The sequence below is a fragment of the Natator depressus genome, chromosome 13 (genome assembly GCF_965152275.1).
Source record: "Natator depressus isolate rNatDep1 chromosome 13, rNatDep2.hap1, whole genome shotgun sequence".
In the NCBI taxonomy this organism is placed as follows: domain Eukaryota; kingdom Metazoa; phylum Chordata; order Testudines; family Cheloniidae; genus Natator; species Natator depressus.
In genome coordinates, this window is record NC_134246.1 from 33,720,870 (window position 1) to 33,789,748 (window position 68,879).

At 46.8% G+C, this 68,879-nt stretch overlaps 1 protein-coding gene and 4 pseudogenes across 1 annotated transcript; 3 read left to right on the forward strand and 2 right to left on the reverse strand.

The window, feature by feature from the left end:
• Positions 1–3,026: 3,026 nt before the first annotated feature.
• On the reverse strand, positions 3,027–3,963 carry LOC141997477 (olfactory receptor 5V1-like; annotated as a pseudogene).
• A 24,062-nt stretch (positions 3,964–28,025) lies between these two features.
• On the forward strand, positions 28,026–28,997 carry LOC141997728 (olfactory receptor 6M1-like; annotated as a pseudogene).
• A 7,967-nt stretch (positions 28,998–36,964) lies between these two features.
• LOC141997478 (olfactory receptor 5AR1-like) lies at positions 36,965–37,940 on the forward strand. The gene has a single exon (XM_074969860.1). The coding sequence runs from the start codon at positions 36,996–36,998 to the stop codon at positions 37,938–37,940; it is 945 nt and encodes a 314-aa protein (XP_074825961.1). The 5' UTR covers positions 36,965–36,995.
• Positions 37,941–54,077: 16,137 nt separating this feature from the next.
• LOC141997479 (olfactory receptor 14A16-like) lies at positions 54,078–54,946 on the forward strand (annotated as a pseudogene).
• A 2,166-nt stretch (positions 54,947–57,112) lies between these two features.
• Positions 57,113–58,817, reverse strand: LOC141997480 (olfactory receptor 14I1-like; annotated as a pseudogene).
• Between the last annotated feature and the right edge of the window lie 10,062 nt (positions 58,818–68,879).

A 68,879-nucleotide genomic window follows, 5' to 3' on the forward strand; every position in this document is an offset into this window, starting at 1 on the left:
GTACACAGTTGTGACACCAGTGTTGAACCCCATAATATACACTCTGAGGAACAAAGAGGTGAAAGAAGCCTTTTGAAAAATGGTATAGAAAAGCATCTTTTCATACAGCTGGAGAAATTTGAGAAAGAAAAGTAGAGTTAGTCAGAATGGGAGAAATCCACTAACATTTTATGGACATCCCTCCCTCCCCCTGCAGCTCTCATTTATTCATTGACATTTTGCTATGGGGGGATGACGTGTTCTGTAGGAAAATGGATAGGGAAAATTGTGTTTTAAAAATATCTACTTTTCTAATCTAAATTTTAATGATTTTTTTTTACCAAACTTCTAAAATTCAAAATCTTTTGACCAGATTGGAAGTTGGTTGAAAAAGAAATGAGAATATTTAGTCAAAGTGCTGTCTCCAAATTATATCTTCACAATTTGAAATGTTAGAGGAAAAAATATGCATATGTGGTTGAAAATGAGAAGTGTTTCAGAACATCTCCACTTTGTGTGGGGGTGTAAACCTAGCAATTTTCATCAATATTTCAACAGTGTAAACATTCCTACCAGGTCTACGGTACAATCCATTAGGCTTCCTCTGTTCCTGCTCTATGACTCTGTGCAACATTTTTTGGCTGTCTCTTGAATGTATTTCCCCAGACCTCCCTCTGACCTAAGTCTAAGGACTTGTGAATGACTTTCTATCTAATACTCTGATAGAACTTTACAAGCCTAAATTACTTGTGCCACATCATGGTTCTGTGAGGTAGATCTTAATTTCCATCATGTTCTCTGCAAGTGCATATGTCTATGCTAGCAGATCTGATTTTAGCATCAGGATGACATCATAGATTCCTTGATTTTAAAGCCATGGGAGACCATTATGGTCATCTAGTCTAACCTCCTGCCTAGCACAGGCCAGAGAATTCTGTTCAGTCCTGCATCAAGTATGCACCAAATATACTGTTTATTAGACATGTAAAATAATGAATACTCTTAAATACAAACTTCTATAAATACTCTTCTATAAACTACTTGAGGGTCTGAGTATAACAATATTGCACTAAATAACTATGTATACTGCACATATTTGTATAATAATTATCTGTGTCTATTCTGATGTAGAGACACTCTTTTGAGTGCTTGTCTACCTATGTCCCCACCTACACACAACAAACACCACATTTAAAACCTCTGTACCTCGCTGAGCATTCATGTGTATCCCTAAAATGAATCCATAAGCAGCTTAAAACATACACCCAGATAAACAAACTGAGATGAATTGATTGTCTCAATTTTTGCCCCATCCCTAAATGGCCCCCTCAAGGATTGAACTCACAACCCTGGGTTTAACCAGGCCAATGCTCAAACCACCGAGCTCTGACTCTTTCTATTACTAGACATTCCAACCAGCTAAGTGGAGGCAGAATTATTAGTCTAGCTGAAATTCTAACTGGAAAAAGAGATTTACAGTAAAACCTCAAAGCTACAAACACAAGAGTTCCGGACTTACCAGCCAACCGCCCCGGACACCATGTGGAACAAGAAGTAATTACTCACTCACTCACTCTCACACACACACGCAAATACTTTACTGCCTCGGGGCTTCAGCGGGCGGGGCTACCGCCGCAGGGCGCGGGCTCCGGGGTGGGGGGACCCAGCCTGCAGGGCTTGAGATCCGGGAGCGCGGGGGCTCAGGTCTTCAGCCCTGCAGCTCCCCTCCCGGCTCCAGCCCCGCAGGAGGCGCCGGTGCTGGGCACTTGAGCTGGGAGGGGAGCGCCGGTTTCAGCCCCGGGCGGTCCCCAGGCTCAAGCCCCGAGCCCTGGAGCGGCCCCAGCTCTGCTTCAGGCCCGCGGCTCCGCTCCCAGCTTTGCTCAGCGGACACGATACTTTGTCTTGAGAAGTGTGGTCGCCGCAGGCGTTGCTGGTGGCCAGGGCTCCGGAAGGGAAGGCGTGCGGTCCGCGCCGCCGGGCGAGCGCCGCCAGCGCCCCGCGTTCTGCAGCCCGGCCGCGGCGGGGAGAGGCGCAGCGCTCCGCCCCTGGAGCGGGCGGCGCAGGGCCCGAGCCTGGCAGGGGCGCGCGCAGTGAGACCGGGGAACGAGTGGGCGCTTCAGCCAGCCCTGAACCCGGGAGCAAGCCAAGACCCTGGCGGCCTCTAGCCTGGGCTGGGCACCTGCCTCGCTACCCTCCCGGCAGTGGGGGTTAAACAAACGTTGCTCTTTTGCTCAAGCTTTGAGATCCCCCCCGCGCCCCGGGGTCACGGCCAGATGAAAACGCTGGCAGTCATGTGCTGCTGCCTCCAAAGTCCAAATTCGGAACCGACAGTCTGAGGCCCCGATTCTGAACTGAGCGAGGGCCGGTGTATGCTCGTCAGAAGCCCCCGCGTGCGGGAGCCGCGCAGGGCCGTTGTGTACGGACAGTGCAAGCTGCCAGATTTCTTTTCTGATTTTTATCTATTTAATTTTTCCCAGTTGCAGGAAATTACGGGAGGGTTCGACTACAGGGCAGGTCAGAAGATAATTATTTATTGACACTAGACATTGATTTCAAAAACTTTAAGCTTTAGAAGAGTTAAAACAGACATTGTCAACATCACTTGTCAAAACATACAAAGTAAACATCCTTAAATCAAACTCACGTTCTCCATCAGCATTTTTCTTACATTGCCTATCTATAAATTACAATGGTTATCAATGAAAATATTTTTGTCAGTTTGTGTGTGTACGGTGAAATCCACGTTTCCTGACATTTACCAATAAAAATCGAATCCTCCCAAATTTAGCTATAACGTCTTTGTGTTTCCATGCGATGCACTCGACATTCCTTAGAACTTGCCATGCCTGTGTACAGAAAAGAGAGAGTAAGAAATGAAAAAAAAAATTAAAAACCCAGATATAGTATCATGTTCCCAAATGAATAAGAATTGAATCAATGCTGTTTGTGGGTTCATACTATAAATTCTTTGCAAATATTTGGATGATGATGGTGAAGAAGAAGAAGCAGCAGTAACAACAGGAGAAAAAGAGGCAAATAATATTCATTCACATCCTATGTATCATGTATTTCAAAGCTACTTTCACATCCTTGTTTCGCAATGTATAAATAATCGGGTTTAACATTGGTGTTAAGACGCTATATGATACGGAGATCAGTCTGGCGCTATCTGGTGTGTATCTTGAACTGGGTCTCAGGTAGGAGAAGATAGAGCTGCCATAGTACAGAAGGACCACAGTCAGGTGGGACGAACAGGTGGAGGGAGTATGCCTTCCTCTTCCCTTTGGAAGAAGGCATCTTCAGTATAGTTGAGATGATGTAAGTGTATGATAGAAGGATGCAGGCAAAGGGGGTCCAGGCTATGAAGAGGCCAATGCAGAGCAACAGGAGTTTGTTGAGAGAGGTGTCCCCACATGACAGCTCCAGCAGTGGCGGGATATCACAGTAGAAGTAGAAGTAATCAATACGGTTGTCTCCACAGAAGGGTAACCAGAAGGTGAAGACTGTGTGTATTGCAGAGTTAAGGAAGCCAGTTACCCAGGAGGCAGCTGCCAGCTGGAGGCAAATGCTTTTGTTGACAATCAGTGTGTAACACAGCGGGTTACAGATGGCAACATAGCGGTCAAAGGCCATGGCTGCCAGCAGGAGGCACTCGGTGCCCATAAAGGAGAAGAAGAAGTAAAGTTGCAGCACACAGCCCTTGTAGGAGATGTTGCTCCTCTCAGAGAGGAGATGAACCAGCATCTGGGGGATGGTGGTGGTGGTAGAACAGATGTCCAGAAAGGCCAGGTTCCCAAGAAAGAAATACATGGGAGTGTGGAGTCTCTGGTCCACCAAAACAAGGATGATGATGCAGGTGTTCCCAAATAGGGTAAAGAGGTAAGTAAACAAAAACCCACTGAAGAGTGAGGGTTGCATCTCCCGGAGGCTGGAAAATCCCAGGATGATGAACTCCTCCAACACAGTTTGATTTCTTCTCCCCATGCTTCAGCATTCAATGGTGTTACTGCCAAGAAATGGTTATAACATTTTAAGAGTAATCTTGTTATATGATATGCAATTGTTCCACTTGAAAACATTAATGTACCTGAGAGATTTTGGGGGGGATAAAGTCATTACAGAATATGATGCCAAGTATCAGAGGGTAGCAGTGTTAGTCTGTATCCACAAAAACAACGAGGAATCCAACAACAAGGAGTCCAACCTTCCACACAAACTCCACACACATGGCTGGACTTTACAAAAACGAGACAAAGCCATTTACAATACACAATTTACTTCTCTACAGAGGAAAAAGGACAGTAAACTATCTAAACTCCTACATGTCACAGGGGGCTACAACAGTGGTACCCTTAACTCACCCAACAATATTGTTAATCTATCAAACTACACACTTAGCCCGACAGAAGAGTCTGTCCTATCTCAGGGACTCTCTTTCTGCCCCACCATTCCCACACACGATACAGTTCTGCAGTGATCTGGAAGCCTACTTTCATCATCTCCGACTCAAGGAATATTTTCAACACACCACTGAACAGAGCACTGACCCACGGGAACCCTTCTACCAACACTACAAGAAGAAAAATTCTGCATGGAATTCTCCTGATAGTCGAAAAGACAGACTGGACTTCTACACAGAGTGCTTCCACAGATATGCACAGGCTGAAAATGTGAACAAACAGCATCACTTGCCTCATAACCATCATGAACAGATCGGATTATGAGCACAAAGCTGCCAGGCAACTCTTTACATCAGCTTTCGTGATGAAGCTCGGATGAAGGCCACTATCCTCCGATCCCACTGAGGGTTACCAGAAGAAACTACACCATCTGCTCAAGAAACTCCCTGCTATAAGCACAGGAACAAATCCGCATAGACACACCCCTAGAGCCCCGACCAGGGGTCTTCTATCTGCTACCCAAGATCCATAAACCTGGGAATCCTGGATGCCCCATCATCTCAGGAATTGACACTCTTAGAGCAGGATTATCTGGCTATTTGTACTCTCTCCTCAGACCCTACGCTACCAGCACTCCTAGCTCTCTTCGAGACACCACTGACTTCCTGAGGAAACTACAATGCATTGTTTCAGCGTAGCAGCCGTGTTAGTCTGTATTCGCAAAAAGAAAAGGAGGACTTGTGGCACCTTAGAGACTAACCAATTTATTTGAGCATGAGCTTTCGTGAGCTACAGCCCACTTCATCCGAGCTTCATCACGAAAGCTTATGCTCAGATAAATTGGTTAGTCTCTAAGGTGCCACAAGTCCTCCTTTTCTTTTTACAATGCATTGGTGATCTTCCTGAAAACACCATCCTGGCCACCATGGATGTAGAAGCTCTTTACACCACTATTCCACAAGAGGATGGACTACAAGCTGTCAGGAACAGTATCCCTGACAAGGCCACGGCACACCTGGTGGCTGAGCTTTGTGACTTTGTCCTCACCCACAACCATTTCAGATTTGGGGACAATTTATACCTTCAAATCAGCAGCACTGCTGTGGGTACCCACATGGCCCCACAGTATGCCAACATTTTTATGGCTCACTTAGAACAACGCTTCCTCAGCTCTCATCCCTAGCATCCCTCCTCTACTTGTGCTATATTGTTGACATCTTCATCATATGGACCCACGGGAAGGAGGCCTTTGAAGAATTCCACCTGGATTTCAAAAATTTCCACCCCACCATCAACCTAGCCTGGACCAGTCCGCACAAGAGAGCTACTTCCTGGACACTATAGTGCAAATAAGCGATGGTCACATAAACACCACTCTATACTGGAAACCTACTGACCACTATACTTACCTACATGTCTCTAGCTTCCATCCAGGACACATCACACGATCCATTGTCTACAGCCAAGCCCTCAGATACAACCGCGTTTGCTCCAATTCCTCAGACAGAGACAAACAGCTGCAAGATCTTTATCAAGCATTCTTAAAACTACAATACCCACCTGGGGAAGTGAGGAAACAGATTGACAGAGCAAGACAGGTACCTAGAAGTCACTTACTACAGAAGAGGCCCAACAAGGAAAATAACAGAACACCACTGGCCATCATAGAATCATAGAATCATAGAATATCAGGGTTGGAAGGGACCCCAGAAGGTCATCTACTCCAACCCCCTGCTCGAAGCAGGACCAATTCCCAGTTAAATCATCCCAGCCAGGGCTTTGTCAAGCCTGACCTTAAAAACCTCTAAGGAAGGAGATTCTACCACCTCCCTAGGTAACGCATTCCAGTGTTTCACCACCCTCTTAGTGAAAAAGTTTTTCCTAATATCCAATCTAAACCTCCCCCATTGCAACTTGAGACCATTACTCCTCGTTCTGTCATCTGCTACCATTGAGAACAGTCTAGAGCCATCCTCTCTGGAACCCCCTTTCAGGTAGTTGAAAGCAGCTATCAAATCCCCCCTCATTCTTCTCTTCTGCAGACTAAACAATCCCAGCTCCCTCAGCCTCTCTTCATAAGTCATGTGCTCTAGACCCCTAATCATTTTTGTTGCCCTTCGCTGGACTCTCTCCAATTTATCCACATCCTTCTTGTAGTGTGGGGCCCAAAACTGGACACAGTACTCCAGATGAGGCCTCACCAGTGTCGAATAGAGGGGAACGATCACATCCCTCGATCTGCTCGCTATGCCCCTACTTATACATCCCAAAATGCCATTGGCCTTCTTGGCAACAAGGGCACACTGTTGACTCATATCCAGCTTCTCGTCCACTGTCACCCCTAGGTCCTTTTCCGCAGAACTGCTGCCTAGCCATTCGGTCCCTAGTCTGTAGCGGTGCATTGGATTCTTCCATCCTAAGTGCAGGACCCTGCACTTATCCTTATTGAACCTCATCAGATTTCTTTTGGCCCAATCCTCCAATTTGTCTAGGTCCTTCTGTATCCTATCCCTCCCCTCCAGCGTATCTACCACTCCTCCCAGTTTAGTATCATCTGCAAATTTGCTGAGAGTGCAATCCACACCATCCTCCAGATCATTTATGAAGATATTGAACAAAACCGGCCCCAGGACCGACCCCTGGGGCACTCCACTTGACACCGGCTGCCAACTAGACATGGAGCCATTGATCACTACCCGTTGAGCCCGACAATCTAGCCAGCTTTCTACCCACCTTATAGTGCATTCATCTAGCCCATACTTCCTTAACTTGCTGACAAGAATACTGTGGGAGACCGTGTCAAAAGCTTTGCTAAAGTCAAGAAACAATACATCCACTGCTTTCCCTTCATCCACAGAACCAGTAATCTCATCATAAAAGGCGATTAGATTAGTCAGGCATGACCTTCCCTTGGTGAATCCATGCTGACTGTTCCTGATCACTTTCCTCTCATGTAAGTGCTTCAGGATTGATTCTTTGAGGACCTGCTCCATGATTTTTCCAGGGACTGAGGTGAGGCTGACTGGCCTGTAGTTCCCAGGATCCTCCTTCTTCCCTTTTTTAAAGATTGGCACTACATTAGCCTTTTTCCAGTCATCCGGGACTTCCCCCGTTCGCCACGAGTTTTCAAAGATAATGGCCAAGGGCTCTGCAATCACAGCCGCCAATTCCTTCAGCACTCTCGGATGTAACTCGTCCGGCCCCATGGACTTGTGCACGTCCAGCTTTTCTAAATAGTCCCTAACCACCTCTATCTCCACAGAGGGCTGGCCATCTCTTCCCCATTCTGTGATGCCCAGCGCAGCAGTCTGGGAGCTGACCTTGTTAGTGAAAACAGAGGCAAAAAAAGCATTGAGTACATTAGCTTTTTCCACATCCTCTGTCACTAGGTTGCCTCCCTCATTCAGTAAGGGGCCCACACTTTCCTTGGCTTTCTTCTTGTTGCCAACATACCTGAAGAAACCCTTCTTGTTACTCTTGACATCTCTTGCTAGCTGCAGCTCCAGGTGCGATTTGGCCCTCCTTATATCTTTCCTACATGCCCGAGCAATATTTTTATACTCTTCCCTGGTCATATGTCCAACCTTCCACTTCTTGTAAGCTTCTTTTTTATGTTTAAGATCCGCTAGGATTTCACCATTAAGCCAAGCTGGTCGCTTGCCATGTTTACTATTCTTTCGACTCATCGGGATGGTTTGTCCCTGTAACCTCAACAGGGATTCCTTGAAATACAGCCAGCTCTCCTGGACTCCCTTCCCCTTCATGTTAGTCCCCCAGGGGATCCTGGCCATCTGTTCCCTGAAGGAGTCGAAGTCTGCTTTCCTGAAGTCCAGGGTCCGTATCCTGCTGCTTACCTTTCTTCCCTGCGTCAGGATCCTGAACTCAACCAACTCATGGTCACTGCCTCCCAGATTCCCATCCACTTTTGCTTCCCCCACTAATTCTACCCGGTTTGTGAGCAGCAGGTCAAGAAAAGCGCCCCCCCTAGTTGGCTCCCCTAGCACTTGCGCCAGGAAATTGTCCCCTACGCTTTCCAAAAACTTCCTGGATTGTCTATGCACCGCTGTATTGCTCTCCCAGCAGATATCAGGAAAATTAAAGTCACCCATGAGAATCAGATACAGCCCCCAGAATCACAGAATCACATACAGCCCCCAGCTAAAACCTCTACAGCACATCTTCAACGATCTACAACCTATCACAGAAAACGGTCCCTCACTCTCACAGATCTGGAGAGGCAGGCCAGTCCTCACTTACAGATAGCCCCCCAACCTGAAACAAATACTCACCAGCAACTACCCACCACACCACAGAAACACTAACCCAGGAACCAATCCCTGTAACAAACCCCGTTGCCTTCTATGTCCCCATATCTACTCTAGCAACACCATCAGAGGACCCAACCACATCAGCCACCCCATCAGGGGCTCATTCACCTGCACATCTACTAAATGTGATATATGCCATCATGTGCCAGCAATGCCCCTCTGCCATGTACATTGGCCAAACAGGAGAGTCTCTATGTAAAAGAATAAATGGACACAAATCAGACATCAGGAATGGTAACATACAAAAGCCAGTAGGAGAACACTTCAATTTCCCTGGACTTTCAATAACAAATTTAAAAGTAGCCATCCTTCAACAAAAAAACTTCAAAAACAGACTTCAAATAGAAACTGCAGAGCTACAATTCATTTGCAAACTTAACACCATTAATTTGGGCTTCAATAGGGACTGGGAGTGGCTGGCTCACCACAAAAGCAATTTTCCCTCTCTTGGTATTGACATTTTCTCATCAGTTATTGGGTGTGGACCACATTCACCCTGACTGAATTGGCCTTGTAAACGCTGGTTCTCCACTTGTAAGGAGAACCCTTCTGTTCATGTGCCAGTATATTTATGCCTGTATCTGTAATTTCCACTCCATGCATCTGAAGAAGTGGGGTTTTTTTACCCATGAAAGCTTATGCCCAAATAAATCTGTTAGTCTTTAAGGTGCCACCAGACTCCTCATTGTTTTTATAGAATATGAGTCACTCAGATACATTGGTGATGAAACTTGTATATTAATACCTGGAACTTATAGAGTGCCTTTCATCTAATCTCACAAAGTACATTCCAAAAGAGGTAGGAGACATCATCCCCATTTTACCAATGGGAAAACTAAGGCACAAAGAAGTGACCTGACATAACCAAGCTCACAGAGCAGGCCTGGCATCCCTTCCACGAGGACACACTGCTCTCCACTGCCTTTATCAAACTCAGTGGCAATCCTTGAATAGGATTCAGTGGGCTTTGTATCAGGCCACTGACTGATAACCATATAGAGAGACAGGAAGAAAGAACAAGTAATATAATAGTGTGACGTTCCCCTCTGGTGTTATCTGGACCGGTGATCTGCTAGGTCACTCCAATCCTTGACTCTGGAAGCCAGCCTTACCCTGCTCTGCTGTGAGAACCTCCCCCCCCCCCCCCCCCCCACACACACACTCCTGGGCTGTTCACGCACAGCCCCTGGCATGTAAGCCACTCCCAGCTACTTGCAACTGAATGACACCAGCCAATATCTCCAGCCCCAGACACAACCCTAGGAACCTCTGTCTTGCAGTGTCCAGTTCTGCCCGCTGGGCGCTGCAAGCTTATATGCATTCATCAATTTAACAAAAAGTAAAGGAGCACTAGTGGCACCTTAGAGACTAACCAATTTATTTGAGCATAAGCTTTCGTGAGCTACAGCTCACTTCATCGGATGCATTCAGTGGATGCATCCGATGAAGTGAGCTGTAGCTCACGAAAGCTTATGCTCAAATAAATTGGTTAGTCTCTAAGGTGCCACTAGTGCTCCTTTACTTTTTGTGAATACAGACAAACATGGCTGCTACTCTGAAACCTGTCAATTTAACAAAGAAATTGATATGTACTAGGCTTGTTATCCCAAGGGGAGTCTCTGACATGCTTCAAAGCAAATGCACTGCTTCAGGTAGAATAAACAAACACATTTATTAACTATGAAAGATAGATTTTAAGAGATTATAAATCAAAGCATAACAAGTCAGATTTGGTCAAATGAAATAAAAAACAAAACACATTCTAAGCTGATCTTAACACTTTCAATGCCCTTAAAAACTTGGATGCTTCTCACCACACGCTGGTTGGTTGCTCTTCAGTCAGTCTCTCCCCTTTGATCAGCTCTTCAGTCGCTTGGTGGTGATGTCTGTAGATGGAGGTGGAAGAGAGAGGAAGAGCATGGCAAACGTCTCCCCCTTTTATCATGTTCTTTCTTCCCTCTTGGATTTGCCCCCACCCACGCCCCCGCCCACCCTTCAGAGTCAGGCGAGCATTACCTCATCGCAGTCCAAAACTGACCAAAGGAAGGGGGGTGTTTCACTCGAGAGTCCAACAGATCCTTTGTTGTTGCCTAGACCAGTGTCCTTTGTTCCTGTGAAGCTGGGCTGGGTTTGTCCCATACATGCGCTGATGAGGTGTGAACTACCCCTCTGATTCTGGAGAGTTTTTACCTCGTTTGATTTAAGCCATGAGGACACATTCTCAGCCTCATAACTATATACGTGAAATTACAACCTATAGCATTCCTATGACATTACTATAACAATATTATAACAACCATGCTCAGTGCATCATGAGCCTTCTGAAGACACCCAACATGACAAACTTTGCATTGGATACCCACACAATCATATTATAAGGATGAACGTGGGGGTGCTGGGTATTCCCCCAAGGTACGTCACAACTAGATAGATAAGATTAGATTAGATTAAAAGTGCAGTGTACCATGTATGCTTGAGTAGGGTTTGTGTGTTTGTAAATTTTTGTGTGATTGTATTATCACTGTGGGTGCAGTGTTTGTTGTGTAGGGTGCATGGAAAATTATGTTTTATTTGACAAAATGTGTACTGTGGTGTGTATCTGTTTACAAAATGTGCACTTCCTTGTTAATTTTTTGTTGTTGTTTTGCAACTGGTCAGGCCACAAATTTCTATTTACGTTGCATAATTTTCATTTACACTGAATCAAATTATCAAGGTACCTAGTGCAGTTGAGAACAGAATTTATTCCATTGTATCCACACAGATGCAAGCACAAAATACATAAAAATACACATATACACACACAACAAACCTAGAGAGTGACATCTACACAAAACCCACATTCTCAGGGAAGCCCTTTTAGGCACAAAAAAAAAAAATCCCACTCAAACACATTCTCCATACAGAGACTCAAATAGAAACACACAAGTACAGAGATGTTCAAGTAGATACATTTACAACAGAAAACCCAGCAGACTCACAAATGGAGCCAGGACCAGTGTAGCTGCACTTACACCAACTATGGATCTGGTCCATCAAATTCAACAGAGCTACACTGATTTACGTGAGCTGGGGTTCTGCCCCATTATATTCCTTTACCCATTAGCAAATACCACTAGACTTATTAGAACATTATGGGTAGGACTGGTTGAAAAATGTTCACTGACCTTTTAAAAAAAAATAATGAAAAACTGGATTTTCAAAAACAGTGAAAATATTCATGGGAAGTATCTGCTTTCCTGTAATTGTTTTGATTTTTCACGGGGATGGGGGCTACTAATTTCCAGAGGCTTTACGCAAAAAAATGCTCATTTTTTCTCAGTTTTTGGCTGAAAATATTGAAACTGGTTTGGGTGCTCCCTGCAAGAATGGGCAGGAGCCATTAAAACCACAGGCTCTGGACTTCTCTTTTCATGGTCCTGAAGCGGAAGCTGCTACGCAGCTCTCGTCAATGGTCCCCTCTCTCTGAGTAACTCAACACACATAAAAAGCCTGCAGCACCGAGCGTCAGAGCCTGGGTCTACTGATTCGGGATGACGGAGCTCACGTTGCAGGATTAAAAACATCAGTGTAGAAGTTCCCGCTCCGGCAGGGGCCCGGGCTCGGAAACCCAGAGTGGGTGGGAGGGTACAGCCCAATAATGTCTATATTGTCCTATTCCCCCTCTTAGTGCGAGCCCTGCATTCCCCAGTCAGATGTCCCGGGCTCTGAGACTTGGTGCCAGGGGGGATTATTTGCTGGGTAGCTGTACCCTCTGTGGCTACGTGGGCAGACAGGGTGAAACATCCAATCCATTCCCGGGAACAGACAAACCTCACCTGTGGCACAGCCTATTAATAATTAGGGCTGCAGATTTATTATGGCATTTTTTATCCAGAATCACAGGGTGGCAGTCACGGTAAATTTGCTAAAAGCCAGGGATTTAGTGGCAGCTCCGGGAGGTGGCACTGAGCACCCGGAGCAGTGCCTGGCACCCAGCCCTGACCCCAGCCCTGTGCAGAGGGGAGGTCTGCATCAGCTGGCCCTACCTCTTGCTCCTGCTCTGTGCCTGTTTCTATGCTAGCCAGCCCCTTTCCCAGCCTGCTTTGGCTCCTGCCTCAGCCGGCTGACTGACAATTCTGACACCCTGGCCCACGCTCGCCTCAGGAACATCAGCAGCTGCTGTGTCTGCTCCAGAGGGGCAGCCGGGCCACACCTGAGAGGTGCTGCGACCCCGCGCACTTGGTCACAATGCCTGGAGGGGGGAGCTGAGCCCCGCCCAGGGGGACTGGAGTTGCAGGACCCCCCACTGCTGGGTGAGTCACGGACACACACAAAAAAGTCACAAAGAAATGGAAAAAGAACCTTGGCTCTGACTTCTTTCCTGCTGTGACAGCCTTCAACCCTGTGAATAATGTTTAAAGAGCACCCCCACATTTGTCCCCACTTCCCTGCCTCATACAGTGCCATTCCATTAGTGAGAATGAGATCCCAGAGTGCTGATAGGCAAAGCACTAGCCAAACCAACAACCAACAACCCAGAGTTACCTTGAGAGAGTGACATGATGCATAGTATCTTTGATAAGACCAAGAGAAAATGAAGGACAATTCTGTAGGTTAGATACATAAGAGTAAGTCAGAGTGAGTGATTAGATGTGTGTGAGAGAGAGAGAGAATTCTGGAGACAATTTAGGTGTTGATGGCTCCAGAAAATGAACTTGGGGCCATAACAGTAACAAAGGAAAACGCTCCAGACTGTCTTGTACTTGCCTTCCCACTTGTGATCCACTGCATTGTTTCTGAAACCCATTTACCAACAGAAGAGAAGCTTTTCTGCTAGAGGATCTCAGATCTTGATCCTTTCTGTATTGTTCAGTGACCGCTGGGATAAATTCCCCAGGGTTGTCTCTGAATAAGGATGCCCAGGAGAATTAGTAATTGCATTCTGTCTGTAAACACTTTGATCAATGAAATCAACTCAGCAACGCAGAAACAACCATTCAATTCAGAGATGGCCTAGTCCAGATTGCAAGGCCAATTGTACGTGTTGATCAAAGTGAAGAATATTCTTCATCACTGTTAAGCTGTATTTGTTGCAATAAAGGCCTGAGCCCTTACAGCCTGGACAATTTACCTAAGTTCCTCAGGTACAAGTACGTGTGCTAAGGATGTAACATTTGTATTTATAGATTTCAAGAACAAATATAATTGATTGCTAAGCCAAAAGCTTTTAGCAATTGCTGTTAGTGAAATCAACAGCATAGCTCTTGTTGGAACTGGTGTGAGGTCTGACTAGGCTGTAATGGGATACTGTGTCCACTTCATCATGACCAAACCATCACGCTGGGAACTAATTGCCCTACCTTGTTGGCACTCTCAGGATAGAGCTGAGAACTCACTGGACCATGGGTAGTTCTTAACTCCCCTCTCAGCCCTAGAGTGACTTCTTAAGGACAGAGTTGAGGCAGATTGGCAGGGAGTGGGTGTAGGGAAATTCACAGAGCCCTTGCCATGCTGATTGTGGTCTCCAGAAAGCCAAGGGAAGAATCCTACAGAGAAATCAGCTCTTTCCACTTTGAATTTCTAAATCTCCAGTTCAATTCTATCCCCTGGCAGGAGTGACTCCAGTTTGTTACCACCTGGTGGCTGTCTGGTGTCTCTTGTGAAATGCATACAGTGGGTCTCAGACCAGCTGCCAGTGGACAAGTCTCCATGTGTAAAATGTATTCACCAACAGCCTTGGAATTCATTTGCAAACCTCTTGCTCCATTCATAACAGTGGCCAAAGGCTAGTGGCAAAGTTCACTCCAGTGCCATTCCCACTGAGTGTGACTTTCAGTGTGAACTGGACAATCCTTCGAATATCCCAGCCTAAACCTGCAAAGGCCTCGCGTGTACTTGATGCTGAAGGGTCATGGACCTTGAGCTACCCTGGGACACCTGGATGTAGGCTCCCCAAAGCAGGGATGAGGCAGAATGGCGGGACACTGTGTTGGAACTGTCACTACTTCAGCCTTAGCCTGAGATCTTTGATGGGTCACAGGACAAATTCTGTTCTCATGTGTAGAGCTGTGCTTGTTGGATTAGGGTTTTCTTCCATTGGATCTTGGCAATTGACAAAGTTATGATGCTGACTGGAATGGTCTCAGCCTTTAGAGCCAGTCTTTTCTTGCCTGTGATTTTTGCCAATCGTGATTATTAAGTAGAGCTGGTAAAAGAATAACAAAACCTCTGATTTATAAACTTGTTTTTGAATAACATAGTAAGGACACTTCTCTAATGATTGGAGAGAAGGCTGTTCCAAGACGATTGACTGTTTAGAGCAGGTAGCTGAGCATCAGTTTTTCTGGGTTCAATTCCTCTCTCGGGGAGAGGAGTGGGTGTAGCAGTTAAAGTGTGTGGGGCAGTTGGGAGTCAAGATTCTGGGGTAAAAGGGTACATCGGGGAGCTGGTTCAGTGCACCTGTGAATGTTGTAATCTATCTCCACCTTCCTGTGGAGATCAACTGTCTTCTTTAATTGACAGCTCTTCAGGGAAGGGATCATATTCTCAAATATACCCTTGTTGTGGCCATATCATAGAATCATAGGGTTGGAAGGGACCTCAGGAGGTCATCTAGTCCAACCCCCTGCTCAAAGCAGGAACGATCCCCAATTAAATCATCCCAGCCAGGGCTTTGTCAAGCCTGACCTTAAAAACCTAAAAGGAAGGAGATTCCACCACCTCCCTAGGTAACGCATTCCAGTGTTTCACCTCCCTCGTAGTTAAAAAGTTTTTCCTGATATCCAACCTAAATCTCCCCCACTGCAACTTGAGACCATTACTCCTTGTTCTGTCATCTGCTACCATTGAGAACAGTCTAGAGCCATCCTCTTTGGAACCCCCTTTCAGGTAGTTGAAAGCAGCTATCAAATCCCCCCTCATTCTTCTCTTCCGTAGGTTTAGATCCTACGGAAAGAAGGGGGGTTCTAGCCTACTTGTGCAGCTTTTAATTGTACTGGGGCAGATGCAGGTGGATGGTCCATTGGGAAAAGCTGCAAGGCAAGAGGCTGGGATTCTGTCTCCACATGTGTCCAGTTGCTTTCCTGGATGACCTTAGGCAAATCACGTCAGGTGAGATTTTCAGACATATGGATTCATAGATGCCAAGGCCAGAAGGGACCAATGTGATCATCTAGTCTGATCTTCTGTACAACCCAAGCCAGAGCACTGCCCCCAGATGATTCCAGTCTTCATTTAAAAATTATCCATGATGGAGAATCCACCAGAACACTTGGTAAACTGTCCCAATGTTTAATTACTATCCCCATTAAAAATGTAGGAATTTATCTACCTTCAACTTCCAGACATTTTGGTGCCCAAAGATACATACAGGTGTCTAGTGGGATTTTCCAGCTGCCTTCACTGATTAGCCACCTAACTCCCATTGAAATCACATGTATGCCCACCATACATGGCAGTGCCAAGCACAGGAACAAACCTCACCCACCCAGATACCTAAACAGCTCTGCCATATACCCAAGCAGATACACCCTACAAATCCAGCACCCGTCTCCATCTATGTCCAACACACACCCCACTCCCCAAAGGCCTGGTCTAAACTTAGAAGTTAGGATGTCATAGCTACATCAGTTGGGGGCGTGAAAAAAACACACCCGTGACTGACACGCTATGCAGACCTAACTCAGGCAGCTACGCTGATGCAAGACTGTTTCTGTCAACGCAGCTAGTGGTGTTCCTTCACTGGTGGAAAAACCCCTTACACTGGTGTCAACTGCATCTATGCTGTGGGTTTACACTAGCATAGCTACACAAATGTAGCTGTGCCAGAATAATCTCTGTCTTGTAGACACAGCCTCAGTCTGAATTCTTCCAAGCCTGTTTGTGTTTGCTACTCATGGCACTAACTGAACTATTTATTAATTAATATTTCTCATTTTAAATATATTTCTGGGTCTTTTATGTAACACAGACACGTTCATTTGCCAATGCACCCTATTCCTCCCCCCCCCACACACACACACTCACTCTTCCAACCCACATGCCCAAATCTAGCCTACCTATACAAACATGGACACACAAATATCTCACCCATACAAAGTCATACACACACAAATGTGTAACACACAAGTCCATCTATCTTCTAAGGACACAGACAAAAGTATTATGCACAAAACTCACTCTCTCTCTCTCTCTCTCACATACACACACATACACACACACATATTTATTAGACAAAACCACATCTGTAAAAATTAAACAAAGCTTTCAAATACACAAAATAACCTGCAAACTTGCTTCTTCTTCAGTCTCTGTTCTTTGTTACATAAACTTCTTTGTGCTTTTACTGTAAATATATCCAGGTGCGGTGTGTTGAGCAGAGCATGAATCTGAGGTAAGTGGGCACTGTCCCTTTGGGACTCACGGAGCTGTGAATTTGGGGAGTGTGCACTGGAAAAGGGGTTGGAGGCTAGGAGGGCTCGTGGGTTGGCAAATGCCTATCACTAGCCCGTGAAGGGAGAGCAATGTCTGCGGAGGCCCTGCATTGCTAGAGGCTGCTGGGGTCACACAGTTGACCCCAGCAAGTACAGGCAAGCCTTCTTCACACTCAAGGCAGGTGGTAGCCAGGTGCCTCGCAATCCTGGAAACCCCTGGGAAGTGTGACACACACAGTAACCAGTCACACCAAATTCCTACACACTAAAGTCATTCATATCCATGCACACACTCCAGTGTGACTGCTAATATGACCAAGAGGTGCCAGACAGGACACGCAGTAGAGAAGAGAAATGGAATTTTCTTTGTATAGAAGTAACAGACTCTGAGGTTGCTCTTGTTGAAGTCAACAGGAGTTTTGCTTTTCATTTTTGTGGGAACAGGGCTGCGCCCATGGACTGTTCTGGAAGATGGCCTTTTGTGTAACACTACAATGAGAACACTCCAAATAGAATCCCAATCTTAAACTTCCTTTAAAAAAAAAAAAATCTGTGTGGCAAATTGCCGGCACTACTATGATGGGTCTCACGCTTTCTCTTCTTCTGGGCGGGGGGGGGGGCGTTTCAGGGCGCCATTTTTTGCCCCTGAACTGGGGTATTAACTGCCCCACTAGTGTCCTAGAGGAGGGGAGTGGAGAGGGAGGGACCCGGGCCTGCCCTCTACTTCGGGTCCCAGGCCAGGGCCCTAGGGGTAGCGGTAAAACACTTGAACTAACAGTTCCTTCCCCTGGGCTACTCCCCTCTCCTTCCCTTCAGCTTGTGGGGCTTCCTGCCCTCCCGCTGCACAAACCACATGTCCCTTTACCTAGGGTCTTTGTCTTCTTAGCCCACCACAGCACTTCTCCAAACTCTCCTCTGCTTCCCTCCAAACTGCTCTCTGCTCCAACACCAATCCACTCTGCTTCAACTCCTCCTCTTGATTGACTTCAGGTGCTCTAATTGGCTTCACGTGCTTTAATTGGCTTCAGGTGCTTTAATTAATCGATAGCAAACTTTCTTCCCTCTACAGGGAATAAGGCTCCCTTCTACTCTCCTGCTGCCCTCTGGCCATGCTGTATCACATATCCCCACCCCCCCGCTCAACACCATGGGGTTGGGCTACTTGGGACGAGAGGCAGTGCTGTCGTGATAGGTCATCAGCGTTGCCGTGTTGGCTTCTGGCCCTGTGCTGTACCCGGAAATGGAAGGGCTGCAGGGATAGGAACCACCTAGTCATTCTTGTGTTCTTCTCCTTGTTTCTGTGCATCCACTGGAGTGGGGCATGGCCTGTCACGAGGGTAAACTGCCGCCCCAGTAGGTAGTAGCGGAGAGTCTCCATAGCCCATTTTACTGCCAGACATTCCTTTTCAACGATGGCGTACTTTTGTTCCCTGGGGAGGAGTTTCCAGCTGAGGTACAAGATCGGGTGTTCCTCCTCCCCTACCATCTGCAAAAGGATGGCTCTTAGCCCTACCTCCGAGACATCTGTTTGTAGGATGAATACCTTCTCGAAGTCTGGGGCTATGAGTATTGGATGGCAGCAAAGGGCGGTCCTTAAATCTGCAAATGCTCATTCTGCCACATCAGTCCACTTTACTATCTCGGGGCCCCGAGCCTTGTGGCGAAATGAGGGATGAAGCTCATATAGTATCCTACTATCCCTAGAAACGCTCTGACCTGCTTTTTGCGGACTGGTCGAGGCCAACCTTGTATTGCCTCCACTTTGTTCCATTGGGGTTTCACCAAACGTCTCCCTGCTATGTACCTGAGGTATCTGGCCTCAGCTAGTCCTATCACTCACTTGAGAGGATTGGCAGTGAGGCTGGCCTTCCGCAGGGCGTCTAGCACCGCTTCTACTTTTCTTAGGTGCGTTTCCCAATCAGGGCTATGGATAACTATGTCGTCTAGATAGGCGGTGGTATACTTGGCATGGAGTCGCATCAATTTGTCCATAAGTCGTTGGAATGTTGCAGGGGCCCCATGGAGTCCAAAAGGGAGGACAGCGTATTGGAACAGGCCATCGGGTGTAGAGAAGGCAGTCTTTTCCTTGGCATTCTTGGCCAGGGAAATTTGCCAATATCCTTTGGTCAGGTCCAGAGTGGTTAGGTATCAGGCCTTGCCTAACTGATCAACTAGCTCGTCAATTGTAGCCAGACAGCCAGCCCCCCCCCCCCCCCCCCGCCTCAGACCAGCATTGCTGGGAACACACGGAACAGGGCACTTAACATGAATTCCAGCACAGCCTTTGAAGCTGTGAGAAGCACAGGTGTGCTGCTACAATGTGCCTCTGGGAACATATACAATGATTAGGCTCACAGCAGGCAGAGGCGCTGTGACAGACATGGCTCTTAGCCCCTACTAAATAGCATGATGCACACACACCAACATCCTAGGTGGGAAAATATTTACCCTAATAAAAGGAATGTCCAGTAGTCGACACTTATTGTTTCTCTCCCTTGCAAGTGTAAACTACTCTTGCGAAAGCTGGCGTCACCCAGACAGACCAGCCTCAATTTGGCATAAGAAAGGAGAAAGAGAATAAAGGAGTACAGAGGTATAAGTAGGGGACCTACAGCACCATGATTTTTGAGTGCTTTTCACTATCTATCTGCTGGTCAGATAAGTGACAACCTCCCAAGGCTTCTGCAGCTAAGAGGGTCCCTAAGCCTTGTCCCTTATTCGTCTTTCCGTGGAATTGAGTGACCGATCCTGGCTTGGCATCGCTGGAATCGAGAGATGCAAGGAGGGTAAGAAGCACCCACACCTGATCTCCTATCTTTAGTGTACACATATTTTGAAATAGAGCTCTATACTTTGTTTTCTTTCTTTGGGATTGTAGCTTCAGTTTTGTAACTTGTTTGTGTGTGTAACATCTCTACATTTAAATAAGTAGGCACTAGCAATTTTGTAACCACATGATTAGAATCTAGTTTAATAAATTTTGGTAACCATTTATGCATAAGCCTGACTTGTTTCTCTGGTTTACTGTAAAGCAGCCAACACAATTAAAGAACCTCAGCCGTTTTGGCTATAAAGCCTGGCCATTAGGTGAGAGTACTAAGAGCCTAGCGTTGAGTTGTGCCGCCTCCACGGGGCAAACTCTTGGGGCACCTGTCAGTCAGTCCTGACTGCCCGCTGCAAAGGAGCTCTGAGCTCTAGCAGTTAAAGTCACGGGTGTGGAGAGGCTCTTAGTGCTGCCATTGGGGCACCTGTCAGTCAGTGTTGACTGCCCGCTGTGAAGGAGCTCTGAGCTCTAGCAGTTAAAGTCACGGGTGGTTAGGACCTTGGGGCAGCCGTCAGCCTAGCCCGGGCTGCCCGCCGCAAAGGGACAGTGCGTCCTAGCGGTTAAAGTCACAGATGGTATAAACGGGCATAGCTGGCACCTCACCAAACATCCTTGGCCATCGGCTAACTGTCAATGCGTGGTATTGGATAGGCATCGAATTGGGATACTTCATTCAACTTCTGGAAGTCGTTGCAAAATCTCAGGATGCTGTTAGGATATAGATATTCAGGCCTGTCTGTAAAGGCCTATACTCTAAGAATTTAGGTGTATTCTTATCACTTAGCTACTTCTAGAGGTATAAAAGAAAGAATCAAAATCACTGTCTGCTGGTGTAAGGTCCTTCTCTTACTGTGACAGTCTGAGGCCCTGTTCTTAGGCTAAGGCCTCTGGCTAAGCAGCAGACGCAGCCATAAGCTGCGAAGCGAACGGTCACATCCTCACATTCCAAACTAGTCACATTGAAATCAGGTGCTACTGGCCTGTTAGGAATACAATCCTGTCCTGATAATGCCCATCGCCTCCAGAGAAAGGAAAGTGCCTAGAAGATGTAAAAGGAAACTTAGTTTGATAACATCCTGTCTGGCAAGAACAGTGAAATCACCTCCCCAAACGGTGTTGAGTCTTGGTCAACCTACCGAGGTGGATGCAGTGCAAGTGTAGACACTGTGTGACCTAATAAGTTCTCCAGCAGCTGTCCCACAATGCCCCATTCCATGGTCTTAATTGTGAACTCCACTGTCCAGGGGTCACAGAGACTGGAAGCCACACACCAGTGGAAAACACCCAGCATATTTTTGAAATGCCTTTTCCTGATCACCCACTTTGGCAAGCACACCTAGGAGCTTTCCCGTGGCGTGTATATACCTCTGTGAAATCAGCAATGAGCAATAGGCACCAGTTCTAATAGACTGAGCATTGGGCTGGGACTCACACATCTGGCTCCTCCTGGGCTCTCAGGACATGCTGTTAGCTAAATCACAAATTCAGCCTTCTGTCTATCTACTCTTACGGTTCTCAGTACCATATGACCCCTCCTAATTGTGAATGGATGGTACCCTCACAACACCTTTGTGAAATAGGGAACTATTACTCTAGTCTTACAATGGAGAACTGAGGGATAGAGAGATTAAGTGACTTCCTCAGGCTACCCAGGCTGTCTAAGGAGGCACAAAGAATTGAATCCAGGTCTCATGAATACAGGGCCAGTGCCCTATCCAGTAGATGATGGCAAGCCCTGGATTCTGTGAGCCTTAAGGGCTTGTCTACACTTACATTTTATAGTGCTCTAACTTTCTGGTGCTGGGGGGTGAAAAATCACCCCCTGAATGCAGCAAGTCTGAGCACTTTAAAGTGCTAGTGTAGACAGACTCCGAGCTAATCCCCTTGTTCAGGTGGATTACCAGGGGTGCTGGGAGAACCCTCTATCCCAGCGCTCGCACGCGACCACACTCGCACTTCAGAGCGCTGCCGCAGGAGTGTTCCCGTGACAGCGCTGTGAAGTTTCCAGTGTAGCCATGCCCTAAGTTGTTTGTTTGTTTTGTTTTGGTGAGTGAAAAGTCAAAAAAGCTTTGAGCTTGAAACTAACAGATGCTTTGGTCATGTCAAAGCAAAGTGTTTCGTTCTGTATCAACCTGAAAAAAAAGTTGGTTAGACTTTCAGGCATGTTGCAGAAAGCAAAGTAAAAGGTTCAAAGAAGGGCTACTAGGATGATCCGAGGAATGGAAAACCTGTCTTATGAAAGGAGACTCAAGGAGCTTGGCTTGTTTAGCCTAACTAAAAGAAGGTTGAGGGGAGATATGATTGCTCTCTATAAATATATCAGAAGGATAAATACCGGAGAGGGAGAGGAATTATTTAAGCTCAGTACCAATGTGGACACAAGAACAAATGGATATAAACTGGCCATCGGGAAGTTTAGACTTGAAATTAGATGAAGGTTTCTAACCATCAGAGGAGTGAAGTTTTGGAATAGCCTTCCAAGGGAAGCAGTGGCGGCAAAAGACCTATCTGCCTTTAAGATTAAACTCGATAAGTTTATGGAGGAGAAGGTATGATGGGATAACATGATTTTGGCAATTAATTGATTTTTAAATATTCATGGTAAATAGGCCTAATGGCCTGTGATGGGATGTTAGATGGGGTGGGATCTGAGTTACTATGGAAAATTCTTTCCTGGGTATCTGTCTGGTGAATCTTGCCCATGCTCAGGGTTTAGCTGATCGCCATATTTGGGGTTGGGAAGGAATTTTCCTCCAGGGCAGATTGGAAGAGGCCCTGGAGGTTTTTCGCCTTCCTCTGTAGCATGGGGCACGGGTCACTTGCTGGGGGATTCTCTGCTCCTTGAAGTCTTTAAACCATGATTTGAGGACTTCAGTAGCACAGACATAGGTGAGAGGTTTTTCGTAGGCGTGGGTGGGTGAGATTCTGTGGCCTGCGTTGTGCAGAAGGTCGGACTAGATGATCATAATGGTCCCTTTTGACCTTAATATCTATGAATCTATGAATCTATAAAACATTCCCCAAACCCGAGAAGGCGAACACCATCGTGGTAGGGGTAAGCTTCACCCAGTGGTCATGGCATTCACCAAAGAAACCTCGATTCATCCCTCTCCCCAGTCCCCACCTGATGATGATAAAGTAACTGAATGTTGGACTAAGAACATAAGAACGGTCATACTGGCTCAGACCAAAGGTCCATCTAGCCCAGTATCCTGTCTTCCAACAGCGGCTAATGCCAGGTGCCCCAGAGGGAATGAACAGAACAGGTAATCACCAAGTGATCCATTCTCTGTCTCCCATTCCCAGCTTCTGGCAAACAGAGGCTAGTGACACCATCCCTGCTAATACCCATTGATGGACCTACGCGCCATCATGAACTTATCTAGTTCTTTCCTGAACCCTGTTACAGTCTTGGCCATCATAACATCCTCAGGCAATGAGTACCACAGTACCACCTTTTGTTTGTTTTAAACCTGCTGCCTATTAATTTCATTGGGTGACCCCCTAGATCTTGTGTTATGAGAAGGAGTAAATAACACTTTCTTATTTATTTATGTCCTTATTCTGTATGTTTTCCCCCATTACGGAAAAACACCCCTGACGCTGGGCTTTGGGATCGTCCGGGTTGAGCTCTTCTCAGTCTTTCCTCTAGAAGCTGTTCAACTTTTTATATAAATAATTAAACAGCTAATAGAGCAGCACCTTGAGTTTGGGTCTCCCACATCTCAGGTGACCACCTGACTGATCACGCAATAGAGCAATACTCACTGTCGCCCAGGCCAGAGGGTCTATATTGTAATGCATAGTGGTAATTCACAGTCATTCACGATGATTCTGGAGGGTCATTAGTTCAGGGAAAGAGAGTGAGGCATCCTTACAGCACTCTGTCCATCTTAAACACTGGCATCCTTTTACCCTTAAACCTCTCCCCTCAGACTCCCCTCTACAACCACGTCCCTTTCACATTCGGCCTTCAGTGATCCTCTGTACCCTTCGCATACGCCCTTGCTGATCACTGTGCAGCCCCCATCCCGCCCCTTCACTCTGTGTCACCTCTGTTGAATACCATTCCTTTATTATTTTTATATTTCAGTTGACTTCATTCATTATAGACAGGTGTAACTGGTCTGAAATGCATTGACAGTGAGTTTTTTTAAAGTTATTACTGTCAGACCTAGCTTACAGCTATTTTCTCAGGGCTGTGTTAGTTCAGGAGATCTTACAGGTCTATAGATAGTTATCACTCATTTTGTGAACTGAAAATCTAATTCTGATACACAGGGAGTGTAGAACTGTTCAGGAAGAAGTGCCCAGTTTTCCCTAATATTTTTCAGTGGAGAACAGCCTCATTAATACTTAAATTTTGAAAATACAGAACTCGTTGGGAAAGAAAAAGAATCACAATATTCTTTGGAAATTTACAAAAATATTTTTATTTTGAAATTTTTTAAAGAACTGTGTATTTCTCATCGAGTAAAATTTCCATAAATGTTTCCTTTTTATCTAAATGTCTTTTTTTCTTAGGGAGAAAAAAGGGGTAAATGTGAAAAAAAAATAATCTAAATATATTTAGAAAAGTTATTTACTCTTTTATTTTTCTTTAAATTAAAGATCTGGAAAATGTGCGGAGGGATTTTTTTAAAAGTTATTTATCTATTATGAATAAAAAAGCCAGTTTAAAAAATAACAACGAAAACAGAAACATCTTTGCATCCTCTCTTTATAATTGTATTTTTAATCAGGATTAGCAGAAAAGGTAACCAAAAACAAGTCTAGTTTAACCTGTGACATTAGAGGTAGAAATGTCCTGTAAGAAAATTAAAACCAATTCCTTGTAATGGAAGCCATGTAGTAAGACATGTCCATTTCCACCAGTTCTGGCCCATTTACCCTCGTGGAGCCATGTCTGATTTACACTGATGGTTGGTTTGGGTTTTTTTTTTACTTAGATGGAGGTGTCACACTCTCTAAGGTGGCTCATGACTTAAGTGTGCACATCAGGGCAGACTGTCCAAAACAGGGCAGATTCCTCAAACCGGTGGGATGCTCTGTAATTAGGTTTCACAAAGCTGGTAACAACTGTGAATTCCTGGGTATGAAGTTTAAGAAATGTATCCAAATGAACTGAGTGAGACGAGGTGGGTGCTGTAATATCTGTTATTGGACCAGCTTCCATTGGTAAAAGAGACTAGCTTTTTAGCTCAGCAAAGTTTCTCTCTTTCACCAACAAAAGTTGTTCCAATTAAAGATATAACCTCACCCACCTTGTCTCGCCCATAACCTGGGACTGACGGGGCTACAACACCACCACACACATCCAAATGAAAGCAAAAGTTTCATTTTAGTTTGAAAGTTTTCTCATGCAACATCACAAATTTTCATCAAAAATGACATTTTCCCATCAAATCTTTTGATTCCAACAAAACCTCTTTTTTTTACCTTGACATTTCTTTCAACAGAAGAAAATTTTGATTCAAAATGAAAGAAAAAAATTAATTTGGCTTGAAATTTTCTGATGACAAATGAAATAAATAAACAAGTAAAAAATAGATTTTTCCCACTCATGTTTACTGCCAAACGCTGCAGGGAGATGGATTTCATTTCTGCCCTGCTGTGGACATCCTCCGTGACCATGGGTAACTCACCCCATCCCTCAGTCTGGGATTTTCAAGAGAGAGGAAGCTAGGTGCCCAATTCCCATAGAATTTTGCTGGGAGTTTGATGTCTGAGCCCCCAGGATGCTTTGAATATTCCAGCCTCCGTACTTCTGTGTGAAGTAAGCTGATTTTAAACAGTTATGGATCTTAGGGCTAGATTCCCAATAGTACTCTGGCTTTTAGACCTGTAAAAATCTCTCCGATTCACCAAAACTGAATTTGGTGTGCAGGCTCCCTATCCGATGGGGAGAGGTAGAATCACAGAATATCAGCGTTGGAAGAGACCTCAGGAGGTCATCTAGTCCAAGCCCCTGCTCAAAGCAGGACCAACCCCAACTAAATCATCCCAGCCAGGGCTTTGTCAACCCTGATCTTAAAAACCTCTAAGGAAGGAGATTCCACCACCTCCCTAGGTAACCCCCATTCCAGTGCTTCATCACCCTCCTAGTGAAATAGTTTTTCCTAATATCCAGCCTAGACCTCCCGCACTGCAACTTGAGACCATTACTCCTTGTTCTGTCATCTGTTAAAATAAGACACAAGGCCCCAGTTTGATTTGAACTCATGACTATTGGTTTATAAGACCAGTACTCTAATCCCTGAGCTATGGAGCCAATCTTGTTAGTGCCTACAAATGGGATTCACAGAAGTCAACAGGATGAACAGCTCCCTGCCTATGTTTATGATGGGATGTGCCTCAGGGAGGGATGTGTGCTAAAGATGTTACTGCAAGAAGTAGCTTGTAGCTCTTCTTTTAGGGCTGGGTTAGTTAGGAGGTCATACAGGAGTATAAATAGATATAACTCATTTTTGGATCTGAAAATCCAATTTTGATACACATAGAGGGTAGGTCTTTTCAGGAAGCAGTGCCCATTTTTAGCTAAATATTTTTCACTGAGGAGCAGTCTCTTTAGTACATTGAAAATATAGAACTTGTTGGGAAAGAAAAAAATCACAATATTTTTGAAAAGTTACAAAAATATTTTTATTTTAATTTTTTTTGAAAAAGAACTGTGTTTTCCTCTCATTGTAAAATTCCATAATTTTCTTTTATCTACATTTCCATTTCTTTCTTTCTTTCTTTGAAAAAAAGGAGGAAATGTAGAAAAATTAAAAAACTAAATATAGTTAGGAAAGAAACTTTCCTTTTTTCTTGAAAATAAAAATCTGGAAAATATATGAAACTATTTTGAAATGTTATTTACATATTGTCAGTGAAAAGGACACGCTAAAAATATTCCAAGAAAAAATGTCTCCCTTCCCTATTGATAACTATACTTTTAGATTGGAATTAGCAGAAAAAGCTAATGAAGACGAGTTTAGTTTAATTTGTAAAAGTTAAGAGGCAGAAATGGAAATATTATGTAACAAAAATTTAAACCAATTCCTTGTGAAGATAAGATCTCAGTATTATTCAACCACTTTGCAATGAAGTCATATGGTAAATGCAGATAAGTGATATATACGTATAAGGGAAAAAAGAATGAGCCATAAAGCACAAGAAAGTCTGTATTCCCCTATTGGAAATATCTATAGTGATTTCTTCACCACAATCAGTACATTAGTTATGATACATAGTTTATTGAAAAGACATTTTCTCAGAGAAGATATTGATTTTCATGGATTCCCAGGTCTATCCATAGCTAAAGGGGTTGGGTGTTGGTAAACCTGACCATTACTGGTAGAGCATTTAAGGAAGCCAAGGACTGTGTAAACATGGTGACTGGATTGCAGTTACCTTCTCACCCCTAGAGGTCATCCCACATTGGCAGATAAGTTTGTGTGGTGGTGGAGGAGAACTGCTCTGTCTTCTGAGCCCTTTTGCCCACCACTAAGAACCTGATATTCAGAAGTACTAAACACTCACAACTCCAACTTAATTCAATAGCAGATGCACATACTAAGCACTAGATTTTGTCAAAGAAAAAAAAGGCGTGCAGAAAAGTTTTCCTGCTGAAAAATACATGTTCATCAAAACCAATATTTTCCATGGAATAATGTCCTATTTTGGTTTTGCTGCAGGAGTTCATTTTCATTTTGAATCAATTTTGGGGGGAAAACTGACTAAAAAGTTTTTTTTAAAAAAATGAAAATGAAAAAAAGGTATGCGGCATTTTCAATCAAAATGAAATTAAAATATTCACTTGGCTTTTAAATGCCAATTCAAAACAGGAATGTTCAGTTTAAATCAATTTGACATTTCCTGTGGGACAAATGAATTTGTTTCATTCAGAATTCCCAGCCATCTGTACTGATTAATACTCAATATCTGGCTCTTTTAATTTGGGACTTGAGGGCACCAACAACAACAAAATTAGGAGGCATCTCTCTCTGTCTCTTTCTCTGTTTCTCTCTCTCTCTCTCTCTGTCTCCCTCTCTCCCCCCACCCCCCACCCAGGTGAGCATTTCCTGCAGAGGTAACAATGGAGAACCAGAACATATCTGTGACTGAATTCAACCTCCTGGGATTCCCTGGCACCCACAGCTTCCAAGGCCCCCTCTTCATAGCCTTTCTTAGCTCCTACATGGTCACCTTGATGGGCACCTTGATGGGCATCATGGCATTGGTCTGGGCTGACTATCATTTCCTCACCTATATGTACCCCTTCATGGCCAACCTCTCCCTCCTAGATGTCCACCTCACCAGTACAGTCATGCCCCAGATGTTGGCCAACATGGTGAGCGAGAGGAACACCATTTCCTTCACCAGGCCTACTTCAACTTCATGGTGGGCTCTATGGAGTTTTTCCTCCTTGCTGTCATGTCCTTCGACCGCTACTTGGCCATCTGCTACCCACTGCAATATGCCACCCTCATCAGCACTCACGCCTGCTTACGGCTAGTGGCTGCCTCATGGATGTGCGGGTTCCTGGCCTTGCTTCTTCCCACCTTCCATATTGTGGCCCCAATGTCATCAACCATTTCTTTTGCAACGTGATGCCACTGCTCAAGCTCTCCTGCTCTGGCACATGGACCATCAAGGTGGTGGAATTCTCTGTGTCAGCCTTGCTTCTCCTGGGCTCTCTCCTAGTGACAGTGGTGTCCTACACCTTCATCATCACTACAGTGCTCAGGATCCCCTCTCTTAAAGGCTGACAGAAGACCTTCTCCACCGGCAGCTCACACATTATTGTGGGGATGCTCTTTTATGGGAGCTCCATCTTCATCTTGTCCAACGCAGGAAAAGCCACTCCTTGGACCTCAGCAAAGTGGCCAGCATACAGAACACCATGGTGACACCTTTACTGAACCCGTTCATCTGCAGCCTGAGGAACAAGAAGATCAAAGACGCCTTGAGAGACTCCTTCAAGAGGAATCTGTATTCCATAAAGGAGCCCCACTGGGTTTCTAAAATGGGAAATTGTTTAAAAGGTGAGGTAAAATTTTCAAAATAAGAACATAAGAACTGCCAGACTGGGTCATACCAAAGGTCCATCTAGCCCAGTTTCTTGTCTTCCGACAGTGGCAAATGCCAGATGCCTCAGAGGGAATGGACAAAACAGGTAATCATCAAGTGATCCATTCCCAGCTTCTGGGAAACAGACATTAGGGACACCATCCCTGCCCATCCTGGCTAATAGTCATTGATGGACCTATCCTCCATGAATTAATCTAGTTCTTTTTTGAAACCTGTTATACTCTCGGCCTTCACAACATTCTCTGGCAAAGAGTTCCACATCTTGACTGCGCATTGTGTGAAGAAATATTTCCTTTTGTTTGTTTTAAACCTGCTGCCTATTAAAATCAACTAAATTACTTAGAAGCCAAAGTCCCATTTTTAAAAATATGTTTTAGTCACTCAGTGGGACACTCCCCAGAGTACAATTTGGACTGCTGGATGGCTGTGTCCCCTCAATACTCCAACATGGGGCGCCTTTTACACTGCTTTGCTGTGTTGTCTTCCACTCCTGGCTAGTTCACTCTCAGCCTCTAGCATGCAAAATCACTCCCAGCTATACTGCATGAGTGCTATAGCCAGTCACTTATGAATGACATACAGGGAGACAGCAGAAAATTCCCAGATCTTCCCCCAGAAATGTGCGTCTTCTACTGACCAGCACCCACTGGACTATACAAGCTCATATAAAGTCCACCAGTTCATCAATGGAAAATGATATGCACAAACCTTGTTATCTCAAGTGGAGATTCCTAACACATCAATCCAAACACATGCTAGTTTAGATAAAACAATAAAAGCAAGTTTATTAACTCTAGAAAGATAGGTTTTAAGTGATCACAAGTAATGACGCATAAAAGTCAGAATTGCTTACAAAGCAAATAAAAACATAAAATGCAAGCTAAAGCCCTATCATAACAAGCTAAGTGAACTTAAAAGCAAAAGGTTTAATCTCCCCATAAGCTTATAGAAATCTGTATTGGCTGAAAAGCCTCCCAGCTAGAACTCCTTCCCCAGTTCAAAGATGTTTCCTTTGTCTTTCAAGCACTGAAGCTGCTGTGCATAGAGATCATAGAATCATAGAATCATAGAATATCAGGGTTGGAGGGGACCTCAGGAGGTCATCTAGTCCAACCCCCTGCTCAAAGCAGGACCAATCCCCAATTAAATCATCCCAGCCAGGGCTTTGTCAAGCCTGACCTTAAAAACGTCTAAGGAAGGAGATTCTACCACCTCCCTAGGTAACGCATTCCAGTGTTTCACCACTCTCCTAGTGAAAAAGTTTTTCCTAATATCCAACCGAAATCTCCCCAACTGCAACTTGAGACCATTACTCCTTGTCCTGTCATCTTCTACCACTGAGAACAGTCTAGAACCATCCTCTTTGGAACCACCTCTCAGGTAGTTGAAAGCAGCTATCAAATCCCCCCTCATTCTTCTCTTCCGCAGACTAAACAATCCCAGTTCCCTCAGCCTCTCCTCATAAGTCATGTGTTCCAGACCCCTAATCATTTTTGTTGCCCTTCGCTGGACTCTCTCCAATTTATCCACATCCTTCTTGTAGTGTGGGGCCCAAAACTGGACACAGTACTCCAGATGAGGCCTCACCAATGTCGAATAGAGGGGAACGATCACGTCCCTCGATCTGCTCGCTATGCCCCTACTTATACATCCCAAAATGCCATTGGCCTTCTTGGCAACAAGGGCACACTGCTTACTCATATCCAGCTTCTCGTCCACTGTAACCCCTAGGTCCTTTTCCGCAGAACTGCTGCCTAGCCATTCGGTCCCTAGTCTGTAGCTGTGCATTGGGTTCTTCCGTCCTAAGTGCAGGACCCTGCATTTATCCTTATTGAACCTCATCAGGTTTCTTTTGGCCCAATCCTCCAATTTGTCCAGGTCCCTCTGTATCCTATCTCTGCCCTCCAACGTATCTACCACTCCTCCCAGTTTAGTATCATCTGCAAATTTGCTAAGAGTGCAATCCACACCATCCTCCAGATCATTTATGAAGATATTGAACAAAACCGGCCCCAGGACCGACCCCTGGGGCACTCCACTTGACACCGGCTGCCAACTAGACATGGAGCCATTGATCACTACCCGTTGAGCCCGACAATCTAGCCAACTTTCTACCCACCTTATAGTACATTCATCCAGCCCATACTTCTTTAACTTGCTGACAAGAATACTGTGGGAGACAGTGTCAAAAGCTTTGCTAAAGTCAAGAAACAATACATCCACTGCTTTCCCTTCATCCACAGAATCAGTAATCTCATCATAGAAGGCGATTAGATTAGTCAGGCATGACCTTCCCTTGGTGAATCCATGCTGACTGTTCCTGATCACTTTACTCTCGTCTAAGTGCTTCAGGATTGATTCCTTGAGGACCTGCTCCATGATTTTTCCGGGGACTGAGGTGAGGCTGACCGGCCTGTAGTTCCCAGGATCCTCCTTCTTCCCTTTTTTAAAGATTGGCACTACATTAGCCTTTTTCCAGTCATCTGGGACTTCCCCCATTCGCCACGAGTTTTCAAAGATAATGGCCAATGGGGGGAGAGAGGTGATTTGTGGTGTGTGTGTCCTCCATTCTTATATCCTTCTCCCTTCTTTGAGGATTATCTCCAGCTGGCGTTCAGGTGACAGCCAGTCTGTTTCCATGGGACCTCTAGCTGTTTTCACTGCCAATATGTAAAGTTATCACTCACACCCTTCTTTCTACCAAAGAATGGTCACGTAACTAAGTGATGGACCACTTGACTTTGTTGATACCTGTCTGGGGTGCCAGTATGTCTTTGTCCCTGAAAAACTGGTTTGGGCCAACCTTTCTAACTGTGGAACATATTATAGCAGTGTTATAGAGTAGAGTCTTATAACTTTACGTACAATGTTGCCACACGTAGTTTACCAGGACAATAATGTTCAGCAGATTATGATTTTTCACTGATCTACAGCTGTGGGACAAGAAAAGCCCCCTATTATTCAGCACTTAGGCTGTAATTGGACAGCACGTTTGCATTTGTGAGAACGGGATCCCAGCCAGCCTTGGTTGGAGACGCTGCCCAAGGCTTGGGGTGGGATTCATCTAGGTCTGGTCTCCAGGATACATGTATTGACTTTGTTTGACATGGAACCCTTCTGTTTCCATTGGCCTCAGTCACTAGCTCCTGAATCTTGACCTCTGACAATAAACGTCTGATTGTTTCCCCCACAACTAGCTCTCAGAGCTGCAGGATTGTCCAAAGAGCTGAGCTGAATCAGACAACCTGGGGTGTGCATGGTTCCCTGGGGACAGCAGCTATGGTGTTTCTGTGAGTGCCCCCTGGAAAAGGGGCTGGATGCTGCAGGGGAACACTCCAGCGGGGCTTGTAGAGTGGGGTGCACCTAATGCTAACCTGCCAGGAGGAGTGAGGGTTGGCAGAGCCCAGAGGTGGTTGTTTGGGTGGCCTTGGGGAGCTGGCACCCAGGTAGGTCTCCCTCTCATGGAAGGCAAGGGGATTTCAAGAGGATTCACAGCCCTGGGCACCCCGAGAACTGTCCCAGCCAGTGTAGTTATCTCCCTTTGCGAAGAGGAATGAGCTCCACCTGCATAAGGCACCTCCATATTGGGACAGCTGCCCCCAGGCTGAGTTTATGGGATGGATACGGAGCAGATGTAGGGCTGGGTGCTCTATTGGGCCCTGCTTGCCAGGTGTTTACCCTATAACTCTGCTGGGATGGATGGACAAACAAGCAGGAAGAGCGAGGGACAGTCCTGGGCAAACACTGGAAGGTGGGGAAGGGACCATGCCTGGACTGTTGGCTGGGAAGATCTGACCTCATCAGCCAACAGCCCAGGAAGGCAGCAGAACTGAAGGACTGGAGGGATTTCCAAAGGGACCCCCTACCAAGAAACGGGTTTGGGGGAACCAGACTGACACACGGGGATCCACTGGGGGTATCTGAATAAGCCAGGCCTGCCTAGGTGCCCAACAAACCAGGGGAGGGCTTTGTCTGAGAGGGATAGCTCAGTGGTTTGAGCACTGGCCTGCTAAACCCAGAGTTGTGAGTTCAATCCTTGAGGGGGCCATTTAGGGATCTGGGACAAAAATTGGGGATTGGTCCTGCTTTGAGCAGGGGGTTGGACTAGATGACCTCCTGAGGTCCCTTCCAACCCTGATATTCTATGAAACTGTGTGGTTTTAAACAGCTTTCTTGAAATGCTTTGTTCTTACTGTTAAAATCAATCAGACTGGGGTAAGGAGGTTGCATGTGAGTCACTGAATTCACTGATCCCCGACTCCATCAGGGAAAAGCAGCAGGCCCCAAACCCAAGCCTGCTGGCTAAGCACAGTGAAATCACACCCCTAACAGACATTGTTACACCAGTGCAGAATCTGTATGGGGCCGAGAGACAGCAAGAGAAGTTGCTCAGTCTAGCTAGAGCAGGGCTTCTCAGAAACCATTTTTCCATGCAACATTTTGCAAGGAAATGAACAAATTTGGAAAATTTTCACTCCCTGCCCCTCACAGCTCCCCCCCCCCCAAAAAAAATTAAAAATGCCATTTTCTTTATTTTTAAAAAAACAGATATTGTCTTGGCTTCTTCAGACAGACATTATTAGATTTGAAAAAATTCTTTTCAACTTTTTTTGTCAAGTAAAAAAAAAGAAAAAAAGTGTAGAAAGTTCTGACAGTAGCATTCACTCTCAATTTATTTGACATTTTTGCACTTTAAAAAAGTGAGAAAAAGTGAAGGAAACAAAAAACAATTTTATTTCACTTTCTACTGTTTTCCCAATGTTTTTCAATGGGAAACAAATAAGTGAAAAGGATTTTGTTTTCTTACTTTCTCCAAATTTTTACCTTTTACTCTCTTATTTTCAAATAGTTTCTAATTGTCTGAATTTTCCTAATACTTTTGTGGTTTGAAACATTTTCAGAAAACTTAAAAAAATCTCAAATGACTTTTTTCATGATTTTTTTCATTTTTGATGAACTCCCATATTTCAAAAAAAAATACTTTTAGTTAAAAATAAACCAGTTTATAGGAGAGAAAGTTTCTTTTTGCTGAACTGGCCTTAAACAGGCCAGCTGAAGTTTTTCAGAGCTGCCGAGCGGCTTTAGACACCCAATTCCCACTGGTTTCGGTGAAATGACCCTGATTCCCATCAGTGGGCAGTCTGACCTTAGGAGTTGTGTACTGCCCTAGAGCAGGGCTAAGGCAGAGCTCAGCCCAGCGCTGCCTTGTGACCCTCCACAATGTGGAAAGTGGCTAACCATCAACCTCTGACATCTCAGGCTCCCCAGCTGAGGGTCTGCCCGTGTGAATTAGTTACAGGATGACACAAGCTCACTGCTTAACACCTGATTTTCCTCAGCACTCTAAAATCCACACGCTGAATCACATTGTCTAGAAAATTGCCCTGTCTCCTTCGCATCTGAGCTAGGGTAAGTGGGGCAAACTTGGAGTGTCTTGGCCCAGAAGTTCCTGAGACACAACACCTGTAAACAGGGGACCTGAGAGTGAAACACTGCGATTTTCTCTGACTTGGCTCTGGTTTGGTTTCAGATGGGCATTGATCCTGTGTCTTTTTCCTCATGGCCAAGGATGCTGGTTGTACGAGGCAAATTGGCCTCCCCAGGGATGGCCTGCGGTGACGTCTGTAAGGCACAAAGGATGATTCCCCAGGAGACGGCTCTGCAATATCTGCCAATCCCAGCACCCCTCAGCTGGGCTGTGTCTCTCACTGGGCACAGAGCAGGGGCTGGGCTGTTGGTGGGAGAGGGGCAGGGAGGCGCTTGCTGCCCAAAGCTCTTGTCAGGACAGGATGGCAGACGAGCTCTGGAGGGAGACAGTGAGGCAGGCACCAGGCGACAAGGCCACTCCTGCAGCGGATGGGCTGAGGATTGCAAGCTCATATCTCAGATCAATTTCCTGCCATAGGAAGGTATGTACCAGGCTGGCTCATCGGCCCCTCTAATCTGGCATTCCCTGCCCCCCATCACACCCCAGGATCAATCAGGCCTGCTGTCCCCCTTTTCCCCCCACATCAGACCCCTGAGTCATCCAGGCTAGTCCAGGAACCCCCAGCTCTCTGCTGCACCAGAACAGACCCAGGGTCTGGACACTGCAGCCACGTCCCCCCCAGAGCTGCTCTGCGTACCTCAGACCAAGAGGGAGACTGCAAACCAAAACGCTTTTGTTGATTTTTTTCCAGCAGCTCAATATTGGAGCCATAGCCAGGGCAACGAGAGATGAAAGACCCAGGTACTGACGAGATATTTTTGGGGAACGAGCAAATGACAAAGCAAAGGAAAACAACATCGAGAACATGAAGAACTGGCTTCTCTGTTGTGCCCTGTTATAATGTAGCTAGCGTTCAGAGGGGAGTGGGGTCCAATGAGGTGTGGTTCTAGCCCTGGCTCGGGGTGGGGCGGAGTGGGGAGTTTAGTGGTAGAGCCGGAGGGATGGAGAGCCAGGACTCCTGGGTTCTATCCCTGGCTCCAGGAGGGGAGTAGGATCTCATAGGTTAGAGTTGGAGGGCTGGGAATCAAGGCTCCCAGGTTCCATCCCTAGACAGAGCAGGGACTTGTAGCTGGGTTTCCTCCACCCCAGGAAAGTGCCCCAACTCCCTGGCTGTTATGGCATCTCCTTGTCACCCAAAACTCCCCCCTGGAGGTGGAGAAACCTTCCCAGTGATAGTTTTTGTTGGAACCATTCCAATGCCAATAAACTGTTTGGTCTGGACAAAATGACATGTATGTTCACGGAAAAAAGTTTTGCCAATTTTTTTTTTTTTACCAGTTCCATCTGGGCATGAGAGGCTGCATTTGTAACAATGTTTTGGTGCCAGGTCAGAGTTTCTAACACATCTAGGTGCCTAACTCACTTTGTTTTCTATGGTACAGGTGTCTCAGTGGTTTGAAAATCCCATTAGATGCCCAAATGCATTTGCAATCTGGCCTTTAAACATCTCTGCAGGTCTGGCCCTGAGTCACTGTGTGGCAGCAATGGGAATGCAGGCTCGGTCTCCTAAGGGTCCCGCCAGCTCTCTGCTGGTGGCCCCTGTTGTGTGAATGTAGGTGGAGTAAATGGGCCAAGGTGCTAACAGAGCCCATCACTGTCCAGCACTAGCCAGTGTGAAACAAGGGGCAGGGATTGGGACTCAGAGACCTCCCCCAGCTTGTGCCATGGCAAACATGCCGAAAACAGCCCTTAACCTTTGATTAACGGTACAGGAAAGGAAGGGAAAAGCCCAAACCTTTGAACTGTGAAGCATTAAATCCGGCTGTAGTTTGCACAACCCCCCTAGTTCCCTTTCCATTGTGCTGGGACAGTCTGGGCAGGAAATCCGGCTTGTCTGCCAGTCTCTGAGATGGTATCTGTGCTGGTGATAATGAACCTCACGGGGGGAGAGAAGTGAGCTGAGACGGGCTGGAGCTGCTGTTGTCGGAGCTGCTGTTGTTAAAGTCGATCCCATTTCATCCCAGGTGGTGTCTGTGGTTCTCCGGAGCAGACAGGGGGTGACGATGTTATCTGGGTCCTCTCTCTGGCCTGGGCTGGCCAGGACATCTCTCAGGATCAGGGATGGGGTGGGGAGCAGCCCCGATGGTGAATTTCACTCCAGTAGCCCCCATCTCTTCTTCCTCATTCCTGCCCCCCCCCCCACCCCAAGTCTCTGTCATGAAGGGCCCCGAAGGGAGTGGTGGGCAGAATAGTCCCTCCCCCACTGATTTGTCCCCCAGTTTCCAACACACAATTTAGGTTAACTGATTTCTGGCCCAACAGTCCTCTCGTTTCCCAGACATAAGCTTGTCACAGGCCTTGAGGGACACCCGGAGGCCTTTTGTTTGGGCCAATTCAGTCTCCATCTCCCTTTCATATCCACTGCTGTTAGTGTAGGTTGCTGTGACCGTGTAGGGACTTTCCCTCACTCTTTACAGTTCAGCTCACAAGGAGGGTAAAAGTCTCAGGCCAACTCTCACACCACTGACCTTCCTCTGCCTGCAGGGGATGGACCCCCTGGAGCCGATGGGGAGGGAGAACGACACCTCAGTGACCAAATTCATCCTCCTCGGTCTCTCCAGCAACCCAGCAGAGCAGCTCATCCTCTTTGGGGTCTTCACAGCCATCTACCTGGTGGCCCTGATGGGCAACATGCTCATCTTATTGCTGGTCAGCCTGGACTCCAGGCTCCACACACCTATGTACTTCTTTCTGGTTAACCTCTCGATGGTGGACATCGGCTACACCAGCTCCACCCTGCCCAAGATGCTGGCCAATTACCTGTCGCAGGACAAGTCCATCTCGTGGGCCGGTTGCCTCTCCCAGATGTTCTTCTTCATCTCCTTTGGGGGGATTGAGTGCCTGCTACTGGGGGTCATGGCCTATGACCGCTACGTGGCCATCTGTCACCCGCTACAATACGGTGCTTTCATGAGCCGGCGGGTGTGCGCCCTGCTGGCTGCAGCCGCCTGGGTCATGGGCTTGACCAACTCGGCCGTGCACTCATCCCTGATGTCCATCCTGTCCTTCTGCCAGAGCAACATCCTCCGCCACTTCTTCTGCGACATCCCCCCACTCTTCCAGCTCTCCTGCTCTGACACCCGGACCAATCAGGCCGTCACTTTTGCCTTGGGGGGTGCCGTGATCCTGGGCTCCTTCCTGGGGACTCTGGTGTCCTATGTGTACATTGTGATGGCCGTTCTCAGGATCCGCACGAGGGAAGGGCGCCTCAAGGCCTTCTCCACCTGCGCCTCCCACCTGACTGTGGTCAGCCTCTACTTTGGCACCATTATCTTCACCTACATCCGCCCCAACTCCACCTACTCACAGGACCAGGATCGGGCACTGCCCGTACTCTATGGCATTGTCACCCCCATGCTCAACCCCATCATCTATAGCCTGAGGAACAAGGATGTGAAAGGGGCTCTCCGAAAAGCCCTGGCTAGGAGCTAGGGAAGGCAGGTGCACTGGCTTGGGAGCCAGGACTCCTGGGTTCTCTCTCTGGTTCTGGGAGGGGAATGGAGTCTAGCTGGGAGAGCAGGGTGGCGGGAGTCAGGACTCCTGGGTTCCACACCCAGTTGAAAGGAAAACTTGGGGTGGGGGGTGTACATACAAGAGATTGTTTTTCCAATTGCCAAATCCAAAAGTTTTTTTCTGGTTTTCTCTGAACATTTTTCATTTTTCAGCAGTATTGTGTGTAACATTTTGGGGTTTCTGGCATAAAAGGTTTTTGTTTTTCTTTGCTGAAAAACTTTAAAAAAATGAAAAGAAGTCCAATTTCGGTTTTTAGACAAAACGTCAACAATTTCTGAGTCATTTTCCCATTAGGAGAAAGAGTGGGTAACAGAGTCATGAGAAACCCTCCTGCTCGTTCCTGCTTTGCTTGCTTGAAATTCGTACCTGGGAAACTGCAATCCAAAAGGCTTCCAAAGACCCCATAATGGTGTATCCATAGTCTTTATGTATCATCTGTTATGAAGCTGTTTTGTTAATTGCAGAAATCACAGAACTGGTTGAAAAATGCCAATTATTTTCACATGAAATAAATAAATAAATAAAAGCTTTGTTTTGTAGAAAAAAATCCTACAAAAATATTTTCGGGTTTTTTTGTTTGGTTTGGTTTTTGCAACAAAAATAAACCCCCAAAAATATTTTTTTCAAAAATGGTTGTTTGTAATATTAAGTTATTAATTAAAACATCTAGTGTTTGATAAAAATCTTCAGTTTCAGAAAGCATTTTGGGTGAAATGTTTCAGTTTTTGGTAAAAGCATCTACTGTTTGGTAAAAATGCTCAGTTTCAAAAAACTGTTTTGGGTAAAATGTCTCAGGATTTGGTCAAAATGATTGCTTTTAAAAACATTTATGATCAAAAATATTGTTTTTGAAAACAGTTGGTTAAACAGGCATTCTTTCAAAAAATTGAAAAACTTTCAGTCTCTGCGTTTTCAATGGAAAACTGGAAATTGTCCACAAAAATGACATTTTCCTGCAAACGTTCCTGATTTGGTCAAACACCCCTTTTGCTCCTTGGAAAAATGGTTGGGTGAAATAATTTTTGCCAAGAGAGGATTTAATGACCAATAATTATGGGTAGCTGACAATTGAGAATTGATTATTATTTCATCGTTAATTCGTAGCCCCAGTGACCAGAGTAATGGACCAGAAACCGCATTGTGCCGGGTGCTGCACAGAATTGAAAGAAAGTTCCTGCCCCAAACAGCTGATTGTCTGTCCCGTCCAATGTCCGTGACGATTTTCTGGGTGGACCTATTGCAAGGTTCCTGTGACTGTAACTTTGGGAGGGTGGGGTGCCACTGGGCGCTTGCACATCAGTGACCCGTTAGGTGTGTGAGGCGATCCCTGTGGTGATAGCAATATTCCGGGGGGAGAATCCTGGCTGTGACTGCAGCAATGACTGATTTAGCTGGGGTGTTTTAGACCTTATGGTTGGATCCAATACTTCTTCTCCTAGATTCGTCTCTGTCTCTGGTCCTTCCTTAATGTCAAACCCCAGAAACGAATGTTATCATTTTAACACGTGGAGCTGGGCTCAGTACAGGAGCCAAGGGGAAGGTTCTCTGGCCTAGGATATGCTGGAGGTCAGGCAGCATGTGCCGAATGTTCCCTCCTGGCCTTACAGTCTATGGGTCAGACCCCAGGTGGTGGGAATCAGCCATAGCCCCACTGGAATCAATGGGCCAGACCCCCAGCTGGTGTGACTCAGCCATAGCCCCATTGGAATCAATGGGACAGATCACCAGCTGATGGGAATCAGCCATTGCCCCATTGGAATCAATGGGCCAGACCCCCAGCTGGTGTGAATCAGCCATAGCCCCACTTGGATCAATTGGCCAGACCCTCAGCTGGTGTGAATCAGCCATAGCCCCACTGGGGTCAATTGGCCAGATCCCCAGTTGGTGGGAATTTGCTGTAGCTCCACTGGGGTCAATGGACCCAATCAGTAGCTTGTGTGAGTCAGCAGTAGCTACACTGGAGTCAATGGGCCAGCTCCCCAGCTGCTGTAAATCGGTATCTCTTCATTTGAGACAATGGGCCAGAATTAGGTCCCCAGGTTAGTGTTGTTCCTAGCTCCCTCATGCTCTATTGACACACCAAGATGTGACAAACCACAATCATTCTCCATTTTATTCCAGCTTTGTGTCACCAGATACGCCTGGCCAGTTGAGTATGTCCTGTCCCACATTCCAATTGTCCTCTCGATTGGAAACCTGGTGGTCAGAGACGACACTTAGCCTTGTCTCACTGATGCCAGATTCGGTTTTCTTCCCATGGTTCCTGTTTTATCTTCATATTTTTGTTGAATTAATAAAACTCTGGTGAGTCTTCTGGTCTGTTCTTTAGGCAGCCAAGCCAGGACAATCAGCACATGCAGACTGACTCTTGTGCAACTTTCTTGTCATCCCATTTCAACTTTCTCCTGCCCTTTCTTGTCATCCCATTTACACTTTGTAGTTTCAGACTCTTGTCAGATAATCCGCACCACACAAATCCAAAGACCTGACGTCCTGACAGCTCTTTCAGATGGGATGGAAAAGACAAAAACAAACAGGAGTCAAACATTAAATCCAGATTTGGAGTCACACAGCTACGTTCTAGGACCTTTGTAAACAGACTTGGAGCTTCGTAGGTTTTATGGCTACAGAGGACCCGTAGAGCCTCCTGTCTGACCTGTATAGCACTGGCTATTAAATGGCCCCTGTTCCCCCTGTATGGAGCCACATAACTTGTGTTTGATTGAAACACATTCCCAAAGGGCCTGCAGCCTGGACAGGCAGACATCCAGCGACAAAGAATTCTCTTGGGAATTGATTCCCATGGTTACTCACCCTCAGTGTTATAAAGTGACACCTAATTTCTCACTTGACTGTCTGGCTTGAACTTTCACCCATTGGTTCTTGTTCTTCCATTCTCTGCTCCATTCCAGAGCCCTTTACTGCCTGATGTTTTCTCCCCAGGAAGGTGCTTTTACCCTGCAATCAAGTCACCTCTCAATCTTCTGTTTGATCCATTGAACATCTGGAGCTCGTTAAGTCTCTTCTTGGAGGTATTTTCTCCAGTCCTCAGATCTGGAGAGGGTGCAGAGAAGAGCCATGACAATGATTACAGGATTAGAAAATATGCCTTATAGACTCCAGGAGCTCAATAAATTTAGCTTAAGAAAGAGAAGGGTAAGGGCTGACTTGATCCCAGTCTATAAATACTTACCTAGGGAACCAATATTTAATAATAGGCTCCAATCTAGCAGAGCAAGGTCTAACATGATCCAATGGCTGGAAGGTGAAGAGAGACAAATTCGGACCGGAAATAAGGCATATATTGTTAATGGTGAGAATAATTAGTCATTGAGACAATTTACCAAGGATCACGGTTGATTCTCCATCACTGATCATTTTTAAATCAAGATGGGATGTTTTTTTCCTAAAAGCTCTGCTCTAGGAATTATTTGGGGGCAGTTCTCTGGCCAGTGTTATACAGGGGGTCAGACTAGATGGTCACAGTTATCTCTTCTGGCCTTGGAATCTATGAATCTATTAATATCTTTTATAGCTCTCCTCTGCAAATTTGTGTTTATTTCTGAGCACATGGAATTTTCTTGGACACTTTGGGTTCCTGGCATGTGTTGACAGAAGCAGAGATTGGCTAGGAATTCCTTTCACTGGTATATATTCATTTTTATGTCACAACATAAACATCCAAAAACTGATATGTTTATGAGATATCATGGTCTCTAAGCATCATAGAATCATAGAATTGTTGGACTGGAAGGGACCTCGAGAGGTCATCTAGTCTAGTCGCCTGCACTCAGGGCAGGACTAAGTATTATCAAGACCATCGCTGATAGGTGTTTGTCTAATCTGCACTTAAAAATCTCCAATGATGGAGATTCCACAACCTCCCATGGCAATTTATTACAGTGCTTAACCATGGGCATGAATAGAACGGCAAGTGTCAACTAACATTCATAGAAGGTGAATACAAGTTTGTAATAACTTAGAATTATAATAATATATAATAGTAATTAGAGCAGGGTAAAATTTTTCACTTGAATAGTTTATTCACTGAAAAAATGCAGTTTGGGGCAACTGAAACTATTTGTGTATTTAGGTTGAATTTAATTAATAGTTTTGGCCACATAGAAAAAAAATAATTGAAATGGTTCTTTTGGACATTTCTTAAATGAAACCTTTCTACTTTTTGTGTCAAACTGACATTTCATTTATAAATTTAGCTAGATTTGTTTTTAAAAAATATAAATGGTAACAACCCCCCCCATGTAACTAAATGAAAAAAAAAAGTTCCATTTCCGGTTGAACAAAACCCTTCATTCAGCCCCAAATGGATTGTTTTTCTGTTCTTTATTTCAAATAACTCACTTTCAACCTAAGTTGGGTACCAATTTTCTTTGGCTTCTTTGAAACCCCACCCATGTCTGAGAGGTTCAAAGGGATTCAAATTAAAGTGAACAGGTATTCATATCTGACCTGGCCCCCAGGAAGCTTCCTCGATCAGAGGGATGGGGAACAGGTTAGTGGGGCAGGCTATGATTTGGACCCAATGTTGGGAGACTGGCTAACTCACAGGGGCAAGGAATAGAATCTGGAGTCTTTCCCCTCAAGGGACTCTAGTCCAGTATTGTGTCTCTGACTTTGACCAGTACCTGCTGGATGCCTGTAGCACACACAAGATGGGGAGAGGGGAGCACATCACAGAAGCCCCCTTTAACAAGTGCCTCAATGTATAACAACACTGCGAGCCAAGCAGAGACGTGGGGGGCCAGGCCTGGAGGAGCTTCATTGCGGGGAAGGGAGGAGACTGGAGCCCCCACTAGGGTAATTTATGCACCAAGGGATGGACTCTGCTGCTGGGTCCTGGCTTCTCCACCTCTGGATCTGCTGCACACACACTGCCCTCACCTGAGCTCTGCCCACTCCCATCAGCTGGGGATCTGGCCCCATTGACTCCAAAAGGGCTTAGTCTCCATTATATAGATGGGGACACTGAGGCATGGAGAGCAGCAGTAACTGGTTAAAAGATAGGAAACAAAGGGTAGGAATAAATGGTCAGTTTTCAGAATGGAGACAGGTAAATAGCGGTGTCCCCCACGGGTCTGTACTGGGACAAGTCCTATTCAACATATTCATAAATGATCTGGGGAAAGGGGTAAACAGTGAGGTGGCAAAATTTGCAGATGATAAAAAATTACTCAAGATAGTTAAATCCCAGGCAGACTGTGAAGAGCTACAAAGGGATCTCACAAAACTGGGTGACTGGGCACAAAATGGCAGATGAAATTCAATGTTGATAAATGGAAAGTAATTCACATTGGAAAACACAATCCTAACTAGACATATAAAATGATGGGGTCTAAATTAGCTGTTACCACTCAAGAAAGAGATCTTGGAGTCATTGTTCTCTGAACACATCCGCTCAATGTGCAGTGGCAGTCAAAAAAGCTAACAAGACATTGAGAATCGTTAGGAAAGGGATGGATAATAAGACAGAAAATACCATTTTGCTGCTATATAAATCCATGGTATGGCCACATCTTAAATACTGTGTGCAGATGTGGTCGCCCCATAGCAAAAAAGATATATTGGAATTGGAAAAGATTCAGAAAAGGGCAACAAAAATGATCAGGGGTATGAAACAGCTTCTGTATGAGGAGAGATTAATAAGACTGGGACTTTTCAGCGTGGAAAAGAGACTGCTAAGGGGGGGTATGATAGAGGTCTTTAAAATCATGACTGGGGTGGAGAAAGTAAATAGGGAAGTGTTATTTACTCCTTTTCATAACACAAGGACTAGGGGTCACCAAATGAAATTAGTAGGCAGCAGGTTTAAAACAAACAAAAGGCAGTATTTCTTCACACAATGCACACTCAACCTGTGGAACTCTTCGCTAGGGGATGTTGTGGAAGCCAAGACTATAACAGGGTTCAAAAAAGAACTAGATAAGTTTATGGAGGATAAGTCAATCAATGGCTATTAGACAGGATGAGCAGGGATGGTGTACCCAGCCTCTGTTTGCCAGAAGCTGGGAATGGGCGACAGGGGATGGATCACTTGATGATTACACGTTCTGTTAATTTCCTCTGGGGAACCTGACATTGGCCACTGTCAGAAGACAGGATACTGGGCTAGATGCACCATTGGTCTGACCCTGTCTGGCCGTTCTTACGTTCACGTACTGCGGTGGTTTGCAGATGGCGACGTATCGTGAAACGCCATGACAGGGAATAAAGCAAGCTCAGATGTAGCAAAGAAAACAAAGATAAAGTCTTGGGCAATGCATCCAGAGTAATAAATTGATCTGCTGCTGGTTAGGAAATTGGCTGTGGATTTGGGACTATGAGAGATATGTGGCAAAGGTCTACGAAGGACAAGCTGACCAGGAAGAAGTTCATCAGAGAGTGAAGATGGTGTTCGTGAGCTACAACTGTGATGATAAGATGATTCCCCACCAGGGCTGCTAGGTAAACAAAGTGCAAAATCTGAAGCTCCCGAACATCAGAGAATACCAGGAGAAGGAACTTGGTCATGGAGGTTCAACTGGACCTTTTCTCCCGAGGAACTTGTGTGATGCCTGTGGAGGGAAGGAGAGGGCGAAGGTTGGGATTCGAGTGGCAGAGGGAACAACCCTAGTGCAATGCTGCAGGCCCATGTTTACATGGTTAATTCACATTGATTGCCAATACAACAGAGAGATTGAATCAAAATGAAAGGCTGGATTCCCAGCTGGTTCAAATCAGCACCATTCCAGCGGGGTCAATGGGTCAGATTCCCAGCTGGTGTGAATTGGCAGGGTAATATGGAGCTGCCAGCTGACATGAGCTGAATGTCAGTGATGCCTGGTTATATGTTTGTTCCTATGTTGGAGCATCTCGTTGCATAACCCCACCCTCTGATTTTCTTGCCCATGGAAGATTCTAGAGCTACGGTCTGTCTCTATCATCATTCCCAAATCCATGGCCAGTTCCCGCAGGCTTAGTTCTTATTTTGGATGGGTTTCCCAAATCTTTCTCCTCTTCTTCAGCAGAATTTGCCTCACTGACTGTCATAGTCAGAAATACAAATCTGTCTTTATGACAAAATTAGATTATTGCTAGGTTAAGGACTGGGCCTATCCCTTCTCAGCTTGGATGTGACTTCACCAGTGGTCCCCAAACTGTGGGGCATGCCCCTCTAGGGGGCATGGAGGAACAGTCAGGGGGGCATGGCAGGGCCTGGGCCAGCCCCCATGGTGGGGAGTGGAATGAGAGCCACCCAGCCCTGCTCTGCCCCCAGCCCCACCCCCAGCCTTGGCCCTGACCACAGCTCCAATCCCAGCCCCACCCCCAGCCTCAGCACCTGGCCATGACTCCACTCCTGGCCCTGTTCCTGGCCCTAGAACCACCTCCAGCCCCTTCCCCTTTACCACTGTCTGCCCCCCTGCCAAGCTGCGGCCCCGCTCCTGGCCTCAGTTCTGGGGGGGGCGGGGGGGGCATGTAATGGACCTTTACCACTTACACCAAGGTTACTAGGCTTGGCAGATGTTGATTTTTGTTCTTTTATAACTGTGACGGATGATATCAAGGTTTATTTTTCAGCATTTTTTCCACTTTGTATCTACTTAAATTTTCACAGTTGTAGGAAATTATGGGGACGGGGTCAGAAAATAGCTACTTAATGACCGGAGAAGTTGAGATTCAACAAGCTGAAGTTTTATCACCACTGAAACGCAAATGATCAACCTCACAAGTCAAAAGAAAGTGGCTCTAAGAAATGCTCAGGCAGTACTTTTCTTACTTTGCCCATCTCTACATTTTGATTCCTATCGATGGAAATATTTGTTCTCGGCTGGCATGTGTGCGGCACAACCCAAGTTTATTGACATTTAACCAATTAAAAGCTGATCCTTCCAAGCCCACCTATAATACAATGACAGCAGATAAGTGACTTCCACCCGTGTTTACATCACTATTGAGTTTAGCCCCGAGTCTCTGGGCCAGTTACACTACTGATTGATGTGAATGGAGCTACTCTACGCTGGCACTGGTCCAGCTGAGCTGAGAAATCTGACCCTCACAGCTCTGCCCCCATTCCAGGGTGCTCTTAGCCAAATCTGGAACTTTGGCGGTATTAGGTCGATGTAGTGGGTCACTTACCTCAGTGGGAGCACCATTCTAGTGTAGACACTGGCTGGCACTTACTAGGTTGATGTACACTGCCTTGCTTATGTCCGGGTGCACACACTCAGCTCGTGGAACCTGGCATAGTTCTATAGCACTCTGCCAATTTATGCCAGCCAGGGATCAGGCCCCATTGATTCCAGTAAAATGATAGCCGATTTACACACCAGCTGGAGATCTGTCCCATTGATTGCAGCAATGCAATGGCTGATTTAGACTCCATGGGGATCTGGGCCTTGGTAGCTGTTCAATCTCTCTGACATACCCACAACCAAAGGGAATTCCACATTTTAAAAAATAGCATGCAGAATTGGATCTGCAGCCAAAGGAGCCGTTTATCTTAGTGTTTTCTGCAGAAAGAAAGAACGTAAGTTGGACCGTTCATCCCCATAGAGAGTGAAGATCAGCTACAGAAAACCTCCAATACACTGAGGTTTGCCATTAGAAGTTACACTGTAATTAATCCCCAAGGACAAGGAGCTAGGAAAGGGCAGATGGGTTGGATACTTTTGACTCTTCTTCAAGTTCAGTTTCACAGACTAAAAAGATACGGATTGGACCCTGTGTAATGGACTAGATCCCCAGGTGGTGTAAATTGAGGTAGCTCCATGGATGTCAATGGGCCAAATCCCAGCTGGTGTAAATAGCCCTGGCTACTCAGAAGTCAATGGAACTGTATCAATTTACACGACTTCAGGATTTGGCTCTTAGTTTTCAGTCTTTGGCTCTGGGTACCTCTGTGTGACCAACCTCAGGCAGCCTGAGCTGTGGGCTCCTCTGGTGGCTGCATCCCAAGAGCTGCTGACGCAATGCAGGAGAAAAAACATCTCTGGGCCCTTCTCCCCAGAGGTCATTAAGTGGCATTAATGAAGCAACAGGCTGTTCCAGGAGACCTGAGGTTATGGAGGTTTATTTCTGCAACCTCCTGGGACCCCCTTTGAGCATCAGCCCTGCCTTGTTTTTAGCCAAGGGTCCTTCCAGGAATTCAGCCATTGTGTGAGATCCAGGGCGGGTGCTGCTCCCCATCTGCGGGGTTAAGGTAGACTAGGGCAGGTTGTCAGGGTGCTTTGCTCAGAGGTAAGATCAAAGCTGGGCTCATGGTCCTGGAGACCAGATTCAGCTATGTAACCCCAGAGCAGGGACATCCTGGGCTCTGTCAGTGTCTGAAGCCTGCACAAGCCAGGGTCAGTTCTAAATCTGGGAGGGGCATCAGTCCCAGTTAGTCCTTCACTTCTCAGCCAAGCCTGCCCAAGCAGGGGAGCAGGGAGCCCCCATCTGTGGAGTGGATCCTGGTCTTCTAGGAACCTCAGAGAGACTCGGCAATTCAGGACATCGAGCGACCGGACAGGGCAATGGCAGCTGGATAATACAGTGATGCGTGCTAGATAGACAGACAGTTACTGTCCAAACAATTCTGATGCTTGAGAATTGAATGCATCGCAAGCTGAGACAAATTCCACAAAGCCCAGTGCAGTAAGTTTGCTATTTCAGGTATAGATTTGGGGGGATTCATATACAGGGATATTGAAGAACATAAATGTGAAATTACAATACGAACTCCTTTAGACTTTTAGTGTCAATTTAATGAAGACATCTGCTGCTGGCCAGAATTGTTTTCCCCCTCTGGAAAATTATGAATTTTCACCATAAACACTGAACATGAGGTTTTTTTCCCCATAGTTTTTGGAGAATTCAGCTGAAGACTTGAAATTTTAAGTTGAAAACTAAGGATTTCTTTCTTTTCAAGAATAATAAAAATTTTCCATGAAAGCAAACTGAGCACTGGTCTACACTACAGGTTTAGGTCAAATTTAGCAGCATTAGATCAACTTAACCCTGCACCCAGCACTAACAAAGCCATTTTTTTCTACTTAAAGGGCTCTTAAAATTGATTTCTGTACTCCTCCCCCGATAAGGGGATTAGCACAGAAATCGACCTTCCCAGGTTGAATTTGGGGTAGTGTGGGGTAGTGTGGTCGCAATTTGACGGTATTGGCCTCTGGGAGCTATCCCAGAGTGTTTCATTGTGACCACTCTGGACAGCGCTTTCAACTCAGATGCCCTGGCCAGGTAAACAGGAAAAGGCCCGTGAACTTTTGAATCTCATTTCCTGTTTGGCCAGCGTGGCGAGCTGCGGTGAGTGCAGATCTCATCAGCAGAGGTGACCATGATCGAGTCCCAGAATCAAAAAAGAGCTGCAGCATGGACCGAACGGGAGGTATGGGATCTGATCGCTGTATGGGGAAATGAATCCGTGCTATCAGAACTCTGTTCTGTGACAGGGTGGAGCCAGATGGCTATAGGATAGTAACAGAAGGCAGATATATTAGCCCCAGGCTAAGTAGGTCCCTTTTCCCTGGGTAAGGTAACAGGGAAGGTTCCAGAACAATCATTGATGTAGTCCAGGGTGCTCTTTTAACTGACCTCAATGAGGTCAGGGGCGCCTGGGCAAACATGGGAGTGACTCAGCCAGGTCATTTCCCTTTTAAGTTTTGTCTCATGGAGATTCAGTCCTACCGGCAGTGCACTGTCTTTTAATCTTCAGCCAGCAGAAGACTATGGCCAGCAGTCATACTGCACCGTCTTCTGCCGAGCACCCAGGAGATGATGATGGCTAGCGGTCGTACTGCACAGTCTGCTGCCAGCAAGATGTATAAAGATAGATGAAGTGGATCAAAACAAGAAATAGACCAGATTTGTTTTGTATTCATTTTCTCCTCCCTCCCTCCATGAAATCAACAGCCTGCTAAACCCAGTTTTGAGTTCTGTCCTTGAGGGGGCCATTCTGTTTCTCGCAAAGCCACCCCCTTTGTTGATTTTTAATTCCCTGTAAGCCAACCCTGTAAGCCATGTTGTCAGTCACCCCTCCCTCCGCCAGAGCAATGGCAAACAATCGTTTCGCGCCCTTTTCCCTGGATCGCCCGAGCAGGAGCAGACGCCATAGCACAGCAAGCATGGAGCCCGTTCAGCTCACCACAGCAGTTATGACCACTGTAAATACCTCACGCATTATCATGCAATGTATGCAGAACCAGCACCTGAAAAACCAGGCGAGGAGGCAACGGCAGCACGGTGATGAGGACATGAACACACTTTTCTCTAAAACCTTGTTCCCCCGCAATTTGGAGATCATGGTGTTACTGGGGCAGGCTCATGTCGTGGAATGCCGATTCTGGGCCTGGGAAACAAGCACAGACTGGTGGGACCCCATAGTGTTGCAGGTCTGGGATGATTCCCAGCAGCTCCGAAACTTTCGCATGAGTAAAGGCACTTTCATGGAATTTTGTGACTTGCTTTCCCCTGCCCTGAAGCACAAGAATACCAAGATGAGAGCAGCCCTCACAGTTCACAAGTGAGTGGCAATAGCCCTGTGGAAGCATACAACGCCAGACAGCTACCGGTCAGTCGGGAATCAATTTGGAGTGGGCAATTCTCCTGTGGGGGTTGCTGTGATGCAAGTAGCCAACGCAATCATTGAGCTGCTGCTATCAAAGGTAGTGACTCTGGGAAATGTGCAGGTCATAGTAGATGGCTTTGCTGCAATGGGATTACCTAACTGTGGTGGGGCTATAGACGGAACGCATATCCCTATCTTGGGACCGGACCACCAGGGCAGCCAGTACATAAACCACAAGGGGTACTTTTCAATGGTGCTGCCAGCACTGGTGGATCACAAGGGACGTTTCACCAACATCAACGTGGGATGGCCGGGAAAGGTTCATGACGCTCGCATATTCAGGAACTCTGGTCTGTTTAAATGGCTGCAGAAAGGGATTTACTTCCCAGACCAGAAAATAACTGTTGGGGATGTTGAAATGCCAATAATTATCCTTGGGGACCCAGCCTACCCCTTAATGTCATGGCTCATGAAGCCATACACAGGCACCCTGGACAGTAGTCAGAAGCTGTTCAACTATAGGCTGAGCAAGTGCAGAATGGTGGTAGAGTGCGCATTTGGACATTTAAAGGGTCGCTGGCGCAGTTTACTGACTCGCTCAGACCTCAGCGAAACCAATATTCCCATTGTTATTGCTCCTTGTTGTGTGCTCCACAATCTCTGTGAGAGTAAGGGGGAGAGGTTTATGGTGGGGTGGGAGGTTGATGCAAATCGCCTGGCCGCTGAATACGCGCAGCCAGACACCAGGGTGGTTAGAAGAGCACAGCAGGAAGCGGTGCGAATCAGAGAAGCTTTGAAAACCAGTTTCATGACTGGCCAGGGTACTGTGTGACACTTCTGTTTGTTTCTCCTTGATGAAAACCCGCCCCCTTGGTTGCCTCTAATTCCTTGTAAGCCACCCGCCCTCCTGCCTTCAATCACAGCTTGCTTGCAAAGGAAATAAAGTCACTATCGTTTAAAAAACATGTATTTTTTATTAATTGATTATAAAAATAGGAAGATAACTCACAAGGTAGCACGGGTGGGGTGTGGGAGGAGGGTAGGAGGGAAGGAAAAAACCACTTTAAAACTTGTTGAATGACAGCCTTCTGTTGCTTGGGCTGTCCACTGGGGTGGAGTGGTTGGGTGCCCGGAGCCTCCCACCCCACGCTCTTGGGCATCTGGGTGAGGAGGCTATGGAACTTGGGGGGGAGGGAGGGCAGTTAAGCAGGGGCTGCAGTGGCAGTCTGTGATTCTGTTGCCGTCCATGAACCTCCACCAGACGCCGGAGCATGTCCGTTTGATCCCGCAGTAGCCCCAGAGTTGCATCCTGCCTCCTCTGATCTTCCTGCCGCCACTTCTCCTCACGTTCATCGGCCACCATCCTGTACTCTGCTATTGTGTCCCTCCACACATTCTGCTGAGCTCTGTCAGTGCCGGATGACTGCATGAGCTCAGAGAACATGTCATCGGAAGTGCGTTTTTTTCGCCGGCTTATCTGAGATAGCCTCTGGGATGGAGGAGGGAGGCTTGAAACATTTGCAGCTGCTGGAGGAAAAAAATGGAGTGAAGCATTTAAAAAGATACATTTTACAGAACAATGGCTATACTCTTTCACGGTGAACAACACTATTCACATTACAGAGCACATGTGATTTTGGTACAAGGTCGCATTTTGCATCTTATATTGAGTGCCTGCGGCTTTGGTGTTAGAGATCACACATGCAGGGCCGGGCAACAGAATTCGGCTTGCAGGCGGCCATGGTAAGCCATAGCCTTTCAGCTTCTGCAACCTTCATAACAGCAGCCCTCTCCTTTCCCATACTAAGCAAAGCCCGTTGACAATTTACTGCTGCAGTTTTCCTGTTAACGTGCAGCAGCAGAAACCAAACTAACCCCCTCCCCCGAATCCAATTCTCTGGGATGATCACTTTTCCCCTCCCCCCACCACCTGGCTGGTATCAGGGAAGATCCCTGCTAGCCAAACGCGAACAGCTCAGCGCCAATCGTCTCCCCCCCCACCCCCACCGTGTGGCTAACTGCAGGGAGGATTTATTTTCAGCCACAGGCAAACAGCCCAGTAGGAACGGCCACCTCTGAATGTCCCCTTAATCAAATTCCCCTATTTCAACCAGGTTACCATGAACAATATCACTCTCCTGAGGATAACACGGAGAGATAAAGAACGGATGTAGCTTGAATGCCAGCAAACACCGGGACCATACGCTGCCAGGCTTTGTCATGCAATGATACCAGATTACTTGCTCCTAGCATGGCGTGGTAAAGTGTCCTACCATGGAGGACGGAATAAGGCTGCTCTCCCCAGAAACCTTCTGCAAAGGCTTGTAGAGTACCTCCAGGAGAGTTTCATGGAGATGTCCTTGGAAGATTTCCGCTCCATCCCCAGACACGTTAACAGACTTTTCCAGTAGCAGTACTGGCCACGAATGCATCCCAAGTCCTCAGGGCTACTTAATCATTAAAAAACGCTTGCTTTTATAACATGTATTATATTTTAAAAGGTACACTCACCAGAGGTCCCTTCTCCGGCTTCGTTGGGTTGGGAGGGTATTTCAGGCAGGGTGATAAAAAGATCCTGGTTGTCGGGGAAAACAGTGTGTTGTGTGCTCTCCCCAAGCTCGTCCTCCTCCTCCTCATCTTCCCCATCTGCAAAATCCTCAGCCATGGTGGAGAGTATCCCATCCTTGGAGTCAACAGACAGGGGTGGGGTAGTGGTGGCGGCCCTCCCTAGAATTGCATGCAGCTCAGCATAGAAGTGGCATGTCTGGGGCTCTGTCCCGGAGCGTCCATTTGATTCTTTGGTTTTCTGGTACACTTGTCTGAGCTCTTAAGTTTCACGCGGCACGGTGTTGCATCCCTAATGTAGCCTCTGTCCCTCATGGCCTCTGAGATTTTTTGAAATGTTTTGGCATTTCGTCTTTTGGAACATAGTTCTGGTAGCACGGATTCCTCTCCCCATACAGAGATCAGATCCAGTACCTCCCGTTCAGTCCATGCTGAAGCTCTTTTACGATTCTGGGACTGCATGGTCACCTGTGCTGATGAGCTCTGCATGGTCACCTGTGCTGATGAGCTCACCTGGCCAAACAGGAAATGAGATTCAAAAGTTCCCGGGGCTTTTCCTGTACACGTGGCCAGTGCATCCGAGTTCAGAGTGCTGTCCAGAGCGGTCACAATGGCGCACCTGGAAAAGAATGTGAACCAGTCACTCCTTGATCTGCACAAGCTGGCAACTGACACGAATGACCCTCATTTGTGTGACTTCACTAACCCTAATTCGAAACGGCGATGTCGATTTCAGCGCTAATCCCCTCATTGGTGAGGAGTACAGAAATTGGTTTTAAGAGCCCTTTATGTCAAAAAAATGGCTTCGTTGTGTGGATGGGTGCAGGGTTAATTCGGATTTAATGCTGCTAAATCCAACATAAACTCATAGTGTAGACCAGGCCTAAGAGAGTGGTGAAGCACTGGAATGGTTTACCTAGGGAGGTGGTAGAATCTCCATCCTTAGAGGTTTTTAACGCCCGACTTGACAAAGCCTTGGCTGGGATGATTTATTTGGTGTTGATCCTCCTTTGAGCAGGGGATTAGACTAGATGACCTCCTGAGGTCTCTTCCAACCCTATGTTTCTATGATTCTATTATATCCATTCTTATTTCCATTTCAGCAGGGTAGCTGCCAGATGGCTGATCGCAAACAGAATTTGTTTTGTACAGACTAGTGATTTTAAATTCAGGGCATGAGTGGAACCAAGCAGCCAAAGCCTGTAGACCCTGCCATGGAGGACAGATGGACTTAGTGAAGGTCAAGAGGGCCAGAACCCAGACCTCTTGGTCTAGTACCATATCCAGTGTGCATTACACTGCTGCCAGATTCAGCAAACCTCCATGTTGTTCATAAAGAGAGACCACGGGCAGTGAAGGCGCTCAGCCAGGTTTATTGTCATCAAAGCATGGTCCTAGCGCCCTGTCAAACAGGTCACAGGGACACTAACATATAGAGGCCCATGACAAGGCTTAGTCAACATAGCAGGATGCTGTCCCCTCAGCCGCTACAAAAGTGCTCCTCCTATGACTTCTCCTTTTATACATGGATACAAACAAAATACATATCACACTCCAGATGTTGTTAGTTACCAACCCTACACCTGCTACCGGCTAGTTAGAACAAAATTTCCTCATCTGTTATCCTGTCATCCCTTCCTTATCGTTACAAGAGGTCAGTGTGTTCATTGTTCAATCTCTTGGGAATTCATGTAATTACTCAAGAACTCTGGGTGTTCCTGTACCATCCTCTCTGGTCAGGAGAATGCTTGCTTCGTTAGCCAATACTTGGCATGTTACTATTCTGCCAAGGCAAGGCCTACTTTGGTTAGCAGCCTTTTGTTCATACTGTTAGTGACTCCTAGGGCTCCAGCAAGGCCTACACTGGCTGCAATGGATGCTGACCACTGTCTTTGTCCTTCCAGCCACAGGCAGTAAGCAATGAACTGAGGAAGAAAATGTCCAAATGTACCACGGTGACTGAGTTCCTTCTCCTGGGATTCTCTAACGTTCGGGAGCTGCAGGTTTTGCACTTCTAGTGATGTACCTGGTAGCCCTGACAGGGAATTTCCTCATCATCACAGCCGCAGCCCTCAACCCCCACCTTCACACCCCCATGTACTTCTTCCTGATTAATATGTCCATCCTGGACCATGGCACCATCTCCACCATCGTCCCCAAGTCCCTGGCCAACTCCCTCATGAGCACCAGATCCATTTCGTATTATGGATGCTTTGCCCAAGTCTTTCTTTTCCTTTTCTTCGCTACAACTGAGCTCCCTTTACTGACCATCATGGCCTATGACCGGTATGTCGCCATCTGCCAACCACTCCACTACGAGACAGTGATGAACAGGAGAGCATGTGTCCGAATGGCAGCTGGCATCTGGATCAGTGGGGTTCTCAATTCTGCCCTGCACACTGGGAACACGTTTGCAATAATCTTCTGTGGAGACAATGAGATGGATCCGTTTTTCTGTGAAATCCCCCAGCTACTCAACCTCGCCTGCTATGACTCCTATCTCGGTGAAACTGGAGCTATTGTGGTTAGTGTGTGCTTTGCCTTAAGCTGTTTTGTCTTAATAGTTGTGTCGTATATTTTGATATTCAAAACTGTGCTGAGAATCCCCTCGGAGCAAGGCCGGCATAAAGTCTTCTCCACCTGCCTCCCTCACCTCACTGTGGTCTCCTTGTTTGTTTCCACTGCTAGTTTTGCCTACATTAAACCCACTTCCAACTCAATCTCAGGTCTGGATCTCCTGGTGGCTGTTCTCTATTCTGTGGTGCCTCCCATGATGAATCTCATCATCTACAGCATGAGGAACTAAGAGATCAAAGCTGCACTGTGGAAAATGATCAGGTCAAGGCTATTCTCCAAAAAATAAATTGGCTGTTTTTCTCCCGTGACCATTGTCTCATTCCATGTTTCTTTATAAATATAATCAACTGATGACATTATTGTTTCCTTGAGAACATAACATGCAATCTGTTTATGCACATTGAGGTATTTACACTGGTAAGTATTTAGGAAAACTCATCTTAGGTCAATATAATTTATAATAATAATACACCTGTATAAATAAGATCAAAATCTACCTCCCTGTCCCCTTAAATGTCTGTCTATCTATCTATCTAATCTATCTCCATACACCCCAATCTATCATCCATCTATCTATCCCCATACATGCTATCTATCCATCGATCTATCTATCGATCTATCTCCATACACCCCCATCTATCTATCTATCTATCTATCTATCTATCTATCTATCTATCTATCTAGAAAAGCTGGACATGCACAAGTCCATAGGGCTGGAAGCAGTGCATCAGAGGGTGCTGAGGGAGTTGGCTGATGTGATTGCAGAGCCATTGCCCATTATCTTTGAAAACTCATGGCAATTGAGGGAGATCCCGGATGATTGGGAAAAGGCAAATATAGTGCCCATATTTTAAAAAGGGAAGAAGGAGAATCCGGGGAACTACAGACCAGTCAGCCTCACCTCAGTCCCTGGAAAAATCATGGAGCAGGTCCTCAAGAAATCCATTTTGAAGCACTTGGAGGAGAGGAAGGTGATCAGGAACAGTCCACATGGATTCACCAAGGGCAAGTCTTGCCTGACAAACCTGATTGCCTTCTCTGATGAGATAACTGGCTCTGTGGATATGGGGAAAGTGGTGGACTTGATTTTAGCAAACTTTTGATACGGTCTCCCACAATATTCTTGCCAGCAAGTTAAAGAAGTATGGATTGGATGAATGGACTATAAGGGGAATAGAAAACTGGCTAGATCATCAGGCTCAAGGAGGAGTGATCAACAGCTCAATGTCTAGTTGGCAGCCGGTATCAAGCGGAGTGCCCAAGGCGTCAGTCCTGGGGCCTGTTTTATTCAATATCTTTATTAATGATCTGGAGAATGGTGTGGACTGCACCCTCAGCAAGTTTGCAGATGACACTAAACTGGGAGGAGTGGTAGATATGCTGGAGGGTAGGGATAGGATACAGAGGGACCTAGACAAATTAGAGGATTCTGCCAAAAGAAATCTGATGAGGTTCAACAAGGACAAGTGAAGAGTCCTGCACTTAGGATGGGAGAATCTCATGCACTGCTACAGACTAGGGACTGAGTGGCTAGGCAGCAGTTCTGCAGAAAAGGACCTGGGGGTTACAGTGGATGAGAAGCTGGATATGAGTCAACAGTGTGCCTTCGTTGCCAAAAGGATAACAGCATATTGGGCTCCATTAGTGGAGCATTGCCAGCAGAGAGAGGGAAGTGCTTATTTTCCTCTATTCAGTACTGGTGAGGCCACATGTGGAGTATTGCGTCCAGTTTTGGGTCCTCCACTACAGAAAGGATCTGGACAAATTGGAGAGAGTCCAGTGGAGGGCAACGAAAATGATTTGGGGGCTGGGGCACATGACATATGAGGAGAGGCTGAGGGAACTGGGATTATTTAGTCTGCAGAAGAGAAAAGTGAGGGGGGATTTGATAGCAGCCTTCAAATCCCTGAAGGGGGGTTCCAAAGAGGATGGATCTAGACTGTTCTCAGTGGTAGCAGATGACAGAACACGGAGTAATGGTCTCAAGTTGCAGTGGGGGAGGTCTAGGTTGGATATCAGGAAATACTATTTCACTAGGAGGGTGGTGAAGCACTGGAATGGGTTCTCTAGGGAGGTGGTGGAATCTCCATCCTTTGAGGTTTTTAAAGCCCGGCTTGACAAAGCCTTGGCTGGTATGATTTAGTTGGTGTTGGTCCTGCTTTGAGCAGGGGGTTGGACTAGATGACCTCCTGAGGTCTCTTCAAACCCTAATCTTCTATGATTCTATGAGTCTATGAATTGCACTAGTGGAACTGAGATCAGAATCAGACCTGTTTTTGTGGAAACTGTTTGGTCCTGGAAATAATTGACCTCAATAAGTAGATGCTAATTGAGCAAACTTTTATTAGAGGAATGCAGAAAATGAACTTTTGATGAATTACCTCTACCCAGTCAGTCACCTCAGGGCAGCTTTGATCTCCTTGTTCCTCAGGCTGTAGATAATTGGATTCATGATGGCCGGCAATACGGAATAGAGAACAGTCACCACAAGATCCAGACCTGATGTAGAGTGGAGGTGGGTTTCAGGTAGGCAAAGACACCAGTGCAAACAACCAAGGAGACTACAGTGAGGTGAGGGAGGCAGGTGGAGAAGGCTTTATGCTGGCCCTGCCCAGAGGGGATTCTCAGCACCGTGGTGAAGATCTGAATGTATGTCACAATGATAAAAACAAAACAGCCTAAGATTAAACACGAACTAAAGGCAAGAACCCCAAATTCGCTCAGATAGGAATCAGCACAGGCTAGCTTGAGCAGCTGGGGGATTTCACAGAAGACCTGATCCACCATGTTGCCACCACAGAAGGTCAATGCAAATGTGTTCCCAGTGTGTAGCATGGAGTAGAGAAACCCACTAATCCAGGCACTGGCTGCCATTCGGACACAAGCTCCCCTGTTCATCACTCTCTCATAGAGCAGCAGTTGGCAGATGGCAACATATCCGTCATATGCTATCAAGGTTCCTTCCCCACTCTGAACTCTAGGGTACAGATGTGGGGACCTGTATGAAAACCTCCTAAGCTTACTTTTACCAGCTTAGGTTGAAACTTCCCCAAGGTACAAACTATTTTACCTTTTGCCCTTGGACTTCCACTGCACCACCAAACGTCTAACCGGGTTTATTTTTGAGAAAGCGTTGTTTGGAAACGTCTTTCCCCCAAAAATCCTCACCAAAACCTTGCACCCCCCTTCCTGGGGAAGGTTTGATAAAAATCCTCACCAATTTGCATAGGTGACCACAGATCCAAACCCTTGGATCTTAAGAACAATGAATAAAGCATTCAGTTCTTGAAAAGAAACATCTTAATAGAAGAAACAGTAAAAAGAATCACCTCTGTAAAATCAGGATGGTAAATACCTTACAGGGTAATTAGATTCAAAACATAGAGAATCCCTCTAGGCAAAACCTTACGTTACAAAAAGACACATAGACAGGAATATCCATTCTATTCAGCACAGCTTATTTTCTCAGCCATATAAAGAAATCATAATCTAACACATATCTAGCTAGATCACTTACTAAATTCTAAGACTCCATTCCTGTTCTGTCCCCGGCAAAAGCATCACACAAACAGACCCTTTGTTTCTCCCTCCCTCCAGCTTTTGAAGGTATCTTGTCTCCTCATTGGTCATTTTGGTCAGGTGCCAGCTAGGTTATCCTAGCTTCTTAACGCCTTACAGGTGAAAGGGTTTTTCCTCTGTCCAGGAGGGATTTAAAGGTGTTTACCCTTCCCTTTATATTTATGACATATGCCATGATGGTGAGAAGGCAAAAATCTACTGGCTCCAAGAAGACGAGGAAAAAGACTTGGGGCAACGTATCCAGCATAGGAAATCAACCTGGTGTTCATGAGGGAATTGGCCATGGATCTGGGGACGGGGACAGAGATGGAGCCGAGGTCCAAGATGGCCAGATTCATTAGGAAGAAGTACCTGGGGGAGCGAAGGTAGTGATCACAGGCTATTGCCATGAAGATAAGAAGATTCCCCATCAGGGGTGCCAGGTAAATCCCTAGAAACACCACAAAGTGCAGAATCTGCAGCTTCCAAAAGTCAGAGAATCCCAGGAGAAGGAACTTGGTCACGGTGGTTCGGTTGGACATTTTATTTCTCAGGACATTGTGTGATGGCTGCGGAGGGGGACATGAGCAAGAGGATTAGATCAGTAAAATAACTCTCCTCTTGTGATAACCACCTTAATTTCCTTGAGTCAAACCCTGAGCTTGTGAAGATTGGCCTAACATGGGAATGGGGGGAGTGGGGGGGAACAGCCCACTGACTCCATTGGAGTTACTCGTGGTTTACATTGGGGTGAGAGAAAATAGAATCAGCGCAATGGAACCCAATGGAGTTACTTCTGGTTTACACCAGGGTGAGGGACAGGAGAATTGGGCCCAATTGCTTTTGAGGTACTTGTATACCTCTGTTACCCAGAGGTGGGCGAGATGTGGATAATGGTGTATAAATGGTACAATCCTCAGTGTGCTGAGGGGAATCTGGGAACTAATTGGCCAGATTCTGCTGTCAGGTGTATAAATGGCCATGAAATTACTCCCCAGTTATACTGCTCTAAATGGGAGCAGCACCTAGCATGGAGGTGAATGAGCCCAGTCGCAATCATGGACTCGTCAGACTGGAAGGGACCGTGAAAGGTCGTCGAGTCCAGTCTCCTGCACCCAAGGCAGGATTAAGTATTATCTAGACCCTCCCTGACAGGTGTTTGTCTAACCTGCTCTTAAAAACCTCCAGTGACAGAGATTTCACAACCTCCCTAGGCAATTTATTCCAGTGCTTAACCACACTGACAGGAAGTTTTTCTTAATTTCCAACCCAAACCGCCCTTGCTGCAATTTAAGCCCATTGCTTCTTGTCCTATCCTCAGAGGTTAAGGAGAACAACATTTCTCCCTCCTTCCTGTAACCACCTTTTATGTACTTGAAAACTGTTATCGTGTCCCCCCTCAGTCTTGTCTTTTCCAGACTAAACAAACCCATTTTTTTCAATCTTCCTGCATAGCTCATGTTTTCTAGACCGTCAATCATTTTTGTTGTTCTCCTCCAGACTTTCCCCAATTTGTCCACATCTTTCCTGAAATGTGGCACCCAGAACTGGACACAATACTCCAGTTAAGGCCTAATCAGTGCGGAGTAGAGCAGAGGAATTACTTCTTGTGTCTTGCTTACTACACTCCTCCTAAGCCATCCCAGAATGATGTTTGGGTTTTCTGCAACAGTGTTACACTATTGACTTATATTTAGCTTGTGAGCCACAGATCCCTTTCCCAGTACTACTTCCTAGGCAGTCATTTTGCATTTTGTATGTGTGCAATTGATTGTTCCTTTCTAAATGGAATACTTTGCATTTGTCCTTATTGAATTCCATCCTATTTACTTCAAACCATTTCTCCAGTTTGTCCAAATCATTTTGAATTTAAATCCTATCCTCCAAAGATAGATAGATAGATAGATAGATAGATAGATAGATAGATAGATAGATAGATAGATGTACCAAGAAACTAATAGAGAGAGAAAAGTACAAACAAACAGATAAGGCATGCAGAAATAACAACAAACAAATGTATACAGAGGGAAAAGTGACAACCAGCTGTCATAAATATAAAGAAAACAGTAGCATAAAATCCATCCTTGGCAGCTGTACTGAATCACTTTACCTGTAAGGGGTTAAGAAGTTCAAATCACCTAGTTGGCACCTGACCAGAAGGACCAATGAGGAAAGAAGATACTTTCAAATCTGGGCAGGGGAGATTTGTTTGTGGCTCTCTTTGTTTGTTCCCTCTCCGGATGGAGGGAGAGACCAAGCAGGTACAACATCTCCTGAAAACATACCTTGAATGATCCATCTAAAATCACAAAAAATGTAAGTAAGTTAAGGAAATGTGTTAGGTTATCTTTTGTTTTGGCTTGTGACTTTTCCTATGCTACAAAGGTAGTTTTATTCCTGTTTTTGTAACTGTGAAGCTGACTCCAGAAGGGAGTCTGCTGTGTTTTAAATCTTTTTAATACCCTGTAAAGTTACCGTCCATCCTGATTTTGCAGGTGTGATTCTTTTATTTTTTTCCTTATAATAAAGTTCTTCTTTTAAGAACCTTATTGATTTTAAGGAGTACTTGTGGCACCTTAGAGACTAACAAGTACTCCTTTTCTTTTTGTGGATACAGACTAACATGGCTGCTACTCTGAAACCTGATTGATTTTAGTGTCCTAAAGATAAAGGGTCTGGTCTGTACTCACAATGCTAAGGCAATTAGTTGGTATATTATTCTCAAGCCTCCCCAGGAAACGGGGTGAAGGGGCTTGGGGGGATATTTTGGAGGGATAGGGATTCGAGGTGACCTGCCCTTGAATTTTTGTGTAAATCACTTGGTGGTGGCAGCAATACTGCCCTAGGACAAGTAAAGGAATTTGTGCCTTGGGGAAGTTTTTAACCTAAGCTGGTGAATATAAGCTTGGGGGGGTCTTTCATATGAGTCCCCACATCTGTACCCCAGAGTTCAGAGTGGCGGGGGGGGGGGGCTGACACCACCTGATAGTGTTTGTCACAATTTTTGGACAATTTTCATTTACACTACTGAATCCATTCTAAAACATGTGAGCATCAAACTGGTCAATTCCCCCACTACTCATAGGCAGGAATATTCTGCCCTCTCTTTCCTAAGCTAACTGCTTTGGGCTGCCTCAGTTTCCTATGCCTAAAGTGAGCTAAGAGTGAAACTCTGAAAAAATACATATCATCATTTACAATTTTGTCCTGAAAATGCCACTCTGTGACCTCCCAAATATATTTCACTGCAGGAGCAAACTTACAGTGCTGGGCTATGTGGAATCCTCCCAGAGTGAGATGTCTTTTCTCCTCCAGCTACAGACTGCGATTGGTTACCCCTCCCTCTCCAGCCCCAAACACAGCCCTCCATCAAACTGTCTAATGCCCCAGCATTGTATTAGGAGAGGCCGTTCCCCCTCCCAGGGAGGCTGGCCTGCTGGAAATACGCTGAGATCTGTGCTCTCTGCAGATGAGCTGCGTGTCGGTGATTTATTCACATCTGTTTTCTAAGGGCTGGTCAGACAAACTCCCTGGAGCCCTGCACAGCCCAAAGCAGCAGCCTAGAGGGAACAGTTCATTTCTCTTGCCCTCTACTTCCCTGCAGAGTTTCCAGAACATAAAAGAATCACAATTACAATGAGGCAGCAGGGTCTAGAGGAAAGATTCTGAGGCAAACTCCAAACATAAATTCCTCCCACTGAGCTCTCGTTCCCCTGGACTTTTTTTCCAGTAAACCCAGGGGAAATTCAACTCACTCCAGCAATCCAGCCTGAATGTGTATTTTGTAGCTATGAAGAAAACAAAATTGACTGAAAACATCAAACCCGCTGAAGGGGGTTTGAACACTCAGTTCCAATTCATTGAAGCCCAGGTCTTGTAGGGCACATCTACACTGCAAAGAAACCCCATTGTGCTACATCTCAGAGCCTGGGTCAATTGATCCAGGCTCTCAGGGCTCTAGCTGAAGGGGGGGCTAAAAATAGCAATGTAGACATTCCTGAGACCTCCTCCCTCGCCAGCTTTCAGATCCTGGACTCCAGTCCGAGCTGGAACATCTGCATGCTATTTTTGACCCCACAGCCCGAGCACTTGTCAGTTCACCCCAGCTCTGAGACTGGGCACAGTGGGTTTCTCTTTAGACACCTTTGAAAATCTCCATCCACATGTGTTGATAGAGGAACTCTCAGTATTGTGACATGTCACATGTGCCCTCCAAAGGAAGCCACACGATACTGGACCATCATGCAAAAACCAGGGGGGATACTGCACTAGCCAGGGCAAGTCGGATGTCTGGTAAAATCAGGACATGTGGCAGGTTTAGGCAGCAAATAACTTTTCAGTTGGATCCTTTCTTGGGGTCTCTGAGCTTTTGTGTGCCAGATCCTTTCAGTCACTGTGACAACCTCAGCCTAGGAGTCTAGCCAGTGCAGTGACTGGAGCTCAAGGTCTATCCCCCTCACTTGGTGTCTGTGTAAAAGGGGGTGCCCGGGAATCTGGGACTAAAGGCAGCAGGGATGTGCCCCCAGCTGAGCCCCTGAGGTGTCCAGAGATAATCAGGGGGTCCCTGGGTTCAGAGGCCAAACCTCCTCATGAGTTGGTTAAAACCTGCCCTGAAACAGAAGGGTCTGAGCCTGGTGAGAAAGTGAGGTGGGCACTGTCAAGAAAGAGAAGCAGGTCAGAACTCAGAACATGGACTAGTGCTTAGAAAACAGAGGGGACGTGAGTGAGGACTCCTGAGTTCTTTCCCCAGCTCTCGGAGGGCAGAGGGGTCTAGTGGTTAGTGCACAGGGGACTAGAAGCAGGATTCCTGGGTTCTATCACAGCTCTGGGATGTGGAGTGGGGTCTAGGGGTTGTAGCAGGGGAGTCTGGGAGCCAGGATTCCTGGGTTCTATCTCCAGCTCTGGGAGGGGAGGGGAGGGGAGTCTAGTGGTTGGGGCAGGGGAGGCTGGGAGCCAGGACTCTGGAGTTCTCATCATTACTGCCTTTGAGTCACCTTGTGCAAGTCACTTCTGCTGCTTGCCATGCCTCAGTGTCCCTCATCTATTCTCACCCTTTTAGAGTCAATGGGGGCAGATCCCCAGCAGGTAGGAATGGGCAGATCTCCATTGACGTCAGTGTGTGGGGCAGATCCAGAGGTGGAGAAGCCAGCGGAAGCTGCAGCCAGGCCCCTGCAAGTGGAGTCCATCTCTTGGCTCAGAATGTTGTTATACACTGAGGTGCTCCTTAACGGTAGCTGCTGTAATGTCTTCTCCTCTCCCCGGCCTGTGCGTGTGGCAGGGACCCGCACTGCTGGGAAGGAGCCTGGGAGCTTCCCAAGGGTGAGAGTTTGTGCTGGTTTGTGCTACCCCAGACCCCAGAGTTTGTGCTACCCCAGACCCTCAAAGTCCAGCTAAGCCTCTTCTTTCTCTTCTACATCATCATCCTCCCATCCAACTTCTTCATCCTCCTCACCAGGTGGGGTGGCCCCCACACCGGGCTCCTTCATGTATTATTTCTGGACAACCTAGTCTTCTGCTACTGCTCCTTCACCCATCCAAAGAGGCTGGGCAACTTCTTCTCCCACTGCAAGACCATTTCCTGCCGGGCCTGCATGTCCGGGGGCGGCCGAGGCCATGGCTTACAGCTGGTATGTGGATCGTCTGCGCTACACTGCGTCTGTGAACAGAGGGCCCTGAGTTCAGGTCCCACCATTCCAGGCACTGTGCAAACTCGTAGTAAAAGTAGCCTCGTATACATTGCTGCTCCAAAGACCTTAGCATGTACACAGGCAAGACAGACAGACAGTGGCTGATAGGAGGAACACTTGCCCTTGAGAAACTGAGACCAGAGAGATTAAGGCTGCAATGTTGCCTAAACGAGCTTGCTAACACCGTGGAAAAGCCCCAGGTCAGGAGCCATGCTGGGAATTGAACCCAGGAGGGTCTGAGACCCAGCCCAAGTGCTTGGCCACAGGACCACGCTTCTTCCAGTGTCAGTCGGAGAGTCCAGGTTATACAGGCAATCCACCCTCTTCTCTATCTCTCCAGCATGTCTGCGGAGCTGGGAAGCCGCAGTCCGTACCCTGACGGTCACTGGTTTTATGTAGGGCTGTCAAGCGATTAATCGCGCAGTTAAACAACAACAGAATACCATTTATTTCAATAGTTTGGGCTGTTTTCTACATTTTCAAATACACTGATTTCAATTACCACACAGAATACAAAGTGTGCCGTGCTCACTTTCGATTTATTTTTATTACAAACATTTGCACTGTAAAAAAGAAACTTCAATTCACCGCAGTGAAGTCCTGTAGTGCAATCTACCCGAACGTAGAATTATGTAAAAAAGAATAACCGCACTTAACAAGAAAACAATATAGAACTGTAGAGCCTACAAGTCCACTCAGTCCTACTCCTTGTTCGGCCAATCGCTCAGACAAACAAGCACCCAGTGCTGGGGGAGGACGGGGGAGGCGGGGAGCCAGCAATGACGTGTGCAGGAGGCGAGCGAGGGAGGTGTCTTGCTGCTGCTTCTGGACAGGTGGTTTCTGGTGCTGGGCTCTCCAGGATCACCTCCTTCTACTGAGCTAGGTGGGCTCCCTTCCACTGAGTGAGCCCTTGTTTGCAAGGGAGGGTGGATTTTACCTCAGGGACTCATCATACTGCAGGGGAAGAGAAGCTGGTGCAGGGAGGCTGAGTTCGCCAGGCCATGTTCTCTATGGGGTACCCCAGAGCGAGCGGCTGGCTAGGAGCAATGGGGCACGACGCAGAGGGGTTGGTCCCGGGTGCGAGGGGCCAGCTGGGAACAATAGGGCTGGGCTGGCTAGGGTGCTGATATGTCCTGTTTTGGCCAGGACAGGCCCCTTTTCCAGCTCTGTCCCAACTGTCCCTAGTTCTTCATCAAAACTGGGCATTTGTCCCGGCTGCCAGGCAGAGCAGAGCGGCGGCGGCTGCCTGGGGATCAGCTGAAGGCGGCACTGCCCCTGCCCACCAGCAGGAAAGTGGAGAAATTTGCTTCTGGCGGGCAGTGCTGGCTTCAGAGCTGACCCCTGGGCAGCATGGAGCTGGGGCGGGGGGCGGGGAGGGAGTCATCCTCAGATGGGGGAAGCACAGAGCTCGGGGGGATCAGCCCCTGAGCTCGGGGTGGAGGTCAGTCCCAGTCTTGGGCGGCACGGAGCTCGGGGTGGGTGGGGTCAGCCCCAGCCCCAGCCCCAGCTGTGATCGGCATGGGACTTGAGGGTGGGGGTCTGCCCCTGAGCTCAGGATGGGGGTCAGCCACAGCTGCAGGCAGCACAGGGCTATGGGGGGGAGACCCCGCCATGGGCCGTGCTGAGTTGGGGGGGGCTCAGCCCCAGATGCAGGCGGAACGGGTGAGGGGGTCAGCCCCAGCCCCGGGAGGCATGGAGAGGGCAGCTCAGGTGAGCCCTCCTGGGGGGGGGTCACTTGGGCCAGCCCCTGGCCACCCTGTTTTTACATTAAAAACACGGGGATGAGAACTACCTTAATTCTGTATCAGAGGGGTGGCTGTGTTAGTCTGTATCAACAAAAACGGGGAGGCCGGTGGCACCTTAAAGACTAACAGATTTATTTGGGCATAAGCTTTCATGGGTATAAAAACCCACTTCTTCAGATGCATGGAGAAGAAGTCCATGCATCTGAAGAAGTGGGTTTTTTACCCACAAAAGCTTATACCTAAATCTCTTACTTTTGTAGCCTCGTCTCCTCCCACCCTCTAGTGGCAGCTTGTGTTACTGCGCCTGACCAGACAGGTTTTTTGGAGCAGCTCATGCTGCCCTCGGGCCCAGCGGGTCTGCAATTAACATGGGTTAAAAAAATTAACGTGTTAATTGTGCTGTGCATTAATCGCAGGTGTTAAAGGCAGTTAATTGACAGCCCTAGTTTTATGTTTTTATTTTTTTCACCTTCTTTCTTTAAAAAATAAATAGCAAAAAGCCTGGACAATTGCACACTTATGTGTACATTAAAGTTGTATGATTAAGCAAATTCAAGACAGGGTTGGGCAAACAGCCTTAACTCTGCCCTTTGTGTCTGCAGGATATTTTGATGTAACCTTTAATTGTATTGCCACATAATATGTACTGCCGTGGCAGATGTACATGTGATACGCAGTCTTGTATGTTTCATGCTAGCATTAGAATCATAGAATCATAGAATATCAGGGTTGGAAGGGACCTCAGGAGGTCATCTAGTCCAACCCCCTGCTCAAAGCAGGATCAATCCCGAACTAAATCATCCCAGCCAGGGCTTTGTCAAGCCTGACCTTAAAAACCTCAAAGGAAGGAGATTCCACCACCTCCTTAGGTAATGCATTCCAGTGTTTCACCACCCTCCTAGTGAAAAAGTTTTTCCTAAGATCCAACCTAAACCTCCCTCACTACAACTTGAGACCATTACTCCTTGTTCTGTCATCAGCTACCACTGAGAACAGTCTAGAGCCATCCTCTTTGGAACCCCCTTTCAGGTAGTTGAAAGCAGCTATCAGATCCCCCCTCATTCTTCTCTTCCGCAGACTAAACAATCCCAGTTCCCTCAGCCTCTCCTCATAAGTCATGTGTTCCAGTCCCCTAATCATTTTTGTTGCCCTCCGCTGGATGTTTTCCAATTTTTCCACATCCTTCTCGTAGTGTGGGGCCCAAAACTGGACACAGTACTCCAGATGAGGCCTCACCAATGTCGAATAGAGGGGAATGATCACGTCCCTCGATCTGCTGGCAATGCCCCTACTTATACAGCCCAAAATGCCATTGGCCTTCTTGGCAACAAGGGCACACTGTTGACTCATATCCAGCTTCTCGTCCACTGTCACCCCTAGGTCCTTCTCTGCAGAACTGCTGCCTAGCCATTCGGTGCCTACTCTGTAGCAGTGCATGGGATTCTTCAGGACTCTGCACTTGTCCTTGTTGAACCTCATCAGATTTCTTTTGGCCCAATCCTCTCATTTGTCCAGGTCCCTCTGTATCCTATCCCTACCCTCCAGCTTATCTACCTCTCCTCCCAGTTTAGTGTCATCTGCAAACTTGCTGAGGGTGCAATCCACACCATCCTCCAGATCATTTATGAAGATATTGAACAAAACCGGCCCCAGGACCAACCCTTGGGGCACTCCACTTGATACCAACTGCCAGCTAGACATGGAGCCATTGATCACTACCCGTTGAGCCCGACAATCTAGCCAACTTTCTATCCACCTTATAGTCCATTCATCCAGCCCATACTTCTTTAACTTGCTGGCAAGAATACTGTGGGAGACCATGTCAAAAGCTTTACTAAAGTCAAGGAACAAGACCATGTCAAAAGCTTTGCTAAAGTCAAGGAACATTTAGGGGCTGTGACTGAGATCAAGGCCCTGTTGGGCCTGACGCTGCCCAGACCCTGACTGAGATCAGGGTCCCGTTGTGCCAGGCGCTGCCCAGACCCCAACCGAGATTGGGCCCCCGTTGTGCTGGGAGCTGCACAGGCCCCAACCGAGACCGAGGGCCCCATTGTGCCGGGTGCTGCACAGACTCGGACTGAGAGCAGTGCCTCATTGTGCCAGGCGCTGCTCAGGCCCCAACCGATATTGGGCCCCTGTTGCACTGGCTGGGCACTGCACAGACACAGAGCCAGTGGCAGTCCCTCCCACAAGTGTAAAGAGAAACAGCAAAGTCAGGCTCTATGCTAACTTTTCAACAATCCCCTGGGAGCTCAGAGCTGGGAGTCCAGAGCTCTGGGAATCTCAGTGGCCATTTCTCCACCCCCACCATTGGCGCCACAGAGGATGGAGCCACAAGAAGGTCTCAAATGGTACAAAGGCAGGGGGAGCCAAGCAGCAAGACGGAGACAAGATGTGACCTTTCCGAGCCCCTCTCCCCCCTGCTCCATCCCTGTCACCACACTGTGAGTGACCAGTCCAAGGGAATTTAATGCTTTGGACAGTGAGACTGAGGGGCACCAGCATAGCTGGCGGGGGAGCCCAGGGCTGGGCTAGCAGGGGCTGTGGGTTGGGAGTGAGGGGCACAGGCAGAGCTTGGGGGGGTCACGGCTGGGCTAGCAGGGGCTGCAGGTCAGAAGTGAGGGGCCCCGGCAGAGCTGGGGGGAGCCCAGGGCTGGGAGAGCAGGAGGCTGTAGGTCGGGAATGAAGGGCACCAACATAACTGGTGGGGAGCCCAGGGCTGGCTAGCTGGGGCTGTGGGTCAGGAGTGAGGGGCACTGGCAGAGCTGGAGGAGGGAGCCCAGGCCTGGGATCGAAGGAGCTGTGAGTTGGGAGTGAGGTCCATCAGCAGGGCTAGGCGGGGAACCCAGGGTTGGGATAGCAGGGGCAGTGGGTCAGTAGGGAGGGGCACTGGCAGAACTGGGGGGGGCAGGGATGGGGTAGTAGGAGGTAGTAGGAGGCTGTGGGTCAGGAGTGAGGGGCACCGGCAGGGCTGGGGAGCCAAGGACTGGGCTAGCAGGGGCCTGCGGGTCAGGAATGAGGGGCACTGGCAAGGATGGGGGGCCCAGGGCTGGGGTAGCAGAGAGCTGCGGGTTGGGAGTGAGGGGCACCGGCACAGCTGGGGAGGGAGCCCAGGGCTGGACTAGCAGGGTTGTTAATCCTCGGTTCCACACACACACACACACACAGAGCT

What these genes read in the sequence shown, in the direction of transcription:
- LOC141997478 (XM_074969860.1), top strand. Translation starts at nt 36,996, where the DNA reads ATGGACCCCCTGGAGCCGATGGGGAGGGAGAACGACACCTCAGTGACC.